Raw genomic sequence first — 68,136 nt, 5'->3', positions numbered from 1 at the left:
CACGATAGTGGAGTTAGGTGAGATGACACACCAACTCGGTCCTTAGACGCGACAAGATGGATATCTCCCTTCTTTGCCCAGCCACACAGGCATAAGCACACCAATCGGCAATTCACACAGAAATGCCGTCCATCTCGCCCACACTCATCTTTCGAAAATCCACATTTTATCCCTTCCCACACGCACACATTTTCTTTATAAATCAAATAGTATTATGAGTAAAGTCCTAAGCATCCTAATATCGATTAATGTCCAAATAAAATCAGACATTAATCTAGGTGGTCAAGGAATGGTCATCACAAATCAAAGGGGTGGCTATCCAACCGTGTTTTCATGTAAGTAAAACATATGCAATTTATAAAATAGGCCATTGGGTTGTGTTTATAAAAAAACTAGGACAGAAACATGCATCAAAGGATGGGATTGAACTTGCCGTCTTCAAAGCCTTCGGGGAAATCCTGTCCTTCGGGCTCGGGGTCGCGGAACTGGTCCTCGTTCTCCTGCTCACAGAACGGCTCGTTGACGGGTTCTCCTTCGTTCACACCGTGGTCTACAGCGCACACAAACAGACACACAATCAATACTTAGAAAACGGAGACTTATCGTTGAGCTCGAATCGGGAACACAAGAAATATAGAGCATAGAGTATTATTTTTGAATGGTTTCTGAATGGTATGGCCAAGACTGAGTTAGGAGAGGCGTGGTAAACATTTAGGTTAATCCGGGGTCGTTAGGCGCATGAAATGATAGGTCAAAGGAGTGTTTAGGGCCCAATCATGGGTCCAGGGACCTATTTGTAATTAAGTTTACGAAGGCAGGGGCTTGGTTTATATTTTAGAAACTTCTTGGGTCATTCTAAAAAGGGTCAGGGTTTAATTAGTAATTTAGTCTATAGGGTGGGGGTTTGTTTTGAGAATATAACAAAAGAAGGGGTTTTAATTGAAAAAGGGCTTAAAGGGGTGGGGTTTCTTTAATGAATAGAGGAAAGGGAAGGGGGCTCAAGGCAAAACTGCCTTTCCCCTTCCTCCCGCTACTGGAAACAGGGGAGTGATGGGCGGCGCACGGCGGCGTCCGTCGCCGGCGAGCCAGGGCGCGGAAACGATCGGGAAGGAGGGGAAAAGAAGGAGGAGGGTGAAGGGGTTCGATCCCCCACCTCGGTTCGAGCTGGGGTGGAGCGAGGGGGCGGCTCCGCGGGGATCGACGGCGGCGGCGGGGTGAGTGCGCGGCGGCGGCGCTGCAGTTGAGGAGAGGGGGCGTGAGGTGGCGGCGCGGTTCGAGGTGGCGGGTGTGGTGCTCGGGGGGTGCTCTACGGTCTCTTTTATAGGCGGCCAAGGCGGTGGCGGGCGGCGTTAATGGCGCGGGGCGGCGAGGCGACGCGACGGCACGGTACTGGTGGGGCGTCAATGGCGGCAGCGGGTGAGGCGCGTGCGCGGGGCAGGATGGGACGCGACGGGCGATAGTCGACTGGCGCAGGCGAGCTTCGTACGGGCGTCAACGGCGGCGGTGTGCGCGCGGCAGGCGGCGCTGTGCCGTAGTCGCAGCCGCTGTGCAATGTCAACGGCGGTCGGCTCGTGTGGCGTGCGCGGTTCGAGGTCGGGGTCGGACGGCGGGGCGCTGCGTGCACAGGGAGGATGGGCGGCGCTGGTGCGGGCGGGGTTGGCGCGCCGTGCACGCGGGTGCTTGCGGAGTGCGCGGGCACGGCTGTGCGGGCGGCCGCGGCGCGGCGCGTGCTAGCGTGCGCGCGCGTGCGCACGCGCGGGGAAGCAGACGCGCGGGGGCGGCGGGCAGGGAGCAGCCTGCTCGGTAGGCGGGGGGGGGGGGGTCGAACCGGAGTGGCGGAGGGGAGCAGGCAGAGCGGCCGGGCGACGCTCGGGAGCAGAGAGGGAGGAGAGGCCGAGCGCGCGGGGTAGGAGGAAGGAAAGGGAGAGGGAAAAATGGGAAAAAGAAAAAGAAAAAGAGAAAAAGGAAAAAGGAGGGGAGAGAAAAAGGAAAAAGGAGAGCGGGAGAGATTTGCGGTGATCCCGCCGGTGGCGACAGCGACGCCGGTCGGGCACGCGCGGCTGTCGCGGCCGAGGGTCGCTGTCAAGCGTGATGCACGGGTCAGGGCGAACAGAGTGACGTGATCGGGTGTCGGGGCTTCGGGGAATCGAAAAATCGGGCGGAAAAAGGGGAGTTCCTGGAAAAACTGGGGTTAGGGTTTCAAGGAGGGATCTTGAGCTCAACGACAAAGCAAAATTTTAGCGCACGATTTATTTTACTAAATTTTCGGGATGTTACAAAACCCCACCTAAACCACCAAGAAAAGCACCAAGCCGGCCAGAAAACATCGGCATTCTCGACCAATCTCTCCCAGGAATAGCGTCAATCCCACACGCCCAGCACCCAAACTCGAAGCAAATTAAAAAAAATCCAGTCTAGCTCGTCTGGCGCGAGGAGGAGCAGGAGGCAGCTCAGGCCGGATACAGGAGGCGCGGTGGGTGATGTACCCGGTGGAGGCGTCTGTACTGGGAGGTCGGGATGGCAAGCGTCTGGCCTGCGGCAGCAGGACGGGACGTGCGGCGACCATGCGCCGGGATGGGCAGCCGGCGTGCCTCCTTTGCCGCTATGCGCTGGGAAGGGGGTGGACGGCGCAGCCTCCGGCCTGCTCCGCAACTGCGTGCGTGGAGGAGGGGCCGCGCGCGGGAGGGCAACACCAGCTCCTGCCGGCCTGGTAGCGGGAGGGGCGGCCGCGACCACCGGCCCGCCCGGCAGCGGCAAGGGCCTCCTTTGTCGCCGGCGGGGATGGGCAGCCGCGACGCGTCTCCGTCGGTGCAGGAGAGCCCTGCATATATCGGATCTGGGAGAACGCCGTGCAGACTAGATCTGGCCTCCTCAAAGACAGCCGTCGGCATCCGTCCCCCACCCGACGCAGCGGCGAGGGCGATAGCGTCGGGAGGGGGGCTGTCCGCGGGTGGCGGAGGTGGCGGGCGAGGAGCTGGCGAATCTGCAGGCGGCGCACCCGGGCCGCTCAAGGCCGAGCTGGAGCGTCTCGTCGCCGACCTCGGCCTGGACGCGGCCGCCTCCAGATTCGCCACCGCCGTCCCGCCGCCGCCGCCGCATTCACCATCGCTGGCCGTGGTCCCTCCTGGCCGCCGCGCGCAGCACCGCCGGCCGCGGTCGCGACCCCCTGCCGCCCGCAGCATCGCCGGCCGCGGTCGTGGCCCCCTACCCCGCGGGCCGTGGCCGCGTCCCACCGTGGCGCGCAGCACCGCCGACCGCAGTATCGCCCGCCGCCGCACGCAACACCGCCGGATCTGAGCCCGCCAATGCCGGATCATGACACGCCATCGCCGGATCTAGGATCTAGGCGCGCCGCCGCCGGAGCCGCTCGTTGGCCTCGGGAGCACTGACCGTGTGTTGAGACGGAGAGGACGGGAGAGAAAGCAAATGGTTCAAACGATTTTGAAATGTGGCGACGGAGAGAGTACCTTTTTATTCTGTATAAGAGCTGTACATATATACATACAGAGTACACGATTTGATGTAAACTTGTTTTATTCTTACATTGTCCAGATCTCGAGGTAAAAATAGAGGTACAGGATAACCCCTACACGGTTACCCGGTTCCTAGAAATCTTCATTCGCGGATGATGGCCGATGGGAGCTCAGCTTCGTGCTCATCAGAAATTCAGAATCCAGAACTCCTCCCCCGTAATCAAGTCAAAAAGCGTCGGAGCAGGGGGGCAAGTCAAGTCCGGTGCTGCTGGCACGGGGCAGTTACTCCACTGCTTGCTTCAGGCTTTGTTTGGCTCCAAGACTTTTTCCAAAAGTCCCTATCACATCAAAATGAATCTTACTATTTTATAGTATTAAATAAAATCTGTTTATAAATGTTTTTTGACAGCTGAGTGCTTTTTCGCGAGACGAATCTAATGAGCATAATTAATTCATAATTTGCTACAGTGATGCTACAGTAACCATTGGCTAATCATAGATTAAAATACCTCATTAGATTCGTCTCGTAGTTTAGCCCCAGGATTCTGCAGTTAGTTTTATAATTAATATTTATTTAATACTTCTAAATACTAAAAAGTCCCTAGGACTTTTTTGAAGTCCCTGTTTCTAAACACCCCCTAATGAGTATGACACGGGCGGTCAAAACCCAAAAGCCCACTGCGTCCGTCACTCCTGCCCAGCTGCCCAGCTCAGCTCAGGTCTCAGCTCTGCTGCTACTGCTTCAGCCTTGAGTGTCCTGTTTGATTTTCTGCGTTAGGAGTACTAGGAAATTTTGACAGTTAATTATAGTATTAAATAAAACTAGTTTACAAAACTAATTCTAAAATCCATACGTTAGGAACCCTGAAAAATCTAATGAGATCTTTGACCGCATAATTAGAGAATAATTATTGTAGCATCACTGTAGACAATCATCAATTAATTACCGTCATTAGTTTCGTCACGAAAAATTATATTCATTCCTAAAAAGATTTTAGAAATAAATTTTATTTAGCAATTCATACATACCAGATTTTTTTTCGACTTGTTTGCATTAGGAAAACCAAAGACCCTCCCGTCACTGCACTTCGCCAGCTATTTAGTGAGAGCACAGTACCTGTCAACAGCATCGCGTAGCAGTCCCAAAACTGTCAGTCGGTCACTGTGCTTCTAATGGCCGTTTCCGTATCAGCACACGCGATTAACGAGCCTGCTAATCCGTGGTGAAGGACAGCGGGGAGGGAGGACGTGAGGTCAGGGGAGGCGGCGCCACGCGGGGCACTGTACATGTGCGCTTGCACGTCTCGCGCAGAGTGGGGAGGACACAGAGAATTGACAAAAAAAACCCGGTTTAGTTCCCACCCTGTAAACACAAAAACGCAAAATTTTGTGAAGGAATCTTGCTAATTTAAAGTACTAAATGAAGTCTATTTACAAAACTTTTTGCATATATGGGCTGTAAATCGCGTGACGAATCTAATGAGCCTATTTAATCAATAATTTGCAACAGTAATGCTACAGTAACCATCCGCAAATTATTAATTAATCATAGATTAATTAGCATCATTAGATTCGTCTCGCGATTTACAATAAATTTGTGGAAAAAATTTTGCAACTTTTTTGCGTTTACACCAGGGAACTAAACACGGCCTAGTCTCGCGCATGGGAGGAGGGAGAGAGGGAGAGGGAGAGGGAGAGGGAGAGGAGAGGGGTCGGGAAGAAAGCTGAAAAAGAGGAGCACCACTCGTGGGGTTAAAACCCCGAGAACAAACTTGCTTGGGGAGTAGCATAGCAGCAGCCGGAGGGAGGGAGGTTGGAGGGGAGGAAGCTGCAAAGCGAGCCAGCGAGCTTAAGCAAAAGCACACCGGAGCAGGAAGCGACTGTCTCAGGCTCCCAGCTCCCTCCCCCAGCCCGCACGCGCGCGCGCGCGACAAGGAAGCGACGAGAGGGAGGGAGAAGGGGGGAGGGAGGAGCGGCGCGGCGAGCGAGCGAGCATGCTCCCCGGCGGCTGCGGGCGGATCTGCCGGAGGGCGGCGCGGGGAGCGCGGCGCTAACCGTCTCCGCCTCGCGGCCGCGGGATCTGACGCCGCGGCGGCCGCTCGGGTTGAGCGAGCGCCCTCGGCGGAGGGCGGAGGGACGCTGCTCCGGGGACGAGGTAACTTGCCCTGCGCATTCCGGCGGCTCCCCACCTCCGGCCGCCCAAAGACCGCGGCTTCTCGCCGCGCTCTTGCTGCCCTTCCAAGTGACGACCAAATTTGCTTTGTTTCTCTTGTATATAGATACTAGTAGATATATAGAAGGAAAAGATCGCGCCTGGCTTCGGCTTCGGCGGCGGCGGCCATCTTCGGGTTCCGCAATCGCGGCGCGCGGTGAAAAAAAGGAACAGGGCTCGCGGTGGAACTGGGAAAGCGATGGTTTCCTTCGGGAAGGCGCTGTGATTTGGCCTCAAAAGGAGGAATCTTTCCTACGCTCCCCCCCTTCCTTCCCCCGCTCTTATACCGCCCTCAGATCACGGGGCCGGCAGTCTGATTGGTCCTTCGGCAACGGGGAAGGAAAATGAGGCTCTCGTCGTCGTCCGGCAGCGTCATCCCGGCCCAGGCGGCTTCGCCGGAAGGTACTACTTCCCTGCCATGCCCCGACTCCTCCGTGCTCCGTCGCTTGCTCATTAATGCTTTCAAGTTCGTTTCTTCTTGCTTCTTCCGTGGTGTAATTTGGCGTCTGTACGGCTGGTGTTTGGTTTTTTTTTTTTCTGTCTTTGTATGCGTTCTTTGAAAGCTGCTATGTGGCCGCGTGTGATCCTGCACGCAGCGACCCATTGCGGCGAGTTTGATTCCGGACTCCGGAGTGCCGTCTCGGTTTATTTTGATGATTTCTTTCGGAGGCAGTGTTGTCGTGAACTTGGAAGCGATTTTTCTTTCGATTTTGGGCTTTTTTTTGGTTCAGTTCTTGCTGGACGGCTGATTTCTCGAGATTGTTCTTTCCCGGGAATGGATTCATAGGTATTTCCTCCCGAATAGTCGGTTGTTTCCATGTAAGATGGAAAAATTGCACGCCCTCTTTTTTGTTGCAGTGTAAGTGTATTTAGAGGAGTTATTAATAGTCTTAATTGATTCTCAATTCATTCACTTCGAAGTTTATTTCCTACAAGATGGTACCAGTTCGTTCTCTATTGGGCTGTCGTTCAATTAAAACTTGCGGTATGGAATCTTCTGCTTAAATACTTTTGCCATTACAGCTGTTGAGGAGCACAAGTGTCTGAACTCGGAGTTGTGGCATGCCTGCGCCGGACCCCTTGTTTCCTTGCCGGCGGTGGGTAGCCGGGTGGTGTACTTCCCTCAGGGTCACAGCGAGCAGGTTAGGGCTATTTCACTGCAGCACAAAAATTCGCATGATCCTGAATCATAAGTGGCGGCTTTTTCTTTGTCAAACTCAAAATCTTCCTTGTTCTTTCAGAACTCGAAAAGTTCTCCCTTTTTTACACAAGTCCTTGGTGAATTTCCGCTGCAGGTAGCAGCATCAACAAACAAGGAAATGGAGTCTCAGATCCCCAATTATCCTAATCTGCCTGCGCAGCTTATTTGCCAACTGCATAATGTGACGATGCATGTAAGTCTGGAGCCTTATAACACCCTTTTCACATGAGCAAGTAATCTAAGCATCTCTGCAATTTTCTTCCTTCAGGCTGATGCAGAGACAGATGAGGTCTATGCGCAGATGACATTACAACCACTCAACCCGGTAAATCATGGAGTTTCTAACTACCTGTGATTATATGGGGATTTTTCTTGGTGCCCATGAGTAACATTTTCCTTGCTTTTTGTGCAGCAAGAACTGAAGGATCCATATTTACCTGCTGAATTAGGTTCTGCCAATAAGCAGCCAACAAACTATTTTTGCAAAACATTAACTGCGAGTGACACAAGTACACATGGTGGATTCTCTGTTCCACGTCGAGCAGCTGAGAAAGTGTTTCCTCCACTGGTCTGTGCAGCTCCCGTGAAGTTTCAGCTTATTGTTTGAACTGTTTTTGTTATTGAAAGTGAATTTAATCACTGATTGTATGCTTTTCCAATAACTATGTAGGATTTCACTCAGCAACCTCCCTGCCAGGAGTTGATTGCTAAAGATCTTCATGGCAATGAGTGGAAATTTCGTCACATATTTCGCGGTGAGTAATTTTACCCTTCAAATCTTTCTGCTGTGCATTCTGCGGTAAGGACTGTTTGTAATATTTTAAATATCATCCTTGATGCAGGTCAGCCAAAGCGGCATCTTCTAACTACTGGATGGAGTGTCTTTGTTAGTGCAAAGAGACTCGTTGCTGGTGACTCAGTCCTCTTTATCTGGTGTGTTCACACTTCCAGTATTTCAAAAATAGTTACTTATGCTCACTTTTGTTGTTCCACTCCCATCAGATAGTTTGAGTTTATATATCTCATTGTGTTGTCAGGAATGACAATAACCAGCTTCTTCTGGGAATTCGCCGGGCAAGTCGGCCACAAACTGTCATGCCATCTTCAGTCTTATCGAGTGATAGCATGCATATCGGTCTTCTTGCTGCAGCTGCTCATGCTGCTTCAACAAATAGCCGCTTTACAATTTTCTACAATCCAAGGTAGAATGTTTATACTCAATTTGTTTTTTGGGTATCTCTCCTTCAAATGTTTTTAACATTTGTTTTTGCAGGGCAAGCCCTTCAGAGTTTGTCATACCACTTGCAAAATATGTGAAGGCAGTGTATCATACGCGTATATCTGTGGGCATGCGATTCAGGATGCTTTTTGAGACAGAAGAATCTAGTGTTAGGAGGTAAGTCAAAATTTGTTGACAACTTGACCTATGTTTTAGCCCTGTGTGAACTTATCTGCTGCATTAACTTCTTATAGTTTTCTTTTTTCATCTTCATTTTCTTGGACTTCCATGAATTTCCTTCTCGTTGCCTCTGCCTACTTTTGTGGGTTAGGGCATTTGTTAACATGATATCTGGATTTGGCCATATGTCTATACTTCTTGCCTTTCACTCGATACTAAAATAGCATATTAACAGTCTAACCTGATGAAATGTTCATAATGCCAGATACATGGGAACAATCACCGGAATCAGTGATCTTGATTCTGTTCGGTGGCCAAATTCACACTGGCGTTCTGTTAAGGTATATTTTGGACTTGCCTGCTGCTGTTTTTGCCAATAGTTATTATAAGCTCTTTGAGGTGTTGTTCAAGCGTATAATATTGCAAGCTTTCGATTAGACCGGATAGATAGTACCCTATACAAGATTGTTTACTCACCAGTTCATGCTGCATGGCTTATCATGATCACAAATTTGCCTTTGAATAATTTAGGTTGGCTGGGATGAATCAACTGCTGGAGAGAGGCAGCCAAGGGTGTCATTATGGGAGATTGAGCCCCTGACAACTTTCCCAATGTATCCATCTCCTTTTCCACTCAGGCTTAAGCGTCCATGGCCAACAGGCTTGCCTTCTCTGCATGGTATGAGGTGGAGTTGATGTTTAGCTGGCCTTTGTAGATATGTTTGCTCAAATAATTTCGATGTGTACATTCTACAGCCAATAACCTTTTGTATGATGTTTATCTGTAGGTGGTAAGGATGATGACCTGACTAACTCTCTCATGTGGCTTCGAGATACTGCAAATCCTGGTTTTCAGTCGTTAAATTTTGGTGGACTTGGTGTGAATCCTTGGATGCAGCCAAGGCTGGATGCTTCCTTACTTGGTCTGCAACCTGACATGTATCAGGCGATGGCCACAGCTGCTTTCCAGGATCCAACGAAGCAAGTGTCATCCACGATGCTGCAGTTCCAGCAGCCACAGAACATATCTGGTCGAGCTGCGCCACTTCTGTCGAGCCAGATTTTGCAGCAAGTGCAGCCTCAGTTTCATCAGCAGCCATACCTTCAAAACATCCCTGAGAGCACAATCCATGGCCAAGGTCAATCTGAGCTCCTCAAGCAGCAGATTCAACGCACCCAATCATTTAATGAGCAGAAGCCCCAGCTGCAACCCCAGCAACAGCAGCAAGAATCACAGCAGCAATCACAGTGCCTGCAAGTGCCTCAACATCAGCAAATGCAACAGCAGAACAACATGACCAACTACCAGTCAGTGTCTAATGCATTGTCAGCATTTTCTCAATTGTCATCAGCCCCTCAGTCTTCACCTGCGGTGCTGCAAACAATACTACCATTCTCACAGGCGCAGAGCTTTGCAGAAACGACTATCAGCTCATTGTCTCCATCTAATGCCGCCACCATGCAAAATACGCTGAGGCCTTTCTCATCAGAAGCTGCTTCTCACCTGAGCATGCCAAGGCCCACTGCAGTATCTGTTGCTGACCCATGGTCATCGAAGCGAGTTGCAGTGGAGTCTTTGCTTCCTTCTCGGACCCAGGTTTCGTCACAGATGGAACAGTTGGATTCTACGCCGCCTAATATACCTCAAAGCTCTGCATTGGCACCACTTCCTGGAAGAGGGTGCTTGGATCAAGATGTGAATTCTGATCCTCAAAATCATCTCTTGTTTGGCGTTAGTATAGATTCACAGTCATTACTAATGCAAGGAGGCATCCCAGGCCTGCAGAATGGGAATGATTCAACTGCTATACCCTATTCCACCTCCAATTTCCTGAGCCCTTCCCAGAATGATTTCCCTTTGGATCACACGCTAAATTCTTCGGGCTGCTTAGATGATGTTGGTTATGTGCCTTGTTCAGATAATTCTGATCAAGTGAATCGACCACCGGCAACCTTCGTGAAGGTGAGTGAATATTTCCGTATCGAAGGAATTCAGACTATGGACAACTGTGCATCGCCATGCTTACATTGTTGTGATAATAATAATCGTTAATTATGTTTTCAAACTTTTGGAGCATTATACAGTTATTGATTTGCAAATTTTCTTCCATTTGAATGACAGGTTTACAAATCTGGAACCTACGGAAGGTCGCTTGATATCACTAGGTTTAGTAGCTATCATGAGCTCCGTAGGGAACTAGGGCGCCTATTTGGCCTTGAGGGCCAGTTGGAAGACCCTATGAGATCAGGCTGGCAGCTTGTATTCGTCGACCGAGAGGAGGACGTCCTTCTCGTTGGCGACGACCCTTGGCAGTATGTTCTCTTGGCTGTCCTAGTGATACCTTCTGAACAATTCCGTGTTGCATTTTCACTCCCTTACATTGGTGTGCATTGCAACCTGCAGGGAATTCGTGAGTACGGTATCCTGCATAAAGATACTCTCCCCGCAGGAGGTGCAGCAGATGGGCAAGCAGGGGCTTGAGCTTCTGAGCTCAGCCCCAGCGAGAAGGCTCGGTAGCAGCTGTGATGACTACGTTAGCAGGCAGGAGTCAAGAAGCCTAAGCACCGGGATTGCGTCGGTCGGGTCAGTAGAGTTCTGAAGAGAGGGCACTAAGCGCCCTCGAGCTTAAGGCTGGTCTGTGACACATGTTTCCTTCGCATCCCCTGGTTGACACTTGAGATCCGGGTGGAACTGAAAGCATCATAAGACTAAAGCCTAGTCGCAAGTCATGTACCATCTAATAATTCTGTCATATGATGATAACTTCTAAGTAGAAACTACCAGCAGCGCCTTTGGTACACATGTGAAAACTTTGCTCTTCCATGGAAATACTAATCCTGTGAATGTAGGCTCTCTAATGATCAGCTGGCCAGCTCACTTGTTTAGCTACTATGGCAGGCACATGCCTATCTTGTTCATATTCCTGCCCAATCATGTCATCCTGTGGTTCCACTTGTGCATTTCGGGTAGCAGCATCCAAAATCCAGGGAGGGGTGGTGGTCCTGTGTACTGCAGAAGCATGCCGAGTGAAATGTGCTTCGTTCCAAGGAGGGCACCCAGGGCAGTCTGGTTCCAAACTGCTTCCTGCTCGAATTGGTACTGGTAGTACAAACTGGAGAGCATTCCTTTTGCAAAGGATTCCTGACGATTGCATATCAGCAGTGGTGTCCAAGGTTCCTGTTCCTTTTGCTGGCACTGCCAGTTGGCCACTGCTGCCAAGATCAGCAGAGAGAAAAGCTAGTCGTCCCATGTCCATGGTGGATAGGCCTCACCCAGGGGCTGAGCAGAATGGAAGTCATCCAAATCCCAACCCTTTTCCCCCCTTGGAGTTGGAAGGAGAGGCATCATTTCATTGGGACAGTGACTTTGCTGCAATGGCCAGTGGCATTGGCATCCATCCCCATGTGAGGTTTGGGTCCCCATCTGAGCTGACGCCCTGGCCTGATCCCCCACACGCGGCCACTGATGAATCGCCAAGACTCGGCCAAAAGGAAAAATGAAGGCGGATCGCGTCGCCTGAGCCTGACCCCGAGCCCCCCTTTTCTCTCTGAAGGTGAGTCAGTGGTTGAGCGAGTGCTTCCGGACTCTGAATGTGAATGCGATGCTGATGCGCCTCTCTGTCTCTCCATCCATCACACAAAGTCACAAATCCATTTGCTCAGAGGCCATTATTCAGGACCCATCATCCATCGATCCCTCTCTCATGTGAAAAACGCAGGAGGAACACGCACAGATCCTCGCTTCCTTTTTCTGTGGCGAGGTGGGGGAGCAGCATGTGGAGGGCAATGCCACACGCCACCTACTCCTGTTCCTCTTCGTCCCCGATCGGCGGTGGCCGCTCCACGGGCGGCCATGATTCTCCTCCGTCCCCGTCGGATCTCGGGCCGGCCCCGCGCCGGGATCTCGGGCCCGGTCGCCGTCCCCGCCGCACCGCCCTTCCTTTTCACGGCGCTGGCCTGGGAGAGAGACGCACGGAGAGCCTTGTCGGCTTCAGCAGGTGCCCCCGCCAGGTGAAAACGTGCGATCACCCTCGCCCGGCGGTTGGTGCCGAGGAATCTCCCCGTCCGCCGTTGTTTCCTCGTCGGCGGGCCGTGGACAGTGGCTACAAGATAATTTAACCTACGCCGGCCGGCGGCGCACGGCTTTTATCCAACTTTTCCATGGCGACCAGACCACCGCGGCAATCACGGTTCAGAGGACAATAGCGCTGCGGCTAGGGTGCACACTACTATTAGCAGTACATGATTGAACCCTACCCTATATGTATGGATGCAAAGATAGTCCTCATGATATTGTACATGGGTACATTATTATGATAGGCACAGATTCATTAAAAAAACAAGTGAGATGATCTATGACATTGTTATTGTACAAATTTCTGACTGATACTGTGATACACCACAGGAATTATCTCAGCCTGCCAAAATATAGGCTTCCGTCTTTGCCGCCTGAGCAAAAATACATCACAGCATGCAGTTGCACACAATCCACATCTTTCACTACTTCGGTTCTAATATAATCCTTATAAGATACTAAAGATAATCTATTTTAGACTTCATCGGCTGTGTTTCACAGGTAGCGCTCTTCTATCAGGTAACAGCATGGAGTTCAGCTCCTCCGCATAGCTCTACCGTTTCCTTGACCGCCTTGGGGCTGCTTCCTCTTCGCTCTCACTGTCATCGTCCCGGAGGGTGTTTCTGCCGTACCTGTCACCGGACTGCGATCTGGCTGCCTCAGCTCCGGAGTTCCCAGTGTTCTCGTGGCCTCTGCTCCCCTGATCTGATGCCGTCTCGAACCTATCACCACGGTCGCCACCCGGCCTTCTCTGCTCCCGCTTGCTGAGGCGGTTGTTCGGAGGTGGAGGGGGCATGAAAGGCGCCATACCCATGGGGCGGTTAGGCCGTCCAGGCCCGCCCATTCCCATGCCTCCCATCATCGGGCCACGGCCGGGGCCCATCATCATGTCAAGGCCTAGGGGGAAAGGCTGCGGAGGCCTGCCCGGGAAGGCCATACCAGGCATAGGGCCTCTAGCAAAGTCAACAGGGAACCTTGGGCCGCCAAAGGGCGGGAAACCACGCGGCATGCCGAAAGGATCGGGCATGCCAAAGCCGCCACCAAAACCAAAGCCGTCGCCAATCATGTTGGGAGGAAAACGCCCTCCCATCATTGGCCCACGCATCATTGGCATTTGAGGTGGCCACATCATCCCTCTTCCTCTTCCCCTCCCTTGAGACTCTTGGCCATTGCCTTCTTCCTCCTCCTCACTTTCCTCTTCCTCCTCTTCTTCATTGTCATCAAACAGCACGATATCTTGATTATCAGCTGCCTCGTCAGCACTGACTCCCTTTGCCTTTTCCTCTTCTCTCTTAGCCTCTGCTGCAATTAGCATAGCCTGAAGCCACATTAAAAAAATATCAGCCACGCCATATGGGCATCATGTCACTTGACAAATGAAAGGATAAAACAGCAATGTATGGTTACTAAAAAAAAGTTGGACCAAGTAAACACAAGTGGTTCAGGCCTTTAAAAGAAGGGACCAAGCATGATTCGCCTGTATGTAACACAATACTTCTCTTTAAGAAAAATAGCACTAACACTGACAATGGATTTGTGCACTGTTGCTTGTAGAAGAGAGTCTATATGCATCGTTAATCTGCATTGTCAATCCCTATTCCATAGAGACTATATGACGCGCCATTATTAAATTGTAGTCAATCCAAAAGAAGGTGCAATTGTCTTCACTAAAATAAACCTTTAGTGTAAAGTAAATTTTGGTAATATCTTACACCTCTTTCTAAAGCAACCTGGTTACATAAATCTTATATGTACATAAAATATGATCATTCACAATAATGTTGAATCATGAAAGTAGATTAAAAGCATTAAGAGTTAAGACCCACATCATAAAATCAGTTGTACTTGCAATGATAATGATATGCCCACCAGTAAGTAAAAGGGCAGGGAATGGGAATGGGAATGGGAGTGTCCACATGATAAATAAGCAAGACCACATGATAAATAAGCAAGGAATGCATGACCTACCGTAAGTTCACTGTCTGGTTCTAGATAAAGCAGGGAAGCCAACTGCTCACCAATGAAAGGTTCTAGTTCCTGGCAATCTCTGCTGATCTGCACAAGTCAAAGTGAACTAATAAGCAGTTAAATCCTGGAACTTTTGAAAATAGATATAAAAAGTAAATAATATGACTTTGAGAATCTAGTCAATCATCATCATGAGCATACCACTAGAATTTCTGTTTCTTATTCTTTCTGGCCTACGGCAATATCTCCTTCCAGCAAGATTAATTTTCTAGCCAGTGTTTAATCATTATATAAACAGTACAAATGTTTGGAGTTTGAACTTTAACTAAAAGTTAACCAGCCAAACATGAAAGAGTATAATCCCCGTGGTGAAATACGGGACTGGACAACTAAAAGTTAATGGTGATGAAGAACCATGTGTCTGATTTATAATGCAATACGGGACTGGACAACTAAAAGTTAAGCGAAGTCAGCTCCGTCTTTCCAGGTGGTTTTGACAATTTTAACATTGTAATAAGAACAGTCAAGGTGGAAGTATATCTGTAATACGAAAGAAGACAGCCCATACAATATAAAGCTATGAGCTGAGGCCTTGTTTAGATCCAAACTTCAAAATTCCAAAAGATTTGTAAAATGCCTGCATGGTGTACCAAATGTAGTTGAAAAACAAATCGCATTACACAAATGGTCTGTAAATCGCGAGACGAATCTAATGAACCTAATTAGGTCGTGATTAGACACTAAATTGCTACAGTGAAACTACAGTAAACATAAGCTAATGATGGATTAATTAGGCTCATTAGATTCGTCTCGTAATTTACAGACGAGTTCTGTAATTAGTTTTTTGATTAGTCTATATTTAATACTTCAAATATAAAAAGATTCCTTTTCAAAATTCCAAAAGAGGGGAACTAAACACACCCTGAATAGATAATTTCCACACCTTCCCAATTTTTAACATAAAAAGACATACGAAATATTTCAAGGAGCCAAGACCAACAAACGCACGAGACAAGGTGATCCACATACCTTAACTGGGAGATTATCATTGTATGGATTGCGGAGATGATGAGTTTTCTGAAATGATAGTTCACAGAGCTGCAGCGCAAAAACTGCTGTAAGTATAGGCAAATTAATGATAAAAGGCATATTCTAAAGGCTTTCATGCAAAAAGTCAGAAACAGATGACAGGAAATGTTAGATTAGAAGCCTTGTTAGCCACAACTGCAATTAATGATTTGGTTGACAACATAACCATGCTACCAAAATGTAGATCTATGTTTTGGTCCAAATCATTAAAAAACATAAAGAGACTGTGAATTTAAATGTGGCAACACATCTTCAATTGCACAATGTTTAGTTCATCAAAAACACAAATAAAAGTATAAAACGTAAGGCCTTTTTCATATACACTTGCCAGAACTAAAAGTTAAGCTAGCTATTCATCCGTGCAAAGGGCAGATCCAAATTTTAATATAGAGGAGAACAGCACCCAATGGACTGACACGTGAAGGCAATGATAAAATAGTTTCAGCTTCTAAATAAATTGCCTGGGCCTAAAGCACAACTTAATCACAAATTCAAGCTCCACATCAATATACAATAGGTTCTTTGGTTTGACGAATCACCCCATCTAAAATGGAATGGTCCACCATGGGATCATCCCATGAATTTTGGTGGGATGAACCCATTCCTAATTATTAACCTAACCATGTGCTTGTGAGTAAGGAGGTAGTGATGGATACAGCCCATTCCTTTCCTCAAACAAAAAAAAAGAGAGAGGAGGTGATGATCACCCATTCCTAAAACCAAACACCCCCATAGCCATAAGTTTCTCAGTTACTCTCTGTGTTTGCATGTTTGTAAACTTCAGCTTGGCTATTTTACATGGGTGAATAGGTGGAAAGAAAATACAGCATTGCTGTCATTAACTGAATCAAAAAGCACAGCATACATATATATGTGAATTCATAAACATGCGTGCTTATCATCTCCGAAGCTACGTTCCACTGTCTGGAACTGGAAATGGCCAAGCTAAATTGAAGTGATGATAAACAAACAGAAGTGCAAGCTCAGCAAGAGAAGTGCACCTTAAGCCACTGCATAGAGAAGTTCCGACCATAATGTGCTGTTCCATGAGCAGATTTCCAATTTCCGCCACCAATGTAGCCACCAATTCTAGAAGTCATCTTTGCACACCCCTTGAAAAGCATAGCATGAGTGGAACTAATAAGTCGATGTGATCTAGTAAATTCAAACTAGCATTTTCAAGCATGAGATCAAAGATAAATGAGTGTTGCATTCTTAGCAGAAGATAAAGCCTCCAGCTTACCTGGAAATGGCGAGTTCTATTGATTGAGAATATTAAAATAACATTCTCAGTGGATTCAAACGCTTCATTAAGTTTAGCTTCATTACTCCTCTGAGTGGCCCAAATTCCCTGCTGAACTGATATTTCCAGATTCTCTCGATTGCAACTTTTAACAATGAAGTACCTGATATTTTACATTTACCAATCCAACTCAATTAGAGAAACGTTATAGTAACATAGCACAACTGATACCATGAAAGTATCAACTATAACTTCTAACAGAAGATGCATTATGTTGTAGATGATGTTGTTACTTATTACTATATAAGATTTTTACTTTGTAATTATACAATTTAAATTATTACGAAGTAAAAGTCTTATATTGTATAATAAAGTACTGAAATCACTCAGCCAGGAGGACAGGCAGAACGAAGTGATAGTTGACATATAACCAAATAACTAGACAACAGGTGAACCCGCAGCACTGTTATTCATAAAAGTAACTCCTAAATTCGAGGTACATTTCAACAAGCAAATGGGATCATGCTGATTACATCTGTAAAACCAAACAAATATTTTAATCATTCTTTGCAAGTGATACCTAAATAACCCGAAAAAATGTGGGTGGGAAATGTCCATTACCCAAGTATACACTGCACTAAAGATCCATAAATGCACATGAACTAGAGATCCATAAAATTTAGACTGCACTAAAGATACGTGAAAACCTTCAGGACAGGGTTCAATTCCAATAACTGATAAACTATAGTTCACCATAGAATTGCAATGAAATTTGAAAATACTAAACAAATACAAGCCAATAATTATGTGTATTGCCTCCACACATAGCAGAGCATGCTCAATACCATGGGTACGATATGGCCTGGATCAGACTATATGTCTCCAAAATCAACAATTCATGCGGTTCTCGCAATCTCATGTGCTACTTGAACTTCCAACCACGAAATCCATTCATACAAACAGTAATAACTTAGTAAACTTTAGTTAGAAAATCTTCTTCTACTGAAGAGCCAAATCTTGTAGAGCCAACATCAGATAAGTAGCTAATACACCTATCTTAACTCTTTGTAACCCAGAAAACAAGACAGTGCTAGCCAGCTTATGTATCTAGAAAATGAAAATGACTACATACTTTTTTTCTGTCAGTCAATATAGGAGAAACAAGCTTGAAAATAAGTACAATGTATCAAAGAGCGTCAAAACAGATAACATGGTATAAAAGTTTAATCGGATAAGCTATTGCAACCAAAACTATGTACGGCGTTTTCACAGAGTTCTAAAAGCTTTACAAGATTGGCTAGAAACTCCACACACACCTAGATGGCCCTTGTGGAAGCGGTGTTGCGATTCTAGTAGTTTGATTGCCATTTGAAGCACCTTGGACCTGGTCATTTGTATTCGGCTTGTGCTGCTGCTGTGGAGGCTGTTGATTCGCCATTGGTGCTTGTTGTCCACCAGTTGGTGGAGCCGTAGCAGTAGCATTTTCTGCCGCATTTTGGTTAGGCAACCCAGAACCCTGTGGATGTTGAGGTCTCTCACCCTGCTGATTATAGTTATTGTTTCTATTCGGACCGTATCTGTTGAAAGAGCGCATCTGCAAAATCTTCTGTAGAACTTCCTCAACAGGAGGCGGTGGCCCAGGTAGCTTGACATGTTTGTACCGGCAATTAGGGCCATTGGGACAAAACCCCATCTTGTACCTACAAAAAAGCACAGGACAACACAGAATGAGATGTGACAAAAGACAGTAAGCAATAATTCTTCAATCTTAACAATGGCAGAATCATTCTCCACTTTTACAAATGACAGCACTAAATTAATGTTTGGTGTTACATATACTGAACCTACCAGCTTCTATGAGTGCAATCACCAAATTGACTCCCATTGAATTGAATCGAACTACATGTACCACAACCTTAAAGCCCAAACCCCCAAACAATCCGCACGAATTGGGCATTTTAGTTCGAAATTTTCAAATCAAGTAAACAAATTTCATCAACCACACACTACCAGGCCCTTAAAAGCCACCTCTCTCCCACCCAAACGCAAAAATCAACACGGGTAAACAGAACAAATCGGGCGGGATCAGAGATCTCACATGTTGCACTCCTTGACGTCGTCGTAAGAGTGCTTATAGGCGCAGTCGGGCTCGCGGCACTCGCCGAAGTCCCGGAAGAAGCGGCAGACGGGCATGCGGGCCTTGTCGAACTGGTGCAGGAACCCGCACGCGTCGCCCTTCATGCAGAGCCCGCGCAGCCAGTGCCGGCACACCGTCTGGCGGTAGCTCCCGCGGCCGCGGCCGCGGCCGTGCATGCCCGGACCATCGCCGCCTCCGCCGCCGCCCACGCCAGGGTCCGCGGAGGACGGCACGGGGCCCCCGACCGCCGGGGCGGAGTCGAGGCCGCCCTCGAAGTCGAAGCTCAGGCCGCCGTCGCCGTCTTCCATGGAGGGATTAGGTTTTGGGATCTTTCTCCGATAGTAGGCGAGGGGGAGAGAGGACGACTGTGGAGGAAGAGTAAATTAAAATTGTTTTGGGATTTCTCTATCCATTTGGCAAGTCAGCTTCAACTTCTTCACTGTTTATTATAAGCTGATTTTGTTAACTTCTACATTTTACTTCAAGCTGAGAGCTGGGGAAGCATGTTGTTTTAGCTTTATCAGCACACGAATAATAGCAAAGCCTGAAGTAACTCCTAGTCCTGTCTTTCGTAAAAAAAAAAAACAGATTTACTCGGCATCAGCCGATTGAAATTTCGTTACCTGTCAATCGACGACGCGGCTCGTTCGATCGGAAACGGACACTGATGCTGCATCCTGTGTTTATTTTTCTTTTCGGGTCCGCAACTGATGCTACCTCATGCCTGTTACTCTGTTAACGGATCGAAATTTGCGGTTGGTGAGACCTATTTTGGAGACCGCATTATTACTAAGACACATGTGCTGTAAACAATTCCCCACACCCACCCAACCCTTTCGGCTTCTATCCAGAGGCCCAGCCCGTCACCTACTCGAGCATGTGAGAGAAGGCGAGCAGTGCGGCGATGGTTCCTGGGCGGCGCCCTCGGCGATTCCAACGGCCAGATTGCCGGAGCCCTGTGTCGAGGCGGCGGCGGCGGCGCTCTTGACTGTAAGTTTCTCATCCGCGAGCGTGTCCTCTGCGATTTTGTTAGGGTTTCCACCTAGATCCCCCGTGATTTGTGTGTGTGCGCGCGTGCGTGTGTGTGTTTGATTTGTACTCCATTTCATGGATGGAGGGGGAGGGATTTGGAGGGGGCACAAGGAACGCAGTGTGTTCATTTTTTTTTGTCGGAGCGCTGCATACACGGGGAGTCCGGGGCTTGGCGGAGCACAGGAGCCACAATCCACCTGTTTCCCCCTGTTCCCTTTCAGGATTCAGTGCGGAGGTGAAATGGAGGAGGTGGAGAAGGCACACGGGCGGCGAATCGGCAACCTCGTCAGCCTCGACGATGGTGGTATCCGGTGACCAGGTAATTTGTGGAAGTTATTTTTTGTTGTTCAAATACGGAGTCTGGATTCCATTAGAATTTGATTAGATGTGGATTAGGATTTGAAAATTGTGAGTGGCGATTGGATCTGGGAGGCCCCACGGGAGTGCTCCCTCCCTTTATAGTTGTAACCGGTATATGTGCACGTGGCAAGCTACCCGGAATGGCTTTGCACTTCAGTGGGAGGAGGGGCATGGGCTTGTCGTGGAAGGAGCTGAGTTAGGCCGTGCATCCATTGTAGGTTTTGACGCCAGTTAAGGAGATATATTTATATATGAACTGGATAGCTTCTTTCCTCACTCATCTTTCGTGTTCCCTGCTCTCCCCATTTTTCCAGATTCTTCTTTTTATCTTTTATCTTGGAATGGTGTTCTTGATGGAGGCACATGGCACCAATCAGGTTTTAGGGCCTGCCTCGAGTGAATTTGGTGTTTGGTTTGTAGGTTCTACATTCATAGGTTCCTTTGTTGTGCACTACAGTATGCTCATATATGTAGTTGGGGTGTGAACTGAAGAGCCAAACATGCTCATCTATTCCAGTTGAAGTGTTTAGTCACTGATGTGGTTAATCTATCATGATTAGTTGCGGTTCAGTTCTTAGTTGTCATGTACCTCCCATCTTACTTCATCGATACTAGCTACTAAGTAGTATAAACCGCTCTTACAACATAACGGTTTAAGTTTTTGTTATTCTTTAGATGGCAAACAATACTAGCTACTAAGAAAAAAGAGAGATTTATTTGTTTGTACTTGCATTCATTTAAGTTTAGGTATTTTATTTTTGCTTTGTCGGAATAATGTGCTTAATTTTTATATAGAGAAGTTCCTATTCCAATCCATGTTACTGTCTATCTGTTGGTTTTCACCCTTAGGTAGCATTACATCAGGTTTAGGACCACAACTTTTAATGGTTGAAACTAGCTCTTGATTAGTAGAAACTGTTTTAGATTGTAGCACATGTCATTAGTTTAATTTAGATAACATAATTCACAGCATTGAAATTGTGTAACTTAGGTTTGGTATGGTGTAAGTTTTTCCCGAATAAAGTTAAAAAACTTTGTACATTGAGGAGGGAGAGTGGGGGATACTCCTGCATCAATTGCACTTATGTGTGTGCATAGCTAGTATCCAAGTTATGACCGGATGGTATGTTTGCTTCCTGGAGATCTCAATCTCCTCCTAGATTTCCTAGTATTTTACTGCGATACAAAATACATGTGGGGTTTTTTTTGTGCAATATTAAAATCGATGGGTCTTTTGCTACTCTAGCTGCATAAGGAAGGGGAATTTTAAGATTTTTATTTTGTTTATGGTGGAAAATACTGTTCAAACATGAATCCTATAGCATGCTTCATAGTTCTTCTCTTGGATTTACATCCTTGGGATTGAATGCTGATGCATGTCAGAGCAGTTTTTGGGGTGAATTGTAAATTTGTAATGCCAATATGTTTTCCTGCTTTCAGTTTATTTGTGATTGAAATTCATCTGATGAACTACAAAAACTGAGTGTAGACTATACGTGAACCTTTTATTGTTGCAGTATAACTAATCATTTACCTCCAAAGGATTGACACTTGAGGATCGCCAGTCGATGTCTCAATGACTCCCAAGTCGTAGGCTACATGTCATTGAGATTTGTGTAGCGGTAAATCCTCAACTGCATACATATTTTAAGCACAAGCTTAGCCTAGTAAATTTTTTTAATGGATGTTTGGGTTTCCCAATTATGTTTACCTGTCGATACTGGTTTAAAGTGATCTGGGAATCTAATGTATGGCACTGTATAAGCAAACATCACATGTAATTGTTAACTTTTCGTTTTGCCCTTGTATGATCCATACCTTGCTAGCTGAACTGCTAGCTATATTTTCTGAGAATTTGGGGAATTATACTATTAGAATCTCCTTTTGCTGGGTATAAATGGAACGGTTAAAATATTATACCTTCCTTGAGTACTTTTGAAGTAGTTCTTTGGAAAATTGCAAATATAGGAGTTAATATCATCAGACCGGATAGCTCCATTTCTATACTCACATGATTCCATTGGTGCTGATCATATATTACATGAATAAATTGAATAGGAAACAAAATCCAGTGGTTTTTAGTGAAGCACTTAATAAACTATAGCTTGGTGTATGTGTTGATGGAATCAGAAATGGATGAAACCAATTCTTTTTATACATGAATCAAGAATGGTCGATTGTACTTCTTTTTTTTGAAGAACTTATCTTCTTTACTTTTCTCGGAAACAACAGGTTAGATATGTCTTGGGATTGGGGAGGTACGAAGGAGGGAGGGAGATAGCATTTCTGCTTGCTTTAGCATAGTGGCCAATAAAAACTTGCATTTTGTACTGTCAGAGAAGTCCAAGCTATCTTTAACTCCACTTTTCTAGAACTTTATCATCAATCATTTCTCAGTTACTCCCAACTCTTTTATCCTATGTGTGCAATACCATTTTTGACCAATGCATTATAGCTATGAAAGCTTGCTGAATGATTATATATGCATACCTTTTTTCCAAACTGGAGCATAAAAGTTGTTCCCCAATGCAGCACGTGTGTATGAACTTTGATTAGTGTAAAATATCCATTACTAATACACAGTAAAGATCACTTACACGATTACCCACTATATTTTCAGCACGCATTAGTGTAAATTTATAAGGATAAACAATATATAATAATCAGGCTTATTAGTACTCCATTGTTCTTGTTCTTGTGGGTGTGCCCCATATTGGATATGTGTTTTTGGCAGTGTATGATTCTTTTTTAATATTATTAGGGTTGCTAGCATTGTTTCCCTTACAACTTGGTCTGAATGTTTGTCTATGTCCTTCACAGTTATCTTCAATTGTTTAAACATAGATCCTTTTCAAATAACCTCTGTCTTCTGATAATAACGTGTGTTTTCTTGTGTTTATGCAGTTTCTCAAGAGTCTAGTGGCTCCTAACGGCTCGGCATATAATTCCATCATAACTATAGTAGCTTACAAAATTCCATAGTGGTTATACTATTGGTCCAATGGTGTCACTATCTTTGTGATGTGCTTGTCGATAGCTTGATTTATTCTTGTCATATTCTATTGTCAGCAAAAAAAATTACATGTAGCTTTTTGATATTTTATTTGTACTCCAGCTGGAAGAAATCAAACACCAAAAAAATCCATATAGCTTTTCTTTTTTATTTGCAACTTTTTATGATTTTTGTTCATACTCTAGTTGAAAAAAACAGAAATGGGACCAAAATTTTACATGTAACTTTTCTTTTGAATTGTAGCTTTTTGGGATTTTTTTCATACTGTAGTTGAAAAAATAGAAACAATATCAAAATTTTACATGCAACCTTTTCTTTTTTATTTGCAACTTTTTTATTTTTGTTTATACTCTAGTTGGAAAAAATAGAAATGGGACCAAAATTTTACATGTAACTTTTCTTTTGATTTGTAACTTTTTGGGAGTTTTTGTTCATACTCTAGTTGATAAAATAGAAACAACATCAAAATTTTACGTGTAACCCTTTCTTTTTGTGATTTTTTGTTCGTACTCTAGTTGAAAAAAAAGCAACCGGACTAAAATTTTACTCGTAATTTTTATTTTGATTTGTAACTTCTTGATACTTTTGTTCCTACTGTACTTGAGAAAAATAGAAATGGCATCAAAATTTGCATGTAACCTTTTCTTTTTGTATGTATTTTTTAGAGTTTGTTCATACTGTAGTTGAAGAAAATAGAAACAAATAAAAAAATTTACATGTAAGTTTTATTGTAGTTAGATTTTTGTTTATATTCTAGTTGGAGGGGAAAACACATAAAAACTGTACCGGGCTTAAATATTGGTTAGGCCAGTCACAATCAAAGTGGAGCCCACAAATAGGACAAGTCAGTACAGCCTTAAAGAGCTAACGGGTCCACTGACCAGGAGGGCACCCGATATGGATGCGTTTTGATGTTAACGGGTGCCATACAGTAAATTGCGAGCCCATTAATAAAGAGTTGACCTAATAATTAGTTGAGCCGTCGGATGATGAATCAATGGCTCACATCGTCGACTGATAGATATCAAAATATCAGTCGTTTGATGTGTAGACACATCCAAAAGAAAAAACTCCAAGTCATAGCAAATGTATTTTTAGTTTGTCATACCTGTTTTTGAAATACTCCTTAAACTTATAAAAAATCACGTTATTTAGGAAGATTATTTCATATTGCATTTTCACCAGTGAGATGTTGTTTATACTCCAAGCATCTTTTCTACTTAGCTTTATGGCCTTGTTTGGTTCACACTTTAATTCCTAGTGCACACAAGCCGAGAAAAGAATCTCACATGCATGGAGTGTTAAATGAAGTCTATTTGAGAAACCTTTTCAGAGATGAGTATAATTTTTCGCGACGAATCTAATGACAGTAATTAATCAATAATTGGCTACAATGGTGCTACAATAACTATTCTCTAATTATGCGGTCAAAGGCCTCATTAGATTCTTCAGAGTTCCTAACGTAGAGTTCTGGAGTTGGTTTTGTAAAATAACTTTGTTCAACACCGTAATTAACAGTCAAGGTTTATTAGTACTCCCTAGCGCGGGTAACCAAACAGGGCCTATGTCATGTCCCGGGCCGTCAGTGGCTGATAGAGCCCGCTTAGCGCTTTGTGGGCTGGTGCCAGCTCTGCTTATCGGCCCATGTGGCCTTGTAATAGATTAGCCCGCGTCGACCCTGTATGGAACAATATAAAGGCCACCGGTGTCATCCGGAGGGGGCAGGAAGTAATAGAATTCTGAACTACCCCGTCCTGTTCTTGGCTTCTTCCTCGCTGCGACTATATGTCGCTCGGGCTACAAAAATCAAAACCATCACCTGAAGTTGGTAGTGGGTTCTCTACGGACTTATTTGGCCCAATAGCAGTTTAACCTTCTAGGTAGGTGACAGTCTATACCAAGGATGCATGCAGTAGAAAAAGCAGCATGCTTCGTGACTTTTACCTGACACCTAGTGGAGCAATAAATGATCTGGCCATCTTTTTCTTGTTTTTTTTCTATCGTGTGTTTCACTATTTTAGACATGCATGCTGACATTGAATTGAATGCAAATATATCCACTAGATAGCACGTACACTATTTTTATTGTTTCTTATCTATTTTGTTTGGATAATCTCTAATGCTTCAAAAATGCATTTGTACATTGTTTTTACTTCTTTTCTTTTTCTTCATATGTTTATCTATTTTTTCCATAAATTTGTTCCTCTCATTCTTTTCTCCTCTTTCCTATTTCTTTCCTTGCATTTTTGTCTAGCCCTTTGTATCTATTTATTAATCGTTCTTTCTTTTCTATTATGAACCGAATCTATATTTGAATTTTTTATCCTTTATAATTGATATCAACCATGTTTGTATCAAATGTTAATAGACGTATACTTACCTATTATTATTGTATAAATATTCGTTCACATTTACAAATTGAGTCATGCTAAATGTATATTAATTTATTTGTATTGTAGACTTATAAATTGGGGTACGAAATAATTTATTTTCTTTATATGCTAACTTTTTTAGTGTGTATATATGCTTAGAAAAATAACTTTTTTTATAATGTAGATGTATTGGTCTTCATGTAAAATTATTTTTCTACGTGTAAATAATTTGTTCGTAACACTAAATTATTTGTTCTCTTTGTTAATTAAATTGTTCCATCATGTTGACTCATTTATTCGTGATATTTTTTTTATTATTTATCCTATACAATCAAATGTTCGCAATATGTAATATTTTGTTCGTTGTATATTGTTATTTGTTCGCTCTGTTTAACTCTTTGTTCGTGAAAAATAAATATTTATTCATGTTGTTAAAATGTTTGTTCGCAGTAGCCGAAATTAATTATTGAGTATTAAAAAAATATTTTTTAAAAATATCATGCAAACATAGGCAAGTGTGATCTTGTTTTGAAGATCTTGTCATAAGAAAGTTAATAATACAGTTCAAATTTAATTTGGATACACGGTTCAAGATTTATAGGTTTTTAAGTTCTAAACTTTTTTGCATGTGGGATGACATCAGTAGTTTTGTCTTTTTTGCATGTATGCACCAGTTGTTCTCTATTTTGAATGATTGCAGTGGATCAAATCTGCATCGAGATTATTGGACTGGCAGCTCATTAACTAAACGTGAAAAATATTTCTTCGCGTGATGGATGTCCGACCATCGCCTTAGGTGATGCATAACCGCTCCCCTTCTTCCTCCCTCTCTCCTTCCTCTGTTCTGGATAGAATTCCCAGATTCTTGTGTGTTCTTGCGATTCTCTATCCAGGAACATAACACTTTATTTCATTTTATTGCAAAACAGTATGCCAAAAAAAATTAATGCCAACAGGATGTTTTATATATATGGTGGATCATAAGATGTAACTTTTTCAATATTTTTGATACTGGTCAAATCATCTATTATACACATTAAACCAGATGATTGCTCTAAACAGTATCACTATTTTTCTAGTCACATTTCTTAAATCATCGTACGAATTTGAGTTGGAGAAGATAGATGGTTCCCTAACTTGCTTGTTAGATATATGTTTTTAGATATATGACCTTTTTCTCGTTGGAGTTTTGCTAATTAATATTTGTATGAAATATTATTTTCCGCTTTATTCACTAAAGTTTCATATTACGTGTACCTATGAAAGATTTGGATCAATAGCTAATATTAAAAGGATTGGCCCAATACGATAATGATTAGAGCAGAGCCCAATTTAATTTGTATAATATGTTATGTTTTATGTAGCTAAATAGAGTATTATTAAAAAAATAATCAACTAATTTTATTATTTTATCTACTATATTAAAAAAAGAAAAGATAGGAGTATGAAATAAGAGAAAGAGAGGTAAAGTAATAAAACGCGTCACGAATAGCTGATTTATGCTCGGGGAGCATTCACAGTTCATCCTGATCCTTTAGTAGCACCATAGATAAGCTCGAGACTCGCGAGGTATTTAAATTTGATTTGCTAAAAACTCAATTCAAGCTAAGCTATACAAGGAATCAAGAACCTAACCTGGAGGTCGCGACCTCCAATGACCCAAGATCCAGCTCGAGTATTTTTGTTTGCATGGTGTTGCTACCTCTATTAAATTTTCAACCATCTAAAGTTAAAATAATACAGCTGGAGACTGTTTGTTAGTTAGCGAGTTGTTGTGTTGCACAAGCTAAAATAGATATAAAATAATAAAGCAAAATGTGTAGTTATGCTTCTCTTTCCATTCATTTATCAAATTAAATTCACCTTTTGTACGCCCGTCTGCTTATCTATCATCAATATTGTTGTTGTGGAATATCGTGGTCTAAAAGAGAAATTTCAGAAGTTGAATTCAAATTCGTGAGCTTTTCAAAATTTAACTTCCTAATTTACGTGTTAATGACTCAGATTGAACCCACGTGACATTGCGACATATAAGTGACATCTCATGATCTCAAGCTCAGATCGACGTCGGGCTCGCTCGAGCTGGGCTCATTACAGCCCCTCCCGCTCAGACTCGGGGCCTCATTTTCATCTCCGCCCTTTTCCCTTCTCTCGGACCCTCGCCTCCCTTGCTCTTCCTTCCCTGGCGGCGACGACTGGGCGAGCGGCGGCGTCATCTGTCACGTCTTCGCTCAGCCCTTTGCCGGCGACGAGCATCCTCCAGGTATGCCCGCCCCTTCTCTTTCCTTCTCCTGTGCGAGACGGGGCACCCCAAACCCTAAACAATTTGTATTCGGATCTGAATCCGGTTACAATACACTACCTACAAACTTCGACTTCGTTTCAAAAAATTTATCGGGTGTAGTAATGAAGAATCACCCTTTTTTTAGGGAAAAAAAAAGGTTCGAGTGATTCTAGGTGGCCAGTCTAGTTCGCCACGCTAATTCAACCGAGGAAAAGTAGAAAATTTCTTGCCTTTACTGAAAATTCTTGATCCGGCGTCGATGTGTGGTGTGATTTTGATTACTTACAGTTTTAAAACCTTATGTGCCATTTTAAATCCATCAGGATGCTTGAAGTGAAACCGGCATGAACTCTTGTTCAGCAGTGCTGCGAACCTGAATCGAGCAATTTTCCTTGCCTCTTATAGTCGTAACAGCTGTCAATTTTCCCATTCAGCAATTACCTTTCTTTTTGATCTGTTATCTGCCGCTGATTATGGATTGCTTCTCTAGTAGTACGATGGAAGGATCATTGGTGTCATCTCAAGCTATCCCAGTTTCTGAAGATGATTATTGCAACAGCTCCAGTGCACCTGCTGATGCTGCTGGCAGCAGCTCACCAGCTGTTGCCAAACTCCGGAAGCTGCTGTTCAGGCGAATGCTGATTGGTGTGAATGATGGCCGCTACTTCCTCGGGTTGTTCCACTGCATCGATAAGCAAGGGAACATAATCCTCCAGGATGCCGTGGAGTACCGCAGTGCCCGCCATTCTTCACCTCCGACAGAGCAGCGGTGCCTGGGGCTCATCTTGATCCCTGCCGCTTGCCGCTCGTCATGCCAGGTCGATTGCTCTATTGAAGAGAAGATGTCGCTTCTGTGTTTAGAGTGAATGGTGCTTCTGAAGATGTTATGCTTTCCGGCCTACTGAGCATAGATGAACGCTTTGTACAAAGTTCTTATGTCTTGCTGAGACTTAATGTGCAACCAATTCTGTAATCTGAGAGAGGCCCTGCATGTTCTTGTTGTATTAGCTGACATCCTCGAAGAAATTTGGCCTTAATATTTTTTAAGAATTGTTAATTTTGAAACTTTTAGGGTCATTTTGGATTTTCGAGGTATTGAATGATCAGATGCAGGTGGGAAGTATACACGAACATCTCTACTATGATGGAGAGTCAATGGAACAATCTGTAGTTACTTTCAGAGTTACAGCTATCATAAAAAAAACCAAAGAGCGCATATTAACAGAAATTACAAATTGATGTACTAGTGAACCCTGGGCCTGCAATGGTAGAAGCAAGAGCCTCTGACAGGGTCTTCTTTTTAAAAAGAGAAGGGTGCAAATCAATTACATTCAAACTCCCAAAGCTTAAGTACAACAGCATTGATGGATAACCCTCAGCCAAGGAGCAACCTCAATGATACAAAATGTGAATAGTAGCAGTGCAGCAATGTTCTGTTTCAAACTAACATATCTGAATCATTCAACTTTCATTGAAACATTTCTTTTTCATTGTATGATCTATGACAGTTCATTCCTGAAAAATCAGAACTCTGTAACACCATGTTTGGGTCTCAGATTTGCTTAAATAAATATAGCAGTACATATGGAGCAAATCAATGCCTGTTACCAAAAATTAGTTTACAGCATGAACTTTGATGCTATCCAAGTTTGCACAACTCTCAAGTAAAAGCCATCAATTAATTGGCACACTCGCCATTGAGCCATTTTAGAGAAGGAATGAGCATCGTGACAAGAGTTCTGAAGTCCTCCTTGCTTGCTACTGCATTTCCTTTGATATCAAGCTGAGCCAACTTCAGAGATTCGAAGAACAGTATGGCGTCCCAGTATTCCTCCACATTGATACTTTTCTTCCGGCACTCTTCAAAAGCTTCACATGCTTCAACTTTGTGTGAGAAAGGAGATGAACATATATACCGAGTTGTGTCAATTGAGTGAGCTCCAATCTCGTTGAAAGATAAATCCAGTACTTTCAAAGAAATTATCTTCGTAAGGGGTTCAAGTGCTGTGAAACTACTGATCTGGTTGTTGCTGATGTTCAAGGACACAAGCTGCTGCAAAGCCTCCAAACCTTAAATAAAAGAACAAAAAGTTAGCATTTTTAAGCCATTGCTCCGTAAACCTAATCAAGCATTAGCCAATGACTAAGCAAATTATCAAAGCAAGTAGTTTAATATAGCTCTCAGTTCTGCAATTGCAGTTGAGAAGCAAATTTGCAGGCCTTGGTACACTGATATCAATAATGATTTTTTTTTCTTTTGAAGTAGACATAAGAGTTAGGTTGGTTAAATGCTAACCTTCAACTGATCTAAGACTGTTATGGCTTAGGTCCAGAACTTGAACCCATATCAGGCGTTCAGCAAATCCAATGCACGTTAAAGACAATGAGCAAAGTTGCACATGATTCAGCGGAACCAAATTTGGTTCAACCTTAACTGAACAGTGCTTCATGAAAGTCTCCGTGTCACAACTTAACTGCATGCAAAAGTAAAGTTAGACAACAACACATTATCCCTTAGCAAAGTTTCTTCAAAAATTATTTATGCTACCTTATCCATTAGTACTAAGCTCCGTTCATCCTCATAGTACCATTTATGAGATGGATCCAGGCGAATTAAGTCACTGAAGTACCCCATCGCCTCTTCACAGTATCTCTTCCTTTCAATGAGAGATCTTCCACGGGACTTTATTGCAGCACAAGCAAGCAACAGCCGGGCTAATGTCAACTTCACAAACTTGCTGGAAAAGCAAGTAGGTTATGAGAATGGCTGTTATATTTATGAAAAAAAAAGCTTTAGAACGAATTTAGAGTCTAACCTATTATCATCAGGTAATTCTCTGAAAAGGTCTATTTCCTCAGATAGTCTTTCAAAATGCCAATTTGAATCCTCTTCGACCAAGGCACTAGTGATCTTTAGCAGATCAAAAGGCATAGACTCACGATTTTCATGAGGCTGGAATGAATCTGAGCGATTCCAGGCGACTGGCTTATCAAACAGATCTATATCCTGGGCTTCGTCGCTGATCAATTCAATAGCAAATGTCAAATGCACAGGACAATTGTAGGTAGAGCCACTTCTAGACACAATGTCATCTGAGCAGGGTATGCTCACGTCAACAGAATATTGCTGTGAACTGCTACATTCATTTGCAATTTGAAGATACGTGGCCCAACAGTTAGAATAACCAGAATCTGTCACTGAAAGGGCCCTCCAGCGAATATCCTTACCAAACTCCAAATCAGATTTTAACTTCACACTTGATTGATTTAATCCTTTGACAGGCTCATTAAAATAGAGAACGATGGGTACAGTCCTTTCCTTCAGTGAGTGACACCAGATGGATGATAGTGTGCTCTTCTCAACCTTTTCCTTGACCAGAGAGGAACTGAGCTTTGCACCATTAAAAGGCCATGAAGCAATCAGCTGTGGATTATCTGGAGTAGATGTTTGAGCTAAAAGCCAGAGGTGGTAGAACCATCCGCTTTGATCACTTGGATCCGTGAAAAGAGCTTGAGTGACAAGTTCAAACTCCTCAGTAAAAATCTTCTGCTTTGATTCGAAACCTTTGCTCTGTTGGATTAGTAGATTGGACAGAAGTATACTGAAAAAAAGTTGAATTAGAATGACATTGCAGAAAACATATAATTAAAATATAACTACAAAAACTGCAAGTAAAAATAATATGAGAAACAAATAGGACAAAGGTCAAAGCAATCAAATGTCACAGGGAGTAAGCACATCTTCAGGGTATCAATTTTCACTAAGAATTATAAGAAACTAAGCACATCTCCATTTGCTGTTTAACATGTTATGCACTCAGATTGCATTATAGTGTCGGCTCAGTTGCCCAGTAACTTGTGCTTAGTCCACAACAGCCAAAAGAAGCTTAAGCTGGAGCACCTTACATTTTTCACTGAATTGGATGTTATTAGTTAGATTTGTTTCATGACCCAAACACTGATACTAGATATAAGTTTAGAATAACTTCTAGCATCACCACATGAACATGTAAAAATTCTGAGAAAGCATTTAGAAAGACCATCCATGATTGAATTACAATTGTATGACTAACATTTAGAAAGAATGACCATAAATAGCAATTGTATACCTACGATTGTGCCATGCTGAGTAATTACTGAAGTTGTCGCTGATCTTATCCATAGTGTACTTAAGCTCTTCCTCATCTGGCACTGCCATGAACCTTGCAAGGAACCTGATCAAGGGGGTGAATGAGCTCAAGTAGATGATGTTAACCTTACTCGTGAACAACAGAGACATACCTTCGGTAATTCCATCCATGGAAATTCCTGGCATCTACCTTTAATAGTTTATCCAAGAGGCCAAATTCACGTTTGGAATCCACTGGGGCTAGCTTTTGGTTTAGCAACCACTTCCGGTGATACCAAGCCCCATAGGACTTTGGGTTCTGCCTTAAAGCAACCTCAACCTTCAAAATTCGACATTTGAGTGTCATTCAAGCAGTCAACTACATGGTCACTTGAAATGACTAAAGCATAAAAAACACAAGAGAATTTGTATTTCTTTCTCTGTACTCGGATTCATTGACGAGTGTTGATAGGTCAGGGAACTCACCACTCTGAGCTCATCGTCGACGGCAGACCTGATGGCCTCTGGGTCAGAAAGCTCCTTGATATTGTGCTGGAATGCAAGCTTCCGGTAGTTCCATGCAGTGTAGGCCTCTGGATTTATCTCGAGCAGCTTGAAGCTCAACCCAATTGCCTCTTTGGTGTACCTACAGGCCACAGCCATTGTTCAAAGGGAAAATTGGTTCCATAGCACCCAAAGATCACAAGAATCGGATAATACCACTGAAAGAACTCCGTTCCGTGAAATAGCACTGAAAGATGCGGACGTTAACCGGAAATAACATTTCGTTAAGTATCGTCAAGTTTGGAGCTAACGGTGTGAAGCCCGTTCACCTCCATGCGCACAGCGCACAAGCCGGCGCTCATGCATACGGCCGACGCTCACGCGCTCAGGCGGAGCTCACGCGTGCGGCCAGCCCGACTGCCCGAGCCACGCCACCCCTCATCCCTCTCCTCCGTGCAGCGCCCCGACGGAGTGGCGGCGGTGGCACGCAGCAGCTGCACAGTTGAGCTGAGCAGCGCCCCGACGGAGTGCAGCTGCGCGCCGCAGAGGCAGCGGTGGGGATTTGCCTTCGCTGCCGTTGATGCTTCGCCTGTTGATTGGTGCTGCCACCTTGCTGCCCTGCTGTAGGCTGTAGCACGCACAGCCACGACCGCAAACCTGGGAAACGAGCCGCCGCAACGCAAACACAGCCCGCAGGCACACTTCAGCGGCAGCCTGTGTTAGAAATCTAAGCTTGACATTGGCATGGTTAGAACTTGCGTGCGTGAGTTGTGTGTGTGCAGCTCAGTGTGTGCGCCATGGGCGCGGGCGTGTCGCGGCCGGCGAGCACGAGATGGCTCGGGTCGGTGCGGGCGACGCGAGAGGTCGAGCTAGCGCGTGTAGGATGACTCGGTCGAGGTCGTTGGAGTGGTGGCGGGGAGTGCGCTAGGCCGTTGGGCGCGTGTGCGGGTCGCGTGGGCGGAGCGCGTCGCCCGTGCGTGACGCACAGCGCACGGCGCGCGCGGCGCGCGCGGCCATGGCGGAACTACCGGGCGTGGAGGAGAGCCCACGCGGCTATAAGAGACGCCATCCCCTCCTGTGTAAACTTGGCCCGGTCTAGTTGAATAACGAGAGCCAACATACAGGCGAGATTGAGCTCGCCGGGGCGTTCCTCGCCATCCTTACTGTTCATCTTCCACCTCCCGCCGTCACGTGTTCTAGCGTGTGTGAGCGACGGCCGGTGTTCGTGAGAGAGCGAGGGCGTACGAGAGGAAGCTAGGGGCCCGACGGCCTGCAAGGCTGCAACTCTGAAGTCTGAAGTCTGAACCACCCAAAGCTGATTTAGTACATACACAGAAGAACACATCCGCGAAGAAGGTCGGCAGCAGCGTATCCGACGGCGCCGCGTGCCCTTCCTCTTTGCGGATGCCGCCGTCACGCACATCTCCTCTGCTCCGTCGACGCTGCGGCCGGCGGTCCTCACCTCAGCCTTCCTCTCGCATCCACACTCCGGGCTCGTCATGCCAATTTCGCCTCCCGCGCAGCGCCGTGGACTCCGCGGTCCTCACCTCAGCGGCCTCAGCCTTCCTCGCATGCGCGCTCCGTGCTCGTCATGCCCCGCCCACCTGCGCGGCCATGGCCCTCGTCGCCGACGCCGCGCTGTCTGGAAAGGACGCTCGGGGATGCCGTAGCGGCCTGCTCCAAGGGAGGAAGACGGGCGGTGTCTCCTTGGCTGACATGTAAGCCTAGATGGAAAGCGTTCACGGCGTGAGACACCCACCGGACAGAATGCTATTTGAAGGTGACGGATGCATCTTTTTCGGTGGTATTTCACGTGAGGAGGTTCTTTGGGTGGTATTTTCCGATTTTTGTGATCTTTGAGTGCTACGGAACCAATTTTCCCTTGTTCAAATAAGTCAAAAGTGTGTTATTAAGCACCCAATTGCCTCTTTGGTGTACCTACAGTCCACACCCAATTGCCTCTTTTAAAGGCTGAATTCTGGATCTTTTGGTGCGTTTGCTACAATGACGATAATAAGGCAACAAAGTTGAAACTGCAACAGAGACGCGATAATCCAATCTCTCCTTTGTTTTCTACGGCTGATTAAGCAACGGATAGTTTGCTATGATACGAATCAGGGCAGGAAATGAAAACATCCCAACCAAACAATAATGCAACCCTGGGTCACCACGCTTCAAGAAAGAAGCAGCATGAACAAGAACAAAGAAGTAAAAGTTGCATCTTTCCTCGAAGGGAACAATCGCCAGGCCAGGAAAGCTAATTGAAGCTCTATCTATCATACTAGCCCCACAAAGTCGCTAGAAGCGACCGGTGCTAGACGGAGCAAGGATAGGGAGGGAGGGACCGAGGGAGGAGGGTGTAGCGCTGGCGGCGGCTTACGTGCGGGAGTGGTGGTTCTGCAGGACCTGGGCCTGGAGGTCCCGGAGTTTGGCGGCTTTCGCTGACGCCGCCGCCTCGTCCTCCGGCTTGGCTGGGCGCCGGGGCCGGCCGTGCATCGCCTCCTCCCTCCGTCGCCGGCGTCAAGTTGAAGAGGGGGCTTGGATCTCGCGGACGGGAGCGCGGCGGGTCACGCTTCCAGGTAGGCCCCCTTGCTTTTCTCCTGGGGCCTAGTTGCAGCAGTGGTAGCCTAGTGCTCGTGTAGTCGTCTTGTCTGTATTGGGTTACTTGGCTTGCCTTTTGGCAGGCTGGGTTCAGAACCGTCCGCACCCCGCGCTCCCGGCGACCGCCGCTGCCATCGCCGCCTCGCTCAGCACTCCTCTCCTCACCTCGACGGCGACTACTACTCCTACAAGGGACCCGGGCACAGGTCTGACCGACATCTGATTACACAATCCTCCTCAGAAACATGCATCTCTATTCCGTTGGTCAGAACAGAAACGAAATTTCGGTTCAAAAAACAGAAACGAAATTGCTGAAATCTGGCAGTTCTTGGATCTTGTTAGAGATGGCTCAGAACAGTCTATTGCCGATTGCCGAGAAGCAAACCAACAAACAGTTTACAAAGGGAATTCCTATACAAAGACACCGTGTCTCAGTACAACTTTACAGATTTACACTGGAACCAGTCCAGAAACTTTATTTTTGTTTGATTCACTTGAACACGCGGCAAGTTTGCTAGAGTAACTACAACAAGGTCACTCTTCATCCTTGCCAGCATAGTAATGGCGGAATGCACATGAGAAGTCCTTGAGTTCGCAGCCATCCCCGCAGAGCTTTCGGTAACTACAGAAGCACCAGGTTAGTTGTGCAAGAAAAAGGAAAAGGAACAACATCTGGTGCGAGGTGAGTTATAGACTCATTGCAAAGCAGTGGAAAGAAGTATTTTACATTTCATGTGCCTCAGAGCCCATGGGACATTTGAAGCCGACTCCAGATGCAGAGGCCATGGCCAAATCCAAATCTTTAGCCTGCAGAGGGATGCAGTACATGGACCCAGTTTAATCTGATCAGGGTTTTTTTTACCGGCCGGAACCGGTCCGGAAACCGTGGTAACCGGTCAAACCGAAACCGGCCCAAATTTAAAATTTAAATTTGAATTCAAAAAAATAAAAAAATTTAAAAAATTCCTAAAAATACTTCCAGTTGCGACGAATCTAATGGTGTCAAATTTTTTCAAATATTCGTTCATTTAGTATACTTTGCGGGCATTTTAAGTTAAACAAAAAAAACGTGCATACAAAAGTATACAAATACAATGCAAAACATGTTATACATTGTATTAATGTAAAAGTAGTACAAAAGAAGGTTGGAGGGTTCATTTAGGCTAAAACATGTTATACAAATATTCAAATTTTGAACTAAAGTGGATTTTCCGTCGGTTTTTTTGTTCAACTCCCGGTTCCCACTCAAACCGGACCGGTTTACTGGTCAAACCGGTCGGCTAACCGGTGGAAACCGATTGAACTGCCATCTATAGTTTGAAATTTGAATTTGACCGGTTTTTACTGGTTTCCGGTCAAACCGGACCGGTTTACCGGAACCGGAGGGCGGCGGTTTCGTCGTTCCGGTCGGTAAAAAAACCTTGAATCTGATAAGGTCTTAGTATTTTTAAGGGAAACTCTTCTTTCTTTGGAAGTGTTTCTGAGGGAAACCTTTGAAATGGCAATTTGTCAGAACAAGAGACGAATATGAATCAGTGGTAGGCAAGGAAATGACATATCAGGCACCCCAGCTTGTCCTTAGTTGAATTAACAATCAAACGTGTACCACTTGATGTGCTATAGAAAATTTTGATCAAGCAGGGAATTTACTATCAAAATGTACCATTAGTTTGGAGGTGAAACCACCGTGATAGTTCCTCGATGATGGCACGCCATCCATAACTCCGGGAACTGGGTTATATGTGTCGCTGTTGAAGTCAACAGAAAACAAAACCACGGAAATTCAGATGACGAAACATAAAAGCTGAACTTAGGAAACTAGCTTTTACACTTCACTACACCAAGTAAAACATTGCAGCCACACTTCCAATGCTTGAGGAAGTAATTCCCGTAATCTTTGCAACTAAAAACTGCAATCAGATATGAGAAAAGGAGACAATACCTACTCCAGCAGCGAGCACTTGAGCAATTGAAAATGTCTGTAAGAGTGCTTGCTTTGATCCCAAGATTCTGACCAAGAGCGAAGGCCTCCGAGACCCCAAGCATGCTGATCGCCATTGCCATGTTGTTACAGATCTTTGCAGCCTTAAATTTTCAATATCAAGAGTGAGTTGGAATCATCTGGACATTGATAATTATCAGGCAAGAGTCGGGGTTAACAAAACTTGCCGAGCCATTTCCAGTCCCACCGCAGTAGATTGCCCTTTTCCCCATTGAGAGAAGTAGGGGCTTGGCTGCTAAATATGCTTCCTCTAGACCTCCCACCTATACATCATTGCTTGAAACATAAATAAAAGATCAATTACATCTATCTTATCATAATGGTTTTCTTGTCTGATCAAACAGCTACAAGTCATAATGAAAAGCAAGAAATAATACCATGAAAGTTAGCTTCGCAGCTTCTGCAGCAGGAACACCTCCAGACACCGGAGCATCCAGAATCATTGGGTTTTCAGCGTAGCCTGAAAAGAGAGAAATGGCGCATGTGCGCAACTCAAATTTGATGTTTAGGTAGATTTCTATTGATTGTAGCTGGCAACAGAAATAATTGATATAATTGGTAATCACTTTTGCACATTTAAACTCGAGTATTTAAGTGTTCGACTGACAATATTGATTGTGAATCTAATTTATTATGGTGGAACTTAACCTTTATTTTCTTTTAAATGACATCTTGATATGGCCATCGATATCTTTCTTGATGTTTGCGGATCAACTGTAGATGAATCTATGTACAACCAAGGTCCAAGGTGGCTACCACCGCCAAGCAAGCCATTAGTTCCATTGTATACCTCTAAAACCTGAAGAACATCTGTGAACATTGTAAAATCAACAGTTCCAGGAAACAAAATAATTACTGTGTATATCTGAGAGCATGATTCAAGCAGTGAAATCAAGAATGGGAGTAACATGCAATCGACTTACATGGGAAGAGGAAGGAAGCATGGTAATCACGACATCACTCGACTCTGAAACTTCAAGTGGAGACTGCTTTGTGGGGATTCCATCTTCTGAGAATTTCTTCATCGAATTTTCATTTCTGATATGGCATATTCAGCGATTATTGGACAGGGCCGTTCCATTAGACTAAACATAAGAGTTTTTTTTTTCATCGCTGAGCAAACAAATTTTGAACAAGAAAATCAATGAATTCTATCTATGATCACGAACATGTAAGAATAGGCAGGGACTTACATATCATGAACAGTCACTTTATATCCAGCCGTAATCAGGTTCCTTGCCATATGGGATCCCATATTCCCGAGTCCTATGAATCCTACATTCTGAAAAAGCACCAGCAAGGCAGCAACTCATGAAAACCAATATCCCAGCCGTGGACAGGGTGCGCTGAGGGGGAAAAAATGTCAAAGCACCTTCCCTATTTTAATTAAGTTCTGGTAGACGTTCAAATCAAGTCGATAATAGTGTGTGTGCTGTCATACGAAGCCAACCAGGCATCACAGCAGAAAGACCAGAAGAGGTGAGGGTAGAACGTTGAGCACCTCCAGCTGAGACGGAATCGCAGCAGAAGAGAAGCCCCGGAAGCAACTCCGACCCCATCTCTGCACCTTGCAACCGACTCTCCATCCGAACCCCGCCATGTCTTCCGCAAGACCGCAGGAGAAGAATCCGCAATTAACTGACAGAGATTAAGGAGGGAGAGAAAACATGAACTTAATTGTTCGCACCAAGAACAAATCTTGTTGGCTCTTAGACCAATCTAGCCAAAACTTAGGGTTCCTTACCAGGAAAAGGATTCGCTCAGTGCCAAGTCTGGATGAATTCTCCGGCCGGCGTGCTTCGGTGGAGAGAAGCTAAAGTGGGAGGTTCGGCGATGCGGGCCTGGCGCCGGCGAAGAAGAGGAAAGATGGAAATGATGAGTGTGACCGATGCTTGTCTTTGTTCGCTCTAACCAAATCCACTCATGATTGTAGGGATTTTCTTGAAATCTTTAGCAGCATGCGTAGCCCACTATAACACGCAACTAGGAAGCTCTATGAAATCTCCCTTCTCGCTCTGTTTTTGTTTGTTTGTTCATTTGCTTGCTTGCTATGCCAAGTTTTGTCTAATCTTAATCCAGAAAACTCATGGCATCGAAGAAAATAATTGGACAATTTGATCCTGAAAATCTGAAATTTGGATATAGCTAATCAAACTATATAGAGTTTAGCTGCATTGGTCCCTCTGTTTGCGGGTCTGCAAAATTCCTGCATGTAGCTAGTTAATGCCTTTTTGAACCTGCATTACCATAACCTATTCTCATACATGAGAAGAACCTGAGGAACAAACATCACCTCCATATTTCATTCAACCTCTGGCATTGGATACAATTCCGGTTCACAGCTAATACAACTGTATGACAATACACAATCTGAATATTTTTCACGCGCTGACTAGGAGCCCTCAGTACGGGGAAACTAAAATTCATTTTTGTATATCTATATTTGGGGGGGGGGGGGGGGTAAATTCACAACTGCAAGCAGCCCTCACTTTAGTGATGTACTTTGTACTATCCGATCTACTAAATTTACAACGAAGAAACCATATCTGATGTCAAACAACCAGACTAGTAGCATGAACATTGCATAGTTGGTTCATCTCTGCGTGTTCTGTAAAGATAGCCGTGACCACTCTTGAGCTCTCCATGTGGCCATTTAGCCTCACATGCTGTCTCCGTGAAGATACTTTTTTTCAGGTTTCTGCTCTTGTAAATGCGGTACACAAGTCCAATATACCTCCTGTACAGATAAAATAAACAACTACACACCCGTAACACTTTGTAATCTGCAGAAGACAACAGCAAGATAAGAGGTGAACATATTAGCTTTTAAGTACATAGTAAGTTTTAACACTATTCAAGGGAGATGGGGGGAGAACGATAGACCCCTACTTGAATTTGCTGTTGACCTACCTGAATCATCAAACAGCATTGTTCCCAGAATTGGGATCATGCCCTTGCCGCCTGTCACCTCTATCATCATTTGCACCATTACTACCAGATTCTGGATGCTGCGCAGCATTGACAGCCTGCTGGGCTAAACGCTGATTCCTCCTAGCTCTCCACCTCAAATACTCTACTAGCAGAGAGTTTGTACTAATAGCAATCCCAAACCCAGTGAATGAGGAGAGTAGGACTGCAAGGACTGCATTCACTTTCAGCTGCAAGTGATATGATAATAATCAGCACAGCACAAACATTTATCCGCATCAAATTTCATGAAAGAGAAGAGTTCCATACCACGTTGTAGAAGATATGAGCAAACAGGATGACAATAGCAAACTGGAATGAAGCATAGGCCCATAGATAGCTCTTTGACACTGTAGGAGCAAATAAAAGATTGGTTTTAGTAGTGGCAAGAAGAAAACATCACCATATAACAAAAAGGCATCCCTAAGAAAATAGGAACAGTTTCGGGGGCTTTTTTGCGCAGATACTGAAATCAAGTAAATTCCACTAATTACTTTGCACCACGGTTACAGATCAGGGTGGGCAAAGTGAACTACGGCACTTTAGATCTCCAACCTATCACTAAAGACTGAAAGGCAATCAATTTTCTCTATAAATGGAGAGATATAAGAGTATAATTAATTACCCATAGTCGATGCTATCATAGAAGAAAGGAGGCCCAACACACATGAGAAAGGCAATGAAATTGCCAGTGCACGTGACTGCAAATCCGTAACCTGTTCAAATAAAAGTCACTGTTACAAAATTGAAACCAAAAGAGAAGTGCAGTTGAACATTCAGAAGCACCAGTAAATGAAGAAAGCAAGGGACACAAACCAGAAGTTGTTCCAAGAAACAGAAGTACGCAAGCATGCTAACCATCACCAGAATTGGAATGTCCTGCCAAAATCTGTTAGAAAGTGAAGTCACAATGTCAGATAATGCTCAACATGCAAAACCAGCGAGAAGTAAAATGAAAACAAGTACAGTTACATCTCCATAGCATGATAGCATGAATCCCTCCCTCAACTATCTTTGCCTTTTTCCTTTGGACAAAAACCCTTTACCTGTATTGTTGAGCTGCTCTCTGCTGAGCAGCATTCGCTATCCGTCTGTTTGCAGTTTGAGTTGGTATCCTCAATAAAGTCACAGGAAGATTCTGAACTTCTTGTTTGCAGACATCACATATCTTGTTTCCCTTGATGCTAAACCATTTGACAGCACAATCTTGGTGTGCAAGGGCAAGTTCTCCTTTGCAGCTGCACTCCATTTTAAGTGTTTCCCCTCCTTCATTGAGTTCAACAAAACAAATTCTGCAGACTGCCTCTTCTTGAGGAATATCTTCGCCTCCATCTTCAGGGACTGTCAGGAAATCAACAATGCACTTCAATGAGCACATGGTGCTTTGTAAAAAAAGATTCAAATTATGAAAGTATAAGAGTAGATGATTGTAAGAGTATATACCATCAACAGTTTCTTCAATGACATCGTTCGATGTCGTTGTATCGACTGGAACAGGTCGTGGGGTTGTTGGAATCACACGGATGACACCTAATGAATCTGCTCTTCTCAAACTTCTGTTTTTGCGATTTCCTGGGACTGAAAGCGAACGCCTGATTTTTGCTTCGACTTCTTGATTCTGCTAGCAGCATGAAGCATATTTTAAAAAACAAAATCTTAATATTCAACATTTTAAACTGGTTCAATGTGAAAGGGTATTATCTAGGATTTATATGGGCACATATTTTGCAGAACAAATATGTATACTTACAGATGTAGTTGGCAGGCTCTCTAATTGATTTGCTGGAGAAGAAACCTTGTCATTAGTTCCAACAGGCGTGACTGGCAGAGAGTGTGTCCGTTTTGCTGATAAAGAGGTGATAACCTTTCTAAAAGAAAACGATCTCGCTGTACTTGGGTTATCCTGCTGGCCTTCAGATGGTGTCCCAGGATTCAGAAGGATCACCCGGTCACCGTCATGGGCTGAACTCCTTGCCCTGAAACTGTGCTGAGGCATGATGTTCTTGATAGATGATTTTGTTCTTGTTGAATTAGGTCTTGGTGGCAAACCAGCTCTTGTTGAACTGGGGCTGGAGGAAATATTAATTCTTGTCGAAGTAGGTATACTGGTATCCAAGGTCCTGGCTGGTATCTGCAACGAAAGGTTTGGCCTTCGCGAATTAAGGCCAGGTGTAGCTTGGGCACTGCCATCCTGATCCGGTGCCTACACAGTCATGCAGACAATACAGTAAGCAACCATGGTCAAATAACTTAATCAAGCTTGGTAGACAAATGAACTGAAAAGAAGAAAGAGCCCCCATTGCTTCCATAAAAGGGGGAAAGAACATATAATTATTCATGACGCCTTGACAAGCTCATGAGACTCATCTTATTCTGAACTATAAACACATGGAGGAGTGACAACATCAGACCGCTCCCCTCCTCCCAGTCTAAATTTAATCCACACACTTGCAGAAGAACAGAAACTCAAAAGGGATGTAACTGAAACATAATAATGGCCCTGTTTGGATACACTAACACTGTTAGATGTTAGTGTTAGTTTCTAACACAGAACTAACATTAACACTTGAGGTGTTTGGATGCTAGTGTTAGTTTGCCAATAAAAACATTTTTCCAATCATTTGACTCATTTAACTCTCCTCTTTTCTGTGGACCCCACCAAAACTAACACAAAAAAACACCTCTTGGAGCTGCTAGTTTTTTTTGGGGGGGTGTTAGTTACATCTAAAACAAACTAACACACATGTTTGGATATTTAGATGTTAGTTTATCCTGATCTCACACAAACTAACACTAACATAGGGTATCCAAACAGGGCCAATGACGATCTCTATTGGCTTTCCTGGTTCTAATTTTCTGACTGCAGCACAATCACATGGACAGATCATAACATGTGAAATGCTAGTTTCTTGGAGGTGTAATCGAGATAACTCAGGTGTGTGAGATGATGAATCTGGTATTCCGTTCGTCATAAGAGGGTTCAACTAAATATGCACGCAATTCAATTCTCCAACCACACGTGACGGCATAATCACAGAGTTGCCTGGAAATATAGCTAGCTCATTCAGCACAGCAGTTTCGTCATAAAGGGGAGCGCACCTAAAACTAGAAACTAGTCCAATTTTGGCCCGTGTGACAAGGTGACAAGTACACGGCAGCCAGGTTAGGCAAAAAAGAGAAAATCAGTGACAACCGAGGGAAAACTGCCTGATGAGGCAAAGCAGGAAAGATTCGATCTTCCGGTCCTAATCTAGTTTGCCGAAAAGAAAGAAGAAAAAAAAACTGGAAGTGAAGCGCAAAGAGCATAACAAAGATTCGCCCAGCTCGCCACAATAATTCAGCTACAAAGCTCGTATCTTTTGAGTGGTAGCAGAAAAATTAAAAAATAAGCTCCATTACGGAACAAAGGAGGAGTAGAAGATATTAATGGGTTCCGCACAATCGCCTCGCGGGCAGTAAGAAATTAGCAGAGCACGAACCAGAACTATGCTAGAAATGGAGATAGAAGAAGGATCTCAGGGGAGGAGGGCAAATCTCGGCAGGGGGGAATCTCACCGCGCGATCGGCGGGCTCCGGGGACGGCCCCTCGGCGTTGTCCATGTAGGAATCGATGAGTTCGAGGGAGAGCCGGCAGAATTGAGGGAGAGAGGTGTGGGAGGAGGAGGAGGAAGAGGGAGGGCAAGTGGTGTGGGGACTGGTGGAGTTCTTGTTGGGGCGGCTCCGTAGCAGCGGCCGCGGGCAGGAGGGAGCCAGGGAGGGGTGCTTTTGCTAACGCCTTTCTTGCATTTTGCCCCCCAGGTTTACGATTTATCGCGTCTTGACGTGTACCAAGATGTGAACAAATGCTTGGACGATGCACATATACACCGTACACATGTTGAAGAAACCGATCATACCTGAGCCTGAGGATCATAACAAGTCATGTAATGTGTGTATTTCTTAGTACTATATAAGATACCGGACTTAACATTTGCATTAATTTGTGTCGTTTTTCATAAATGTAATCACCAGTAAATAAGTTTTTTTTAAGAAGGAAATATCTTTTTCAGGCAGGCGCATAAAATAAAAATGTGATGATTGGTTAACGGTCAGTGCTGGACATAGACGGAAGACGGGTTTGTAACTCGCAATATTTCCATCAAGGATTGTGCGATTACGACCGTGAGTAATGAGTGACTCAAGAGAAAGACATTGCAAGAGGTTGTCTATCAATTCGCCCGAAGATCACTTGACAATGTGTAAAATCGTTCTGTCCTGGACACAACATCAGCGCAGCACTAATTAATTTTGGTGCATTTGGCAGACCTACTGCTGGATTAACAGAGAATCAGCTCTAGAGCTCTGCCAAATAACTTTTCAGATAAAAGTGATTCCGTGAAATGAATAAAAGGCTCTGAGCTGTAAAAAAATAGTTTCTCATGATTTCTATGAAGTGATTCTTCATTCTGATTTTAAAAATTCATGCTAGAGAATAATAAAATCATTTTGAGCCACAGAACACCATATCTCTAAATCAGAATGATGCAGCTCTATAGATGTCTATGCAGCCCGTAGCCCGGCAGCCCCCCGAAAGCACGTTTTTTGGGCCCGGTCCAAGCCCGGCACGGCCTGGTGGCCTCTGTGCCTGTGCTGGCCCGGCCCGGTGGGGCGTGCCGGGCCTAGGCCGCCACTCCCGCCCGCCGGGCGGCACGGCACGGCCCGGTAAAAAATAATAGGCCCGTTAAGGGCCCGGTCTCCCCTCCCCACCCGGCCTCCCTGGAGTATAAAACAAAGAAAACCCTAGCCCCAAAGAACATCCGCCTCCTCTGCTCGGTCAAGTGCCGCTACTGCCTCCCTCCGTCTTCCTCTGTGGCCACGACTTGCGGCGCTCCCCACCCCTCGCCACCAGCCGGTGCAGCGGCACTCGCCCCGCCCCTCCCGCTCCTGGTGCCGGCGCTCGCCCCGCCCCTGCCGCCAGCCCCTGCTCGCCCCGCCTGTCCCCGTCGCCGTCGCTCACCGGCTCACCGCGCCCCTCGCCACCAGCCTTCACTTGGCCCGCTCCTCCCCACCGGCCGCCGCTCGCGACCCCTTGCCGCCGGCTGCTGCTCGTCCCAGCGGGCGAAGATGGCGGGAGGCGCGCGGATGGTGCCGGTGTGCGCGGCAGATTTGGGAGGCGGGTAGCACCACAGCAGGCGCTCGCTGCAGCGGGACTGCGGGAGACGCGGGCGGCGGCCAGCAGCCCAGCCCAGCCCATCGCAGCCAGCGGCAGCGTTTTTTTAGTTTTTGGGCTTCAAGCGGCCCGATTTGTGTTGTAGTGCCGGGCTTTCTCGGGCCGGCCCGGCACGAAATAGGCCCACGAGCCCGTGCCTAGGCCGTCAGGGGAGCCCGTGGGCTAGCACGGCACGGCCCGGTGGGATATTGGGCCGGACTAGGCACGGCCCGGTAAAGAACGAGCCAGGGCAGGCCCGTGCTAGGGCCGGGCCAGGCGGCCCGAATGGCCATCTATATGCAGCTCTGCCAGACTTAAGGGCGTTACTATCGGACTATGCCATTTTTTGTTTTGGCAGCAATAGATATACTGCTCCGTGGTGATGATTACCGCCGAGTGTGCATCTCCGGCCGGGAACACAAGCTTGAATCCAGTATCCAAAAATATCTGGCCCTCTTTAGTTAGTGAAAAGTTATTGATTTTTGGTACTGTAGCATATTTTGTTGTTATTTGACAAATAATATTTAATTATAGACTAATTAGACTTAAAAAATTCATCTCGTGCTAATCAATTAGACTGTGTAATTAATTATTTTTTTCAACTGCATTTAATACTCCATGTATGTGTTTGAATATTTAGTGTGACAAATAATGTAGAAAATTTTTTGAGAACTAAACAGCGCCTGAAGATGTACTAGTAGTACAAGTTCCAGTTAAAGTCACCAGGCAGCAATTGGTAAGAACGCTAGCTTTGCAGCTGCGTCGGAGCCACCGGCGTCGGCTAGGATAGGCATCGCCGCAGCACCGAACTGTGATGTGAAGTGACGGAATCCGCGCGGCGACAACGACGCCCGCACCTTCGTCGCCGATTTATTTCAAAAAAAAAAACCTTCGTCGCCGAGCGGGAAGAAAAATCATAATATGCCGTGGGTGGGAGGCGCCGGGCGCGGGAGCGAAAAGGAGAGTGTCGCTGGCTGGCTGGCCGGGCCTCTTGCTCTGGAGTCTGGACCACGGCGGCTCCAGCCTCCAGCCTCAGCTAGCTTTATACCGGCCTCAGACCTGCGTGCACGGGCGGAGGCGCGGCGTGCGTGCATCCCGTGCAAAAGGCAGGCAGGTCCTTCAGAAATGGCGGCGGGTTGTCCTCTCTTTCTCTCCTGCCTCCTCGCCTCCTCTCCTCGTGCGTGACAGCGGCTCCTATCCGCTTGACCAAACGACCACCGCAAGAGGAATTAAAAGGATTGCCATCGTATCGTCTACATGTGCGTGTTTTTCTTCTTTTTTTTTGGCAATTATTAGATTCCTCGTGCGCCGGTTGACCGGCCGGCCGGCCGATCGAGAGGACGCGGCGTGGCATGGCCATACCTCCCGCGTGTGCTTGGCCTACTACCTCGACAAGCTTTTCACAATTTGCCTGAGAATTTCGTTAGCTTGCTGGCGTGCAGCGAGGAGAAGGGGATTAATTCGATCGGGAACGCTACGTGTACGCGAGGCGCGGGGCCTAGCTACAGTAATTATTCTCGAATCACGTGGTCAAAGACCTCTTTAGATTCTTCAAAGTTCATAGCGTATGAGTTATGAAGTTAGTTTTGTAAACTGGCTTTGTTTGATACCATAATGAGCGGTCAAAATATTACTATTCCTAGCACAAGAACAAACCAAATACTAGGGCTCTAGTGTGAGTTGGAATTCTGCTCTCAAAAAAAAGAAGTACGTGTGAGTTGGAAATAATAAAGCATTCATTTTTATTCGGTTTTTGCGGGCGACGAGATGTGCTAACGTGTAGGAGAGCAAGCTTTTGAGGCTAGCTTACATTAGTCGTTGCTGTGGTATTAGATTAGCTCTCTCTTTCCATCTTGACTCTGAAGCCACTGCTCGATGACAGCACCATCTCTCACAGTCACACACACATACACGTCGAAATCATGCTGGACGATACCCTAACCTACTTTTATAAATCTGTGTGTACGAGCGAGCTTTACGTTTCACTGTAGATCGAGTCGGTATCGGTTGCAAATTTGCACTGCGAATAGCATATGCCGATCGACGTCACGGCTTCACTATCGGTGGCCAGGAACAACTCGATCAAAAGTTCAAAACACTCATGGTCCCACACGGGAAGTTCTAAAATTTTGCTCCGGGCACGCCTCTGTCCGCCGCCGATCGCACGCTGACGGCACCTACCATGACCGATGATGCCTGAGCCTGACAAAGCTCATGCTTATAGCTTATAGTACTTAGGCCCCATTTAGTTCCCAAATTTTTTTCCACATTACCCATTAGACACAGCATGGAGTATTAAATGAAGTTGAAAAAATAACTAATTACACATTCTAACTGATTAGCACGAGATGAATTCTTTAAGTCTAATTAGTCCATAATAAGATATTATTTGTCAAGTAACAACAAAATATGTTGTAATACCAAAATCAATAACTTTTCACCAACTAAACATGGCCTTATTAACCCTAATAAAAATAGCCATTCTTGTCATAAAACAACAAAAATAAAAATAGCCACTCCCCCGCTGCAGCCCCATGTGGCCAGGCAGCTGGAGGCGGGCTCCTATATACCTTCCATAAGATGATTAAGCTATCTATCTTTAAAATCCATAAAAGCTCACAAAAGTCCAACATGTCTTCTTCCCCAGCATCGGCGATGACCTTTCTTTCCCAGCACCGGCTTCTGCGGCGGCGGAGCTCCGGCGAACCCCGTAGGAGCGCGTCGGCCGATGGTGGCGGAGCTCCGGAGGGCCAGCCAGCGGCGGCCCCGTAAGGGCGGAGGTTGCGCATGGGAGGGCGGCGGTGACAATGCAGGGGCGGACGGGCGGCGGCAGCGCACAGAAAAAGGAACGGCGGTGGTAGGTTTGAGGGGAAGGGATGAGGATCCAATGGATGAAATTGGTTGCACGAATCTCAAATACTGGAGAATGGAGGATGGATAATTTTTTTTTAAAGATATACAAGATTTTTTAGGGAAAGATATACAGGATTGGCGACTGTAGGCTTCTTCGCGTCTTTTTTATTTTTACATTTTTCAAAAAAAATTACAGAAATATATTTTTAATTTCAAAATTTACAGTTTTATACCCCTACCGCCCGGCAGGGGGGCGGCAGGGGCTTATATATAAATAAAAGTAATTTTTATTTGCGCGGAGGCCCTTGGCGGGAGCCTGCCGTGCCGCCCTCCACTGGGCGGTAGGGGGCCTGCCGCCCGGCAGGGGGGCAGCAAGCTCCCCCTCCCTGCAAAATTGCAGCAGTGAGCCATTAGATGTGGTTTTAGATATTTTGGATACAAATAAAAACTATTAGTAAAGTACATGAATATGAAAAGTATAAGTTAGCAATTCATACACATACGAAAATGAGAACGAAATAGGTGATGCATGAGAACGAAATAAGTATAACATGACGACATGTCCATAACAAAAATACAAAAACAGCTAGAAGCACCTCCTAACCACCCCGGCCACCCCGGCCATGTCGACCTCTTTTACGCTGAGCGTGGACGTGGTCTGTAGAGTAGGTGTGTCGCTCTGGAGGCCCTACGTCTCTACCTGGACGTCCGGTGGCCACAGGTGTCTGGAAGGTAGGATCGGCCTGCTGGTTAGGTGTAGAAAATAACCGAGTCCAATCTTCGAAGTTCGCCTCAAAGGTATCCTGTGTGGGCCCTATACAGGAGCAATTAAGATATCATAATCATCGTCTTATAAGTCATATATTTGGGTACATATTCATCATACGTACCTGTTGGTGGTGGATACGAAGAATGACCCATATCAGGAAGCCGGTGGTGTGATCCTGTAAACCGTTCAAATTATTTAAAATATCCATAGAAATAAGAAGAACATGATAAATTCGGATTACGGATTAGGTATTTACCTTGCGTTCCTTCTGCGGTCGCCGTAGGGTAATACGAAGAAGGTCCCGCATCATATAACTGTTGTGATCCTATATGTAAATACAAAAGGAATTAGACTTCATACCACAATTAATTGAAATTAAGATATGGACTATAAGTTTACCAAAAGGTCGTAGTGGTGCCTGTGTTGGTTGAAATGACATTCCTGCAGCTGGTGCCATGGTACTAAACTGAGTCCCTCCGTGAGGTTGATAAGGTGCGTGTGCATCACCTGTATGGACTGAGAATTAATTGTTGGCTTCAAAGTAGGAAGTCAGTAAGTATCCTCACGTACCTGGATAATGCTGTTGAGACCAATAAGGTGCTTGGGAAGGCTGCTGCTGTGTGGGACCATAAGGAAATGAGGTCAAGGCTTGAGACGAACCGTACGAGTCTTCGTACGATGTCCGGCTACCAAAGGTTTCAAGCATGGTGTCATGGTGTGGCAAACTACAGCCGGGTGGCGGAATGCACCCGCCTAAGCCCAGAGGGTGAGAACTCGGGGGTTAGCTAGCGACTAGTTCGACCTTGCTCAAGAACACGATGAACACAGCCGGGTTAGAGTGGTTCGGGCCGCCGGAGTGGACGTAGCGTCCACTGTGTTGTATTGCTCATGACTGAAGAGTCGGAGCTGAGTCCAGCGTGTGTCTGCGTGTATTCTCGTGTGCTTGGTGTGCACAGCGAGCGCATCCCTTTTATATCTCAAGGGAGGCACATACATGGTTGTTGGGTCCCCGACAGATGGCCCCAACGATGTAGTACAAAATGTCATACTGCTCATATATTATGGCGTCGCAGGCGAAGGGGATCTCTCTCCTAGATTTCCTTGCCTGCTCCTGGAATCCCCTGTTCAGCGTGTTCAGGTGCTGTCTTGTCAGGACGGCGCCAGGCGTAGCAAGCGGCGTCGCCTGCCACATAGCTGAACGGGCTGCATAGCTTGCGGCGTAGGGGGCATGATGAAATAGAGCCGTGCCGTCGTATCCAATTAATGCGGTAGACGGCTCTGCGTGGGTACGGTGCAGGCGGCTCACTGTGTGTCTCGGTAAATCACGGTCTACAGTGAGGTGGGTGGACGAGTCTTCCAGCAGAAGACTCGCGCCTGTGCCCACGGAACACGTGGTGGCTCCGGACCCCCCCGGTAGTATGTTAGGTCCACGCGCGTAGGAGGTCCGGATGGGCGTGAGGAGGTTCCGGACCCCTATGAGAGGTCCGGGATCTCGGTGGCTGGCTCGGAGCTTCCCTTCCTCGGGGACACGTGGCGTCTCCGGACCCGTCCCAGAACGGGGAGCGGATCCGGGGCCGTTGGCCCGGTGAGGTAAGGGCTTGTCCTGTGGGCCTCGGTTGCTCCGCCCTTTACCGCGTAGTTACGGATGACTACGCGGGTCCTGTTTTGCTGCAGTAGAAGTGGGTATCCATGCTATAGGGTACCGACAGTGGCCCCTGGGCCCACCTCGGGGGAGGTTCGAACCCGTAGGTGGGGCCACCACTGCGATTTGGCCCTGCATAGCTTAAAGCTTCTCTCTGCAAGGGTCTTTGACCGGCCTTGACCATCCATCGGGTTGGTTGCTACCTCATCACATCGCAACGGCTTACTGACTTGTGGCCCCCATGTACAGTGGTTCACCTAGTCATGCGCACGATGCTCGGCATTGTTGCGGCTGGAGTAAATGGGGTATTTACCACCAGCGCAGTTCCCGAAGAGCCCGGTCACGCCAGCGCTTAACGCGCACACGTCAGCTCAACTTCTGCCTCGCTTCGTGCGCGAACGATGGTTCAGATCCCGCCCTTTCACACCTTTGTGGTTACCCGCCCTCCCTGACAGGTGGGTCTAGGTCCCCTTATCAAGGATTGGGCGGCTAACTCCAGGCGTGTGCGTCGCTTGGGTTGCAGCGACGGTTCCGGGGGGCGCCAGTTGGGTCAGGCTTTATAAAGGGATGAACCGCATACCGCGGTCACCTTTCCGCATTCGCCTTCTTCCTTCCAACCTTTGCACCCCTTGCCTTTTGCTCTTTCGCATAGACTGATCCACACTTCCACAGCGAAATGGCATCCCATGTTCATCCCCGCCGTTTCCAGACCGAGGAAGAGCTGAGCACGGTGCGTCGCCTACTTGGGTGGAGTGCACAGGAGACTGGCTGGGGGATCCGAGCAGGCTCGGTTCCCCTCGGCAACCTCCGTGCCGGGGAATTTGTGCTGTTCACCTCGCACATTTCCACCGGCTTGGGGCTGCCGATCTCTTTGTTCCTGCTGTTGCTGTTGGAAGACTTCGGCCTCTAACTTCAGCACCTTACGCCCCACTCCCTCCTCCTGACGTCCATCTTCGTCCATTTGTGCGAGATGTTCGTGGGAGTGTAGCCCTGCGTCATCCTCTTCCGCCACTTCTTCAAACTGGTGAAGTCCGGGAGGGCGAAGGATGAGGTGGGGGCGTATTACTTCCAGACAAGGAGCGACCTGCCGGTGCCTTACATTCCCGGCCTCACTGGCAGGAAGTGGGAGGAGTGGCGCAAGGATTAGGTGATCGCCACCACCGAAGCCAACGAGCACCTCACCTTGCCGACCGAGGGACCCGCCTCCGACCGTGCATCCTGGAGGGCCAAGCCGTCCCTGCAGCCGAATTTCGACTCCGTGCTGGGCAAGATCAGGTCGCTGGCGGAGAGCGGCCTCACCTCGCTGCACGTGCTCGGAGATTTCTTGAAGCGCCGGATAGCCCCCCTAAAGCAGCGACCGCGCCCTGCTTGGAGCTTCACCGGCCTCAACGACTGCAGCAGGACCCACCGCGGAGAGGGGAGCGACCTGACCCAGGAAGCCTTGGAGGTCCTGGTGCGGGCGGTGATGGGAGAAGTCTTTGTCCCAGAGAACCTGATCCTTCCCCAGGGCATCGTTCCCCTCTGCAAGGACTCGCGCTTGAGGACGGCGGTGCTGGCTACCCTGCCAACTCTCGACGATGGTGGGCTGGCCGCACGGCAGACCGGAGGCGACCCGAACCATGGGCTCCGGATCCCTGGCGCATCTGGGGATCAAGCTATTCCGAGCGCCGCGGGGTTCGGCCCTACTACGAAGGGGAAGCAGGCCGTGACCGGCAGCGCCGCCACAAGCGGCCCCAGCCAGGTCCGGAGCAGTCCCGGTGCGTCGTCGGGAGATGCGGGCCGGCGCAGGTTACTCAGGGGCGACGGTACCCCAGTCACGGAGCATGCCGCGAAGCGTCAGAGGACCACTGGGGGCGCGGGCCAGGGTAGCTCCCGGGCCTCCGGCCCTCGCGGGTCCTCCGGGGGGACCGCGCCGCCACCATCACCGCCGAGAGATAGTTCCCTCCGGCAGCAGCAGCAGCGGCAGCCACAGGAGCAGCAGCAACAGCAACAACAGGAGCAGCAGCAAGAGCAACAACGGGAACAGTCCCGGGTTGCGCCTCCGTCGCCGCCACGGGAGCAGCGGCAGCAACAGAAGCAGTCGTCGAGCCTCTGTGGTCGCTGGACACCCGGCGCTTCCGGGTTAGTGTTATTCTGCTCACTCCCCTTGTTCTAGGTGCCCTATTTTTTGCTGAAGGCTTCTTCTCTTGGTTGCCAGGGCCTCTCGCCCAAGCAGTTCTTCCACCATCGTCGGCTCGTCGGCCGGCGCAGCCGCACCCGACGCAGCAGCGGCGGCGAGCGCGACAGCGGCAAGTTATGCATCGGTGAACACAACGGCTACCGAGGCCCCGATGCTTGCGCGGGAAGCTCCCACCTCCAGCTCCGATCATATAGCGGAGGAGGAGTTGGAGGTGGTCTTTGGCAGGCAGCTTCTGCAGGGTCCCTTGGAGGAGGAGGCGACTCCCCTCCCTCAGGTGCTGGTCCAGGTCCGGCGGTCAATAGAGGAGGCAAACTCTTCTGCCGAGCCGGCCTTCCGGCGGTAGTGGGCTGCCCTGGAGAGCGAATGCCAGCGCCTCTCCGACTGGCACACCCGCCTGGAGGCGCACACGAAGGCTGAAGCCTCCCATGCTGCGGAAGCTCGGTCCAAACTTAAGGCCGACCAAGAGGCCTACCGAGTCAACCTTCGGAAGGTGTTTGACCAGGAGTTCGCAGTATCGAGCCGGGAAAAATCCCTTGTGCAGCGGGAGGAGACCTTTACCCTGGAGGTTGTCAGCTTCGCGGCTCAGCGGTCCGAACTTGAGACTCGCCTCGCGGCCCAGCAGTCCGAGCTTGAGACTCGCGGCCAGGGTCTCGAGGTCCGGAAGTAGGAGCTCGACAATCTCTCTGCGACTCTGCAGGGATGGCGTGAGCAGCTGCAGGAGAGGGCCAGCAAGCTGGCTGTTGCCGAGGCGGAGCTGGAGGAGGACCGGAAGTCCCTCTACAAGCGGGAGTCCCTCACCGCCAACATGGAGAAGCTACTTGGGCGCCAGCGTGACTCCGTTAAGAAGATGAAGGAGTCGGCGTAGAAGAGGAAGGCTGAGCTCGAGGAGAGGTCCCGCGAGGTGGGAGCGGCCAAGGCAGCTCTGGACACCCGGGTGCACGAGGCGGTCCGGGAGGCGGTCCGGAAGCTCCAGGACGACCAGCGTGCTGGGGCCCAGCGAATCGCTGACTGGGCGACCGAAGCGAGCTTAGCACTGGTGCCACTTGGATTGAGCCCAATCCAAGTGGCGGAGCTGCCAGCTTCGATTGCTGACGCCCTCCCAGTGTTAAATTCTGATTCGGATAGGCTCTGTTGTCTGGAGCCGGTCCTTACTGGTCAGCTTGAGACTGAGGGCCGCGAGCTGATCCAGATGGTGGCGGAGCACATCCTGACCTGCCTCCGGAGCCACGACCCGGCCATCTTGCTAGTCCCCATGCTTGATGGTCCTATGGCGGAGACGGAGGCCGCCGCTCGGGACAGCGTGCGGGAGGTCGTCGATTTCGTCGCCGCCTACTTCAAGCGGGAGCCTGCAGACCCTTGAGCTGGGCATTGTACCTCTCTTTTTTTTGCATTATGCAACAAACATTGTACTAGTTGAAATTTGAATAGAAGGAAAATTCAACTTAGCTGTTTGTTAGTTGCTGCTTTGCGGTATGCAGTACCCCGGCGCCCTGGCCCCCTGGCGGATAGGTGCAGTTGTTCGGACCTATCTGCCACCCGAGCTGTAGAAGACACTCCGGACCCCCGTATGAGGTTGGGCAAGCGTCCTTGGGCATAGGTGTAGCATAGATTGCAAGCCGAGTGAGCATCTTATTCCCTGTGTAGCAGAAAGAACTACAGAAAGGAGAATCAATCTCGCTTATATGGTAGTAATGATACTGCAATTTAGCTGTTTGACGCATGCAGAATCGATCCGTGATGTCTGGGCCAAAGCGAATGCTCCGGCCCCCCTGGGAGAAAGACTCAGTTGTTTTTGAGTCTATCTACCACCGAGACTGGACCTCGTTCTGCATGAAACCTTTAAAGCGGTTGCCGTATCCCCCTGGCAGGTAGGCTCATTGGTTTGAGGCTAACTACCACCAGTGAAGGCTTAATCTGCATGCCACTTCAAAGTTACAGCTTAGTAGCAGGCCCGCGGGACCTATTCTGGACCGGCCCCCAGGCTAGTACGAGGTCCGGAGCTCCAGATGCACAGGTCCAGGTAGTTTAGCGCTTGTTACAGAGTGGTGGAGTGTGTAGGCTTAGGGTGCGGAACCAGACTAAGGCGCTACACAGGGCTCCGGACCACTCCAGGAAACAACATGACTTTTCCGGACCTGGCTCCGAGTCCCCAGACCCCTCCTAGCAGTGGGTGAGGTCATTCTGTCGTACTTGATCCTTTGAGATATGGAGCTAGACATGCCGTGTAGGACTTAGGAAGCCAACTCTTGAGCTAGAACGAGGTCTGGGCCCCTAATTACCCGCCTCTAGGTACTGGAGCACTCGTTATAGGGTGGTGGAGTGTGTAGGCTTTGGGTACGAAACTGGCTAAGCGGCTACACAGGACTCCGGACCACCCCAAGAAACAAGCACCCTCTCTCCAGAGCAGGTCCCTAGGGGTCCGGACCTCTCTCCCAGCAGCAAGAGGGTCCGGGTCTGTACGGAAGTCCAGCAACTCAATACAGATCGTTGTTGTAGCGACAAGAGTAGAAGTCCGCGCAGGGGTTAGAAAAGTAAAATCTTGAGATTCAAAATACGAAATAAAATTTTGACACGAAGATAGAACCGGGGTAAATCCTTCCTTTGCAATCTGATATACATGGCTTGCGCGATGAATGCCAGAGGCCGGGTTTACGAGGGCGGACCTCTACCGCTCTGGGCCGCGCGTTAGCCGATGGTGTGATGGATGCCAGAGGTCGGGTTTACGAGGGCGGACCCCAACCACACTGGGCCGCACGCTAATTCTATCTTATTACAAAGGAAAAGTTCATTTCCCTGCTCTGCCTAGGTGTAAAACTTACGCAGATGCTCTATGTTCCATGGGTTGGGCAGCGGCACTCCATCTTCTGTGGCAAGGCGAACGCATCCGGGCCGGCATACCTCTGTAACCTTGAAGGGCCCCTCCCAGCTGGGGGAGAGTTTGTGGAGCCCCGCTCGGTTCAGGATCCGTCTCAGGATGAGGTCGCCAGCTCGGAGCTCCCTACTATGCACGAACCATTGATGATAGCGTCGGAGCGCCTGGTTGTAGCGTGCATTTCGGATTGCTGCTCGCCACCTTCATTCGTCCACGAAGTCCACATCATCGCACCGCAGTTGTTCCTGCATGGACTTGTTAAAAGCCTGGACCCGTGGTTAGCCCAGGTGAATTTCTGGGGGAAGGCATGCTTCAGCCCCGTATACCTGGAAGAATGGAGTCTCCCCGGTGGCTCGGTTGGGTGTCGTCCGGTTGCCCCATAGTACGCACGGAAGCTCATCAACCTATTTGGCACTATGCTTCTTCAAGCAGTTGTAGGTGCGGGTCTTGAGTCCCCTGAGGATCTCTGCATTCGCTCTCTCAACCTGTCCATTGCTGCGGGGATGTGCCACGGACGCAAAGCATAGCTGGATGCCGATGTCCTCGCAGTACTCTTGGAAGAGTCTGCTTTTGAATTGAGTCCCGTTATCCGCAATGATGCGGTTCGAGACGCCAAATCTGCGCACAATGGACTTGAGGAATGCGACTGCTGACTTTTTAGTGATATTCACCATAGGGGTAACCTCCGGCCACTTCGTGAACTTGTCGATGGCGACGTAGAGGAATCGGTACCCACCGACGGCCAGGGGGAAAGGCCTCAGGATATCCACACCCCGCACTGCAAATGGCCATGAGGGCGGAATCATTTGCAGAGCTTGAGCTGGTGTGTGTATTTGCTTTGCATGGAACTGGCATGCTTTGCAGGACTTTACCAGCTCAGCCGCATCCTGGAGTGTTGTCGGCCAGTAGAAGTCATGCCGAAAGGCCTTGCCAACAAGCGTGCGAGATGAGGAATGACTTATGCACTCGCCTCCATGGATCTCCGCGAGCAACTCGCTGCCCTCTCCCTGGGAAATGCACCGCATGAGGATACCATACGGCGGTAGAGATCCTCTTCTACCACCGCGTAACGTTTAGCATATCGGACTATGCGCTCAGCGGACACGTCGTCATCAGGGAGGATGCTGTCCTTCAGGTAGCCCCGGATCTCGGAGATCCATGCATCGGGGCTTCCTTGAGCAGGTGGGAGCGACTCCACGAGGTCTCCAGGATCCTCGACAGAGCTCACAACCCAGAGCGGGCACCACATGTGGTATGCCACCGTGACCGCTAGCTTCGAGGTGCTAGCTTGATCCCCTTCACCCAGTTCGGCAGGCTGGGCGGTAGGTCTCAGCAATCGTCTTTCGAAGACGCCCTCGGGCACAGATGCCCAGGTAGATGCTCTCGCGGAGAGATCATCTGCTGCTGAGTTGAGTTCGCGGGGAACATGTTGTAGCTCCAAGGCGTCGAAGTCCTTCTCGAGCTTCCTCATGTGGATGAGGTATGCCGCGAGCTGGGGATTGTTGCAGCTGCAATCCCCTCGGACCTGCTTGATGATTAGCTGAGAGTCCCCCTTCACCAGAAGTTGTCGGACCTCGAGGGACAGGGCTTGTGTCAGGCCAAAGATCAGGGCTTCGTACTCCGCCATGTTGTTCATGGCCTTGAAGTCAAGGTGCACCATGTACTTCAGCTGATTTCTGTTTGGGTCGATGAGGACCACACCAGCTCTGGCCCACTTCTCGCGGGCGGACCCGTCGAAGAAGAGTGTCCAGTGGGGCTCGGTGAAGACTGGTGTCCTGATTTCCGGCTCCGAGGGTCCGTCGTTGAAGTCCGGTCCCCCAGAATTGCTCGGGGAAGGAGTCCACACCGCTATAAAATTAGCCAGGATCTGGCTCTTGACTGCATGGCGAGGTTGGAAGTCCAACTGGAACTCAGCCAATTCTGCTGCCCACTTGGCGATATTGCCCGTGGCGTTGGAGTTGTGCAGGATCGCTCTTAACGGGTAAGAGGTCACTACGACAACTCGGTGTGCCTGAAAGTAGTGGCGCAGTTTCCTGGACGCAATAAGTATCGCATAGATAAGCTTATGCGTCTCAAGATACCTAGCCTTCTCCTCGTGGAGGACTTCGCTGACGTATTAGACTAGCTTTTGGATGGTCCGGGCCCTGGTGGCCGGGTCCGGCTCGCCCTTATCTACCATGTCAGGTCCTTGAGCCCCCAGCGGTTCTGGGTTCCCACTGAGATGAGGCTCCTCCGGACTCCCTTGTCCGGGGTCTGGACCTTCAGGCAGAGGTGAGGCTGACGGGCCCCCGTGTCTGGGGTCCGGCTCACCATCCTTGGCCGGGGAGACCCTGGTGTCCCCCTGGCGAGCTTGCTCCGAACTTTCGGCAACCAGCACCATGCTGACCGCCTCTGCGGACGCAGCAAGATACAGAAACAACGTCTCGCCGGGCTCTGGAGCCGCCAATACTGGCAGTGAGGTGAGATACTGCTTCAACTCCTGGAAGGCTTGCTTAGCCTCTTCGGTCCAAGAAAATGGACCGGACCTCCTCAATAGCTTGAAGAAAGGGAGGGCCCTCTCAGCCAGCCTCGATATGAAGCGGCTAAGAGCGGCGAGAGATCCAGTAAGCTTCTGGACGTCCTTGATGCGGCTAGGAGGCCTCATCGCTTTGATCGCCTTGATCTTGGCTGGGTTTGCCTAGATGCCTCGATGTGAGACCAGGAAACCCAGCAGCTTTCCCGCCGAGACGCCGAAGATGCACTTCTCGGGATTCAGCTTCGTGCGCGTGGCGTGCAGTCGGTCGAAGACGAGGGACATGTCTTCAACTAGTGTGGACCCTATCTTGGTCTTGATCACAATGTCATCAACATACACCTCAACAATATCTCTAATTAGATTACAGAAGGTTTTGTTCATAGCTCGTACAAATGTTGGTAAGGCATTCCTCAGACCATATGGCATGACAATATAGCAATAAAGCCCATCTACTGTTACAAAAGCAGTATGCTTCCTATCCTCTCTAGACATCTGAATTTGGTGAAAACCTGAGCATGCATCTGGGAAAGACAAAAGGTCACACCCGGAGGTGGAGTCCACGATCTGATCGATACGTGGAAGAGGATAGGGGTCTCTAGGACATGCCTTGTTGAGGCTGGTGTAGTCGATGCACATCCGAAGCTTCTCGTTGGCCTTTGGGACGACGACCGGGTTGGCCAACCTCTCGGGGTGGTGGACCTCCTCGATGAAGCCAGCGTGTAGGAGCTTGCGGACCTCTTCACAGATGAAGTTCTGCTGCTCCACGGACTGCTTCCGAGGCTTCTGGCGCACCGGCATGGCGTCAGGGTAGATCCTCAGATTGTGCTAGATCACTTCCCTGGGGATCCTGGGCATCTGTGACGGTTCCCAGGCGAGACGTCCACATTTGCCCGGAGGAAAGCGATGCGTCTTCCTATTTCTCCTCCAGGTTCCCCGCGATGCGGGAGGTCCTGGTGGAGTCCGCTCTGATCTGCACCGTCTTCACGGGAACATCGTCCGGATCAGACGGCTGAACCTTAGGTGCCTTTGCAGGCGCCCTGGGTTGTGAGGTGGATGGGTCCTCCTCAGATCGTGCAGCCTCTGCCGCCAGAGCATGCAATCTCTCGACTGCAGTGACGGCAGCGGTGCGGTCACCTCGCACGGTGAGGACACCGGCAGGGGAAGACATCTTCAGGACCAAATACCCGTAATGGGCAATGGCCATAAAACGATAGAGTGCCGGCCGGCCAATGATGGCGTTGAACGGGAGGTTCACCTCCGCAACATCGAACAGAACGCTCTCTGTGCGGAAGTTCTCCTCGGTCCCGAACGTGACCGGCAGTGTGATGCTCCCCAGAGGGAACACCGGATGTGGGTCCACTCCGGAGAATGGGCAAGAGGGAGTCAGCTTGGACTCCGGGATCTGCTGCTGCTTGAATGCTGCATAGCTAATGACGTTGAGGCCAGCCCCAACGTCGATCAGCACGTGATAGAGCCTCACGTTGGATATGACAGGAGTGGTGACTAGAGGTAGTACACCTGCCCCTGCCATATTCTCCGGGCAGTCGGATGGACCGAAGGAGATGGTGGTGTTCATCCACCTTTGGTGCGGCGCCGCCTTCGGGACCCCCGGCCTCACCGAAAGGACTTCTCGGTGAAGGGTCTTCACGTCCCGCCGGGAGACAAGCTCCCAGCTTCCACCGTACATTACGTACAGCTTCTTGCGGCGGTCGTCTTTGTCGGAGTCGGAGTTGTCGTCGTGGTACACGCCCTTCAGCTCCCGAGCGGGGGATTGGTACCCCGGCTCCTTCCCCCCGGCTGCGGCCCCACTGTCAGAGGCCTTCTCCTTGCCAGGCCATTGTCGAGGAGGGGGTGAGCCGTCCTTAGAGGACTACTCACGCCGCTTATTGACTCACTTGGCGAGCTTCTAGATTTCGCGGCAGTCAGCGGCGCTGTGGCGTGCAGTGGGATGCACCGGGCATGAACCTCCGCTGCCACCCTGCGGGCGCGGATGTTTGCCATGCGCGTTCTGGCCCCCAGTCGCTGCCGCGGCGGCTGGTGCCGCTGCTGCAACGGCAGGGCCGCCGGGTTGCGGCTCCCCGCGACTCCGGTTCTTGTTCTTCTTCTTCTTGCTACCGCCTTGGGCGGTAGCACCGGAGCCACCAGCTTTGGTGTCTCCATCTTGGGGGGCTGAGTGCCATGCGCGGCCCTCAGCGGACCTGGCACACTTGTCTGCCAGGGAGAAAAGCGTGGTAACGCTTTCCACCTCGTGCGTCGCCAACTTCTCGAGCATCTTCTCGTCACGTACCCCCTGTCGGAAAGCAGTGATAATAGATGCATCGGAGATACGAGGAATGGTACCCCGTACCTTGGTGAAGCGCGAGATAAATGCCCGGAGCGTCTCTCCGGGTTTCTGCCTCACGGCGTGGAGGTGGGCCTCCACACCATGCTGCTGGTACGCACTGGCGAAGTTCGCAGTGAACCTCACGCAGAGCTCCTCCCAGGACTGGATCGTCCCAGGAGTAAGGTTCATGAGTCAGGTCCGGGCTTGGCCCAGACAAGGCTACATGAAAGTAGCTCGCCATGACGGCGTCGTTACCACCAGCTGCTGTGATGGCAGTAACGTACACCTGCAGGAATTCTGACGGGTTAGTGGTACCGTCGTACTTCTCCGGCAGGTGCAGGCAGAACTTGGATGGCCATGCCACCGCGCGGAGGTGCTACGCCAACGCCGCATAGCCCACCCCAGCCACCGGGGCGCCCGTCTGTATACGAGCGTTCACAGGAGGCTTGGGTGCCACCACATCCAAGTCGGTGTTGAGGTTGTGGCCCTCAATGTTGAGACGGCACTCTCGCGCCCTCTCCACAGAGATGCGGGCGTCCTCACCCGCACGCCTGCGGTTGAGCTCTGCCCGCAGATCTTCTGTCCGTGCACCCCTCACTGTGGGGGAGCGCACGGATGCCGACGCGCCGCCCTGGCGCCGGTGGTAGGGTACCACCACATTGCCAGGCAGTGGTCGTTGCCCAGTTTTTGCAGAACTGGGGGAGGCCTGAGCCAGATGGAGGAGATGGTCAACGTCATCCCGTCACTGCCTCAGGGCGTCTGGTGAGGCTGCAGCAGTCGGAGGGTTGCGAAGCAACTCCCTAGCTGCGGCCAGCACTCCACTGCTAGCAGCTTGTGAGGGGGCCCTTTACGGGCGCCCTGACTCCTGCCGAGGAGCAGCGCGCGCCGCCGCCGACGGTGGCTGCTCCACAGGCACGGTTTCCCCTGGAGCAGGAACGCGAGAGGCATGTGGCGTGGAGAACGCCACACCCTCTGTCATCTCCACGTCGTCCACCCGAACCATGGAGACGAGTAAGAGATGAACCGAAACCAGCTATGCCCCCTACCTGGCGCACCAAATGTCGTGGTGTGGCAAACCACAGCCGGGTGGCTGAATACACCCACCTAAGCCCAGAGGGTGAGAACTCGGGGGTTAGCTAGCGACTAGTTCGACCTTACTCAAGAACACGATGAACACAGCCGGGTTAGAGTGGTTCGGGCCGCTGGAGCGTAATACCCTACGTCCACTGTGTGTTGTATTGCTCAAGACTGAAGAGTCGGAGCTGAGTCCAGCGTGTGTCTGCGTGTATTCTCATGTGCTTGGTGTGCACAGTGAGCGCCTCCCTTTTATATCTCAAGGGAGGCAGATACATGGCTGTTGGGTCCCCAATAGATGGGCCCAACGATGTAGTACAAAATGTCATACTGCTCATATATTATGGCGTCGCAGGCGAAGGGGATCTCTCTCCTGGATTTCGTTGCCTGCTCCTGGAATCCCCTGTTCAGCGTGTTCAGGTGCTGTCTTGTCGGGACGGCGCCAGGCGTAGCAAGCGGCGTCGCCTGCCACATAGCTGAACAGGCTGCGTAGCTTGCGGCGTAGGGGGCATGATGAAATAGAGCCGTGCCGTCGTATCCAATTAATGCGGCAGAAGGCTCTGCGTGGGTACGGCGTAGGCGGCTCACTGTGTGCCTCGGTAAATCGCGGTCTACAGTGAGGTCTGACAAGGTCTGCCCTGCGAGCCACGGCGGCAGAGCACGCCTCAACCCCCGCATTGAATGCGGTGGGTGGGCGAGTCTTCCAGCAGAAGACTCGCGCCTGTGCCCACGGAACACGTGGTGGCTCCGGACACCCCCCGGTAGTATGTTAGGTCCACGCACGTGGGAGGTCCGGACGGGCGTGAGGAAGTTCCAGACCCCTATGAGAGGTCTGGGATCTCGGTGGCTAGCTCGGAGCTTCCCTTTCTCGGGGACACGTGGCGTCTCCGGCCCCGTCCCAGAACGGGGAGTGGATCCGGGGCCGTTGGCCCGGTGAGGTAAGGGCTTGTCCTGTGGGCCCCGGTTGCTCCGCCCTTTACCGCGTAGTTACGGATGACTACACGGGTCCTGCCTTGCTGCAGTAGAAGTGGGTATCCCATGTCGTGGCTCTAGAAGGAGGGCCACAGCCGGGTGGCGTAGTGCACCCGCCTAACCCCAGAGGGTGGTTACCCGGGGAAATGCATGCTATTCTTCAGATCTACTCATGAGCCAGAACACAAGAACACTCGGGATTTAGAGTGGTTCGGGCCGCCGGAGCGTAATACCCTACGTCCCCTGAGAGTAGTGTTGCTCTGGGGACTGTGGTTGAGTCTATCCTCTGCCTCCCAGTCTCACCTTGGACTTGAGTCTTTTTCTAGCGGGCGTCCCCCTTTTATAGTGCAAGGAGGACGCATACACAGGCGTTGGACCCCGACAGGTGGGCCCAACAAGGATATATAATACACCAATAGACATTAATGGTGTTACAGTGGCTGAGGATCTCTTCTTGGATACGCTTCATTGCCCTGTTAACTCTCTGACCGAGGGGGGTCTTTATTTGTCCCATCGGTGAGGCGCCCGTTGGGGCAATGTAGCTTGTGGTGTAGTCTGTCGAGACTACCGTGCAGGCGTCATAATGGGCGAAACCGAGCCGTCGTGTCCAACTGACATAGTAGACAGATATACGCTGCGTGGGCGGAACCAGCGATTGCACTGTGCGCCTTGGTAACATGCGACCAACAGTGCAACCTGGCAAAAGCCGCCTCGGGCTATGCTGTAGCAGAGCATTCTTCCGCCTACTGTATTGAATGCGGTGGCTAGGCAAGTCTTCCAATGGAAGCCACGCGGCCCCGCGCGCGTGCCCGCGCCTACGGACCACGTGGTGGCTCCGGACCTGCCCCAGGCGGGGTGTCTGTTCCTCCCTGCTGAGGGGCCTGGATAGTATATGGGGGTCCGGGACCCGGCGGGGGTCCGGAACTCCCTGGGAGGTCCGGGGCCCCCAGCTATTTTGGCTGAGGGCTACCTCCTCCGGGACATGTGGCATCTCCGGACCCCTCCTCAAGCGGGAAGCGGGTCCGGGGCCGTTTGCCGGGGGAGTAGGGCTCCGGACCACAGGGGTCCGGCTGCTCGGCCGTCAGGGCGTAGTTAAGGGTAACTACGAGGCTCTTGCCTAGACACAGCAAGAGGGGGTACCCCAGTCCTGGGGTACCGACTCATGGAATGGGCTCTTTGTGAAACTCGGGTCTAGGCCGACTCTTGCTCATTCCTATCCATCATATATCCCGCTCGAATCCTCATCAAATTCGCCCTGGCATCTATGTCCATCAACCTGCACATTTCAAACTGCAAGCAAGAAAAAGAAAGACATTAACACTGCAATTCAAAGTATTTGAAAAGCGATGATAACTTTGACTCACCGCCCCAGCTAATGCCTCATCTCTATGTCGTGCGTAGCCATCCTGTGGTGTCGCAACATGCGGTTGTGGTTGCATGTCAGCATATATCAAGCGACAACGAGTCTGAGACTGGTACCGGCTCAGGTACGCCCTGTACAAAGCCTCCGTGTGTGCAGGGGTCGCAAGCACCACGTTCTCCTCTGCCTGGTCCCATCCATTGACCCAAGGCTGCACCCTTGTGACCCACATGTTGGAGAATGGTTGACCAGTCCTCGACAAACTAAATATTGAAAACAATTTAGTCAAATATGATTGGTTAACTATACAATGCTTAGTCACTAAAAAGACATATGAATTGTTACATGTGGTCATGGCGTTCGACCCGATCCAATGCTGACGGCACAGGATACAACTGCCTTTGACCGAACTGTCTCCTGACTTTGTCCGGCCAGTGAGCCTCAATGTAAACGTCGTACACCAACGCTGTAGTTGTCATCCAAAAGGCCTGATCCTGAAAGCAAACCGAAGATATCCCGGTCGGTGCACGAGTGTTTATAGCCAACTCGGAGTAGGGCTCCCACACGACGTCTTCAGGTGTCAACCGATCAAACTCAGCCACAAATTCAGGATAGACCCGACGAGACTGTACGTGGGCCCAACTCTTCTGCACAAAATTAATAATAATATGTACCCATAAGAAATACAAAGAGGGTCAAACAAAGCAACAGAATTGCCAACAGAATAGTACGAGTAGCAGTCAATTCCGTACCTGACGAGCGTACTAGAGAGTCCCCATGGTGGGCCTATCGTCCTCGGTGTCACCATACATATCCAGCTCATACGGTGAGTGGTCGACAAGCGGGCGGCCAATTGCTATCCTCTCGTACGACCAAAGCTGTAGCAGAATCGGGCATCCTGTAAGAATTGCATTGTGCTTATTTTGCACCGATGCCTTGCAGAGGCCACGGTACGTGGCTGCAAGTACCGCTGAACCCCAACTGTATTGAGGCATTTCCTCCACAGCTGCCTCTGCGATCTTCTGTGCGTAAGGCACAACACCCTATCCACATAGGCTCCGTGTGAGTTGTTGAACATTATGTATCCAAACAACCACAACAGGTATGCCTCAAGGGATCGAGTAACGGTATCCTCATCAGCATCATGTGCCAAATTGTCGGGCTACATAGAAAAGATGAATATTTATGAGTACGAGATCAATTATAAAATAAAACCATAACTGCACTAGTCAAAAGCAAAACTCTAACATTAATCGTAACAAAACAAGGTATGTACTTGGAACTGCAGGATCCATGACTTGGCAGGCCCTGTCGCTTTTGGGTGCTCCTCTACATCAATCGCGATGTCAATATTTGCAAAACGCTCTTCTAAATCGTCCAACCACATAGGCGGGACAACGCGAGGCCCTACGGCATCCCCACTAATAGGAAGACCCAGCAGCATCGCAACGTCCTGTAGGGTCGGTGTCATCTCCCCACAAGGTAGGTGGAAGGTGTGTGTCTCAGGTCTCCATCTATCAACCAGAGCCATCAGTAGGGACATGTCCAACTTTACTGAACCACTCTCAGCAAGACGACTTATAGTAAGAAGACCAGCCTCACTCAACCTGAAAAATAGGACGATCAAAGTTAAGTACATTATGTACGAAACGTGGGTCTGAGGAACATAATCCTACGACATATCACCTGGGCACCCATCGTGGGTCAACAGGAATAAACTCCGCTGGTGGACGTGGACGCAGCACGTTAAGTTTCACGCGCTGAACCACTGAAAGGAAGGACCGATGTGACGAGTCTATGACTCCGTCAAGTAGAGCTGGCGTATCTTCGGCCATACCTAACAAAAAAAAATATAAGTTTTCTGCATTTTCTAGAATTAGTTTTTATATATATATATCTAACATTTTCTACAATTTTTCTGCATTTTCTACAATTTATCTGAAATTTTCATAAATTTTTCTAGCATTTTCTAGAATTTCCTGCAATTTTTGTAAATACATTTTTATAAATATATTTTTCTAACATTTTCTAAGTTTTCTGCATTTTCTACAATTTATTTGAATGTTTCATATACTTATCTAGCATTTTCTACAATTTCTAACTATTTTTCAAAAATTTTTCTCGTATTAAACAACTAATCAATACCACAAAATTGGTTGGTAAACCTACTTGGTTTTTCTAAAAACTAATCTTAATTCTAGCTAATTTATATTAAAAACATTACCTGAATCGCTAAAATATCATTACTGCTGCATACAAAGTTGAGAAATATTTATTACCTGCGGTTCGGATCCAATATCCGGCAGGGCTTCGCCGTTACAACTCCCACCCTCACCCCTCCTCTCTCCCTCCCCCTCCCCCTCTCTGGATGTCGTGGGAAGCAAATGAGAGGGAGGGGGAGAGAAGCCTTTTATACAGCGTAGGGGGCAGGGGGGCCTGCCGCCCGGCAGGGGGGCGGCAGGCTCCCGCCAAGGGCCTCTGCGCAAATAAAAATTATTTTTATTTACATATAAGTCCCTGCCACCCCTTGTCGGGCGGCAGGCCGCAAATAAAAATTATTTTTATTTATATATAAGTCCCTGCCGCCCCCTGCCGGAGCGGTAGGGGTATAAAACTGTAAATTTTGAAATCAAAAATATATTTCTGTAAATTTTTTTTGAAAAATGTAAAAATAAAAAAGACGCAGGCTTCTTCACTGTATTAAGCAGCCCACATTGCAAAACAGGCAAATAGGCCGACAGGCCCATCTATTCTATCCCATTTAACTGGCCTGGCCCGAAAGCTAGCACGCTCAGGGTTTTCGCGTGCGGCGGCGCGTCCCTTCCATCGCTCCCTGTCCGCGCCGCCGCCTGACGGAGGCGGCAAGGGAAGGGAGTCAGGGACCCAGGAGGGCGCGCTCGCCGGATCTCCCTCGCTCCCCTGCCGACGACGGTCCGCTTCTACGCGTGCCTTCCATCTATCCCTCTCCACGCCGTTGCCGGCTCGCGGCGGCAGGGAAGGGATCTAGGACTTGGGATCGAGGGCACCATCGCCGGATCTCGCTCGCTTGCTCCCCTGCCGATCCCCCTCGCCCTCCCTTCACCGCCGACGACGGTCCGCTTCCCTCTCGGCCTCACACCTTCACCAATCGGCTCCCATCCCCTCGCTTACGCTGCTTTCGAGTTCTGACTCGTCGCTTCCTCGCAGCCCTTGGTCTCCGTGTCCCTGTTCTGCACCGGCAAACTCCAAACTCCACGGGCTCCGCCTCCGCGAGATGCAGGTAGGCATTCCTTTTTTCTCTCTCTCTAAGGCGAATCACGGCAAATGCTTCCGTTTGTGTGGCCGGAAACGCGGAATCTACTGCAGATAAGTTTTATTTATTTTTCAAACGTATTTACTACTCGGTTTGACGTGATTTTATATTGCTGTGACAGAATCGCATGGCCTCATCTGCAGCGCACACGCTCGTCGTGTTAATTTTTGCAACAATTTGCAAGAATTTTCCTGCTCGGAACACATGAACAATGCTGCCGGAATTTTGCACGAAACATTATATTTTATCCTGATGTAACTGTAAATTTTTTTGACGTGCTTCCAAAGTTCAAATGAGCGCAATGTTTTACGTTATTGGTAAGAACCTTCCAAACATGGAATTACGGATGTACACAAATTGACGTTTGCGCATCATTCATGTTGGCACGACACGAGAACTGCTCATAACACGTTACATCATGCTAATTGCGGATCTACATCCGTAACATGTACACTGTTGAATGCAGCAGAAATATTTAAAACACGCTAATTTATACTTTCTCATCCGCTGCTCCATTCCTTTTTAGTAGGCAAATCATGTGATCCGAGCCCGGCACATGGTTGGGTTGGATTCTGTTATTGATTTTGAATGCCAAACTACGGGCCACTAAAAAATTAATGATGAAAGTACTTCATGTGATTCCTATCTTCGAACTAAGATTTGTGTGCACTGTTGAATGCAGCAGAAATATCTAAAACACGCTAATTTATACTTTCTCATCCGCTGCTCCATTCCTTTTTAGTAGGCAAATCATATTTTGACCAATAATTAGTCCAATAAATACTCTCTCTCCACTTTTGGATATATGCTATTATCATTTTTACAATAATTATTTGGTATTTACTCCATCCGTACCAAATTATTAGTCGTTTTGACTTTTCTAGATTTATTGATTTTACTACTCATCTACATATGTATTATGTCTAGATGTATAGCAAAGTCTATAAATTTAAAAAAACCAAAACGACTAATAATTCAGGACAGAGAGAGTATAAAAGTTATTTATTAAGGAATTGAGTGGTACGGTTTATTAATAGAGGTGGTATCATAAACACCA

At 48.0% G+C, this 68,136-nt stretch overlaps 6 protein-coding genes and 3 long non-coding RNA genes across 10 annotated transcripts; 5 read left to right on the top strand and 4 right to left on the bottom strand.

Moving 5' to 3' along the window:
* The first annotated feature begins 5,199 nt into the window (after positions 1–5,199).
* Positions 5,200–11,171, top strand: LOC120704220 (auxin response factor 17). Of its 2 annotated transcripts, none has more exons than XM_039988526.1 (15): positions 5,200–5,628; positions 5,753–6,087; positions 6,709–6,827; positions 6,927–7,079; positions 7,155–7,211; positions 7,299–7,454; positions 7,557–7,641; positions 7,729–7,819; positions 7,924–8,088; positions 8,160–8,282; positions 8,551–8,626; positions 8,817–8,964; positions 9,074–10,248; positions 10,408–10,598; positions 10,690–11,150. In XM_039988526.1, exons 2-15 carry the CDS (start codon positions 6,030–6,032, stop codon positions 10,883–10,885), a joined length of 2,793 nt encoding a protein of 930 aa, XP_039844460.1. In that variant the 5' UTR covers positions 5,200–5,628; positions 5,753–6,029; the 3' UTR covers positions 10,886–11,150. The 2 variants fall into 2 exon arrangements, with proteins under 2 accessions (XP_039844460.1, XP_039844461.1); XM_039988527.1 differs by having other exon boundaries at positions 5,201–5,628; positions 6,981–7,079; positions 10,690–11,171.
* Positions 11,172–12,585: 1,414 nt separating this feature from the next.
* Positions 12,586–19,187, bottom strand: LOC120704221 (zinc finger CCCH domain-containing protein 45). The gene is made up of 7 exons (XM_039988528.1): positions 18,759–19,187; positions 17,977–18,360; positions 16,661–16,823; positions 16,419–16,529; positions 15,358–15,426; positions 14,329–14,415; positions 12,586–13,678 (listed from the first exon to the last, which is right to left on the bottom strand). Exons 1-7 carry the CDS (start codon positions 19,103–19,105, stop codon positions 12,914–12,916), a joined length of 1,926 nt encoding a protein of 641 aa, XP_039844462.1. The 5' UTR covers positions 19,106–19,187; the 3' UTR covers positions 12,586–12,913.
* Positions 19,188–19,965: 778 nt separating this feature from the next.
* Positions 19,966–23,782, top strand: LOC120704222. The gene is made up of 3 exons (XR_005687504.1): positions 19,966–20,148; positions 21,707–21,811; positions 23,094–23,782. It is a non-coding gene; the product is annotated as an uncharacterized LOC120704222 (long non-coding RNA).
* A 3,856-nt stretch (positions 23,783–27,638) lies between these two features.
* Positions 27,639–28,174, top strand: LOC120704219. Its single transcript, XR_005687503.1, has 2 exons — positions 27,639–27,837; positions 28,004–28,174. It is a non-coding gene; the product is annotated as an uncharacterized LOC120704219 (long non-coding RNA).
* Positions 28,175–28,355: 181 nt separating this feature from the next.
* LOC120702267 (N-alpha-acetyltransferase 38-A, NatC auxiliary subunit-like) lies at positions 28,356–28,724 on the top strand. Its single transcript, XM_039985988.1, has one exon. The coding sequence runs from the start codon at positions 28,356–28,358 to the stop codon at positions 28,722–28,724; it is 369 nt and encodes a 122-aa protein (XP_039841922.1).
* Positions 28,725–29,292: 568 nt separating this feature from the next.
* On the bottom strand, positions 29,293–35,114 carry LOC120704215 (geranylgeranyl transferase type-2 subunit alpha 1-like). The gene is made up of 8 exons (XM_039988523.1): positions 34,851–35,114; positions 32,453–32,612; positions 32,140–32,306; positions 31,968–32,072; positions 30,675–31,460; positions 30,407–30,596; positions 30,155–30,332; positions 29,293–29,928 (listed from the first exon to the last, which is right to left on the bottom strand). Exons 1-8 carry the CDS (start codon positions 34,964–34,966, stop codon positions 29,537–29,539), a joined length of 2,094 nt encoding a protein of 697 aa, XP_039844457.1. The 5' UTR covers positions 34,967–35,114; the 3' UTR covers positions 29,293–29,536.
* A 265-nt stretch (positions 35,115–35,379) lies between these two features.
* LOC120704217 (probable 3-hydroxyisobutyrate dehydrogenase, mitochondrial) lies at positions 35,380–39,106 on the bottom strand. Its single transcript, XM_039988525.1, has 11 exons — positions 38,818–39,106; positions 38,575–38,711; positions 38,267–38,355; positions 37,997–38,111; positions 37,722–37,872; positions 37,451–37,533; positions 37,241–37,336; positions 37,014–37,156; positions 36,735–36,819; positions 35,799–35,878; positions 35,380–35,693 (listed from the first exon to the last, which is right to left on the bottom strand). The coding sequence occupies exons 2-11, from the start codon at positions 38,671–38,673 to the stop codon at positions 35,606–35,608; spliced, it is 1,029 nt and encodes a 342-aa protein (XP_039844459.1). The 5' UTR covers positions 38,674–38,711; positions 38,818–39,106; the 3' UTR covers positions 35,380–35,605.
* A 243-nt stretch (positions 39,107–39,349) lies between these two features.
* LOC120704216 lies at positions 39,350–43,779 on the bottom strand. Its single transcript, XM_039988524.1, has 9 exons — positions 43,596–43,779; positions 41,791–42,243; positions 41,484–41,658; positions 41,087–41,381; positions 40,857–40,929; positions 40,666–40,756; positions 40,311–40,390; positions 39,984–40,231; positions 39,350–39,856 (listed from the first exon to the last, which is right to left on the bottom strand). Exons 1-8 carry the CDS (start codon positions 43,638–43,640, stop codon positions 39,992–39,994), a joined length of 1,452 nt encoding a protein of 483 aa, XP_039844458.1. The 5' UTR covers positions 43,641–43,779; the 3' UTR covers positions 39,350–39,856; positions 39,984–39,991.
* A 22,777-nt stretch (positions 43,780–66,556) lies between these two features.
* On the top strand, positions 66,557–67,470 carry LOC120705238. Its single transcript, XR_005687847.1, has 3 exons — positions 66,557–66,880; positions 66,974–67,046; positions 67,201–67,470. It is a non-coding gene; the product is annotated as an uncharacterized LOC120705238 (long non-coding RNA).
* The last annotated feature ends 666 nt before the right edge of the window (positions 67,471–68,136 follow it).

This window comes from Panicum virgatum, chromosome 4K, assembly GCF_016808335.1.
Source record: "Panicum virgatum strain AP13 chromosome 4K, P.virgatum_v5, whole genome shotgun sequence".
NCBI lineage: Eukaryota > Viridiplantae > Streptophyta > Magnoliopsida > Poales > Poaceae > Panicum > Panicum virgatum.
Note: the sequence above shows the minus strand (reverse complement) of the source record. Positions and strands in the feature narration are given on the sequence as shown.

What these genes read in the sequence shown, in the direction of transcription:
- LOC120704220 (XM_039988526.1), top strand. Translation starts at nt 6,030, where the DNA reads ATGAGGCTCTCGTCGTCGTCCGGCAGCGTCATCCCGGCCCAGGCGGCT. An exon ending in CTCAGGGTCACAGCGAGCAG is followed by an intron (nt 6,828 to 6,926) that starts GTTAGGGCTATT and finishes TTGTTCTTTCAG; the next exon opens with AACTCGAAAAGTTCTCCCTT. An exon ending in GAAGAATCTAGTGTTAGGAG is followed by an intron (nt 8,283 to 8,550) that starts GTAAGTCAAAAT and finishes TCATAATGCCAG; the next exon opens with ATACATGGGAACAATCACCG.
- LOC120702267 (XM_039985988.1), top strand. Translation starts at nt 28,356, where the DNA reads ATGGAAGGATCATTGGTGTCATCTCAAGCTATCCCAGTTTCTGAAGAT.
- LOC120704217 (XM_039988525.1), bottom strand. Translation starts at nt 38,673, where the DNA reads ATGGCGGGGTTCGGATGGAGAGTCGGTTGCAAGGTGCAGAGATGGGGT. An exon ending in CTGCGAAGCTAACTTTCATG is followed by an intron (nt 37,337 to 37,450) that starts GTATTATTTCTT and finishes AATGATGTATAG; the next exon opens with GTGGGAGGTCTAGAGGAAGC. An exon ending in GGCTCTGAGGCACATGAAAT is followed by an intron (nt 35,694 to 35,798) that starts GTAAAATACTTC and finishes GTGCTTCTGTAG; the next exon opens with TTACCGAAAGCTCTGCGGGG.
- LOC120704221 (XM_039988528.1), bottom strand. Translation starts at nt 19,105, where the DNA reads ATGGAAGACGGCGACGGCGGCCTGAGCTTCGACTTCGAGGGCGGCCTC. An exon ending in CTTCCACAAGGGCCATCTAG is followed by an intron (nt 16,824 to 17,976) that starts GTGTGTGTGGAG and finishes GTAAAATATCAG; the next exon opens with GTACTTCATTGTTAAAAGTT. An exon ending in ATAGAACTCGCCATTTCCAG is followed by an intron (nt 16,530 to 16,660) that starts GTAAGCTGGAGG and finishes ATGCTTTTCAAG; the next exon opens with GGGTGTGCAAAGATGACTTC.
- LOC120704215 (XM_039988523.1), bottom strand. Translation starts at nt 34,966, where the DNA reads ATGCACGGCCGGCCCCGGCGCCCAGCCAAGCCGGAGGACGAGGCGGCG. An exon ending in TCGACGATGAGCTCAGAGTG is followed by an intron (nt 32,307 to 32,452) that starts GTGAGTTCCCTG and finishes CGAATTTTGAAG; the next exon opens with GTTGAGGTTGCTTTAAGGCA. An exon ending in GAATTACCTGATGATAATAG is followed by an intron (nt 30,597 to 30,674) that starts GTTAGACTCTAA and finishes TTGCTTTTCCAG; the next exon opens with CAAGTTTGTGAAGTTGACAT.
- LOC120704216 (XM_039988524.1), bottom strand. Translation starts at nt 43,640, where the DNA reads ATGGACAACGCCGAGGGGCCGTCCCCGGAGCCCGCCGATCGCGCG. An exon ending in AGAGCAGCTCAACAATACAG is followed by an intron (nt 40,930 to 41,086) that starts GTAAAGGGTTTT and finishes ACTTTCTAACAG; the next exon opens with ATTTTGGCAGGACATTCCAA. An exon ending in CTCATATCTTCTACAACGTG is followed by an intron (nt 40,232 to 40,310) that starts GTATGGAACTCT and finishes TATCACTTGCAG; the next exon opens with CTGAAAGTGAATGCAGTCCT.